Consider the following 72089-nt stretch of genomic DNA (forward strand, 5'->3'; position numbering starts at 1 on the left):
GTCTACTTATTTGTCTAACTACAAATTACTCAAATATCTGTTTTATTTCTTTTCTAACTATTTAAAATAGTTTAATTCATTATTGTCATTCTCTAATAATTTTTTGACTGTTTTTTAAAATGATTATATATAATCACACCAAAAATTGTTAATATTGGCAATTCAAAAGGTTTCCAAAAGGAAAATACATGTACAGGAAACACCAACATCAGGTATATTGCACAAATGCCTGGTAACTAATAAAGGTACCTTAACTTTTTTTTGTAAGGAAACTTGTTAGAGTGTCAATAATTTTTTGACAAATTCTTGGGAAAAATTATATTAATTTATTAAGGAATTGGGGTCTGAACTTGATTAAATTTAATTTAAAGTATAAATTTAATCAAGTACATGGCGATTTCATACCATAAGAACGTTTGATATATTGTGTTATCAATTACGACATATATTATGTAATCACGGTTTACATATTAATCATATTCATAATTCGGTTTCATTCTGTTTGAATTTTTGACACAGATAATAAGTTGTTTATTAATAATTTTATGGATTTTATGATCAATTATTACATAAGTAATTACAAGTATTTTCTATAATTAAAGTCACATTATATACTGGCAAAGTGCAACATACCTAAATGTCTTGTTGTTTATGAGAATGGAGAGTGAAGGCGTTTTCTTGAAATACTGCGATAGTACAATAAGTGTGAGTGGGTTCACGACAGTACACGAAAATGTTAATGAACGAGAAGTTCCACAAATTAGTTATTATGTCAAAATGAATTTGCATTGGAGATGTACATAAATTAATTTATTAAGGAACTTGTCGTCTTATCCTAAGTGAGTGATTTAATTTTGGCATAATCAGCGAGGGTGCTGATATCGCAAAAAATTAATTGAGTTTTATTTGTAATATGTTCTAATGTGAGAGTATTTTAAAATCGCTAAAATTATATCTCACTAAAAATAAAATACCATTTTTTAAGAATTGCGTCTCGCTAAGATATCCACATATACGGTATGCAAATATCTTCTGAAAATATACAATCAAGACCTTATATTTTATACTGAATGAAGGGGATAAATGTCAAAACATTTTATGCCATCTATTTTAATTCTTCTGTCCTTCCTCCAATATGATTAATGCACAGATTGAACTGAGATAATTGTATGATATGATAATGATGATAATGATATGATATAATATATATATAATGTCCAGTCAGTTAAATGCAATTTAATCTCACCAGTTTATAGCGTCTGCATGGCCCACCATCTGCCCCAATGACATTTGTGCTGTTCCTTTCGTACATGTAGCAAGTTTCAGTAATGCTATTATAACAGAAGTCGAAGGAATAACAGTTGCTGTTCTGTATACACGAGGAAAAGCAGTGACTGATTGTCACTTCCTTACTAGCAAAATCAGCAGCGACTGGAGTGGGGACATGGCCAACAAATTCGAAATGAGACTCTAAGTATTCTCCATGACTGAATGCAATAACCAGGGGTAAAGATATAATTGTCATTTACTGCATTTTCAGTGCATAGGCTTGTATTGCCATTTCTTTTTAGATGCCCAATTTCTAGGATATTCCGACTTTTTAAATTAGTTGATTAACAAGAAGACTGCAGCGCTCACCAGAGTCTCGTGTATTTTGATAAAAGTTGATTATCCAGAAAAAATTCTTTATTTTCCTTAAGACATCACAAACATATCCATTAATTTCGGCTAGTCGGTGGTACTTTATTAAAAGCAATGAAAATAAGAAAATGTCATCGATCTCAATTTTTTTCACAAAACAAATTTGTGACCAGAGCATTAGACACGTGACGTCTGGAATTTCAGTTGTGTAACCAGGTTTTAAGCGCCACGCCCTCTGTTTGCCTTATGATGTAATAATGTAGAAGGAATAATAGGTAATTAAATTTTGCTATAAAAATAATTTTTCTAACAACTGGTACAAAACATAATCGTCAAACGAATTATCCAAACTACAGGTTGTCTTTACAAACAAAGTCATTATAAAGACCAAAGAACTATCTAAATATTAACTTTACAAAGTTATTGAAATTCCTCTATTATGAAATATTTGCTATCAACAAAAAAACCAATGGGACATTTTTACTTATTTTTTTAAAGACATCCGACAACTGGCATCGGACTTTTCACTTAAGGGAATGTTTCAAAAAATAATTTGATTGATACAGATAAAATATGTATTTTTTATTAAACTCGATAATCACAAATCGTTCTAAATTGTACTAGATATAACAGTGTATATGTAATATATAGAGTACCTTTTAACTCGTGCATCTTCAGATATCAGACGAGGGGACTTGTCCCCCGAGTCTGATATTTGAAGAAGCACGAGTTAAAAAGTACTTTATTGTTTTGTATCATTGTTACCAGGAACTAAGTTACGCATGATCTGTCACTTTTACGTTAATAGCACGTAGTTCAACTGTATTCTCACGCACTGAATTTGCCATGATCTATCAAAATTTCATATGATCATTAAAAAAGAAGCAAGTGATTCGAGAGAAAGTAGACGGCGCTGTATTTCTTAAACTTTAGAACTATCTCGCACATATGTTGCAAATATTTTTATTGAGTAATTTTATGTGGAGAGTACATGAATTTAAAGAAATTACAGAAGTGCTCTAGAATAAACATTATCTATGAAGAAATGCTCAATATTCCTTTAGCCTCATCATCATTCGTGTTGAGCTCATAACATGAGAAAATGTATTATTCCAGTAGTGCCACGTTAATCCTTGATATCCAACACTTCCATACAACCCGTTCAGATTGCTGAGCCCACAATACACATGCCACCAACCACTACGCCACAACGTAGCACAATCATAATCCTTTGCGATATCATTATCCATGTCATATGTAGAAAAGTTATATCCATTATGAGCACCTAAGCTGTCAGCTGAATAATAAAGAAGTGCAAAAATAAAGAAATGTCCCTTATCAAAGTTAATCATTGCTAAATTGTAAAGAATTAAATTTATACTAATTAAATGAATTAAAGAGATTATTCTATATGGCATTGTAAAGATGTTCTGAAACATTATCTTTCCTTTAAATACAATAAACAAATGTTATTCTAAGTCACAAGTACACTCAGTTTAAAGAAAAATATACACTTTTCCATGATATCGAAAAATGAAAGCCTGACTAATTTACATCTGTAGCAGGACTTCATCACATCGAAATAAAAGAGAATTTCTTTTTTTTTTTTTTACTGGAGAAATGCAGATCAATCAACAAAGATACATGTAAATTGCTTTGAAATCATCCTTCTCTGTGAGCATAATGCTATTATAAATATCACCTAAACTTAAAATTTTAAAATCTTCATGAATGACATGAATGTGTATAATCTATGAACTTACAAGCATTTCCAGTATATCCTGTGATGTACAAAGTATATAAAGATTCAGGACTTCCAACCGAGTCGGAGTACTTGGCATAACGGTATTCTCCTGTTTGGTCTGTCAATTCGATTCTGAGCTCAAAATTTCTGTCTCCACTTATCTCATATAGAGCTTGATTACCTGTGATATAATTGACATATTAATTAGATTTGAAAACAATTACATATACATGTTTTTTTTTTAGCAAAATCGATAAATACACCTAAATAAATGAATAGACTAATAAAATAAATATATAGATAAAACTTCAGCGGAAGATGGAAAATCGGCTCAAAATGAGATTAATTTATGAAAGTTAGTGCTTCATCATTAAAATGCTTATTTATTTTATTAATTGAATACACGAGTTTTTCTAGTGGTAGCGTATCCCGATAAAATGTCTTAACATTATTACTGTACAAAATATATATCTAATGTTTTAAAACTCATTTTAAATTCCCTATGTATACCTAAATAGAATTCTGTATCCATAGTCCCAAATCCATCGGAGTACTCATTCCAGTTTCTGTAAAAATCGACACTGCCATCCATACGCTTTTGAAAGACCTGTCATTTGAATGTTAGCAAAGCATATTAATTTGAATATCATATAATCATTTATATTGCATCTAATACGATCAAGTTGAAACAGAAATTTAACCAAATTACTGATATCAAAAATTTTCATATATTTTTATTTTGAAATATAATGTTCTACTTCTACATTGCTGCATACATTAAAAGAAGGAGGTGTACTTTGTTTCCATTATACTATCTTCCGATTTGAAAATCTGAGTTTTCCAAATTATCATTCCGAGTTTTCTCAAACTGCATTCATTTCATTTACATTCAAGTTATTCTTAAATAATCATGTATAGCTATGACAGTTATTAAAAGATTTTTCAAAGTATAGATCATTTCAAGAAAGAAATTAAAGAATTAAGCAAATGTTAAAAAAATATTTTTCCTACAATCCATCGGCCTCCATCAGTTGTCATATCGCAAAACAGATTGCAAGTTTTACCATTTGTTAACGTTATCGACTATTCATATGAAGATGTTGATGGAGAAATCAAATTTCCACTGCAACCTTTAATCAACACAATTAATTTTTATAAGGTATCACTTAGTTTCTAATAAATATAAAAAAACAATGGAAAATTAATACGACTTGTAGAATCTTACCAAATTTTAAATTACATCTCTCTCCTCCACGATTTTCAGGACATCTACAGGGGTGTGTCAAATCTCCTTCACACAACTGTTTCTGTATATTATTAAATAGTAAATCTTATTTCATCATGATATTTATACATGTTGAAAATTTATTTGTGCATTAACCGTCCCTCTGTGCGTTTATCTGTAGTTCTATTTGAGTGTAACATTTTCGTTTCCACTTGATATCTCAAAAAACCTCTGAGTTTTTGCAGTTAAATTTTACACAATAACCTAACTAAGAAACCTAAGCTATTGAGCTTGAATTTAAAAGTTCAAACATCAAGGTCATAAATTCATATATTCTGTACGTCCGTAAACGTGCGATATCCCGAGAAACGTTCGAGGTTTTGCTATGAATATTTGCATTGTTCATTTATATCATAAATCCATAGGGCCTAAAGAGGACCCCAATTAATTTGGAGGTCAGAAAGACAACAACAACTTGAAAATCAACAGTCTCGGAAAAATCTACAATACTTATTATTTCAGTGCAATTTTTACAGCGAATATAAAGAAATAAACCTAAACTATTGGGCAAAAAATAGAAAAATCGTTAATTTGTCCTGGTCCGGGTTTGCCTACCAACTTTTTCCAACACTCTTGTTTAACAAGTTTTGTTTAACTCTCAACATTCGTATATTGTCATCTTTCATTCCAAAAAAATATTGTTTACGTGTACATTCTAAGATTTTATGTATATTACATGCAACTGTGAGCTATACATATACAGCTTAAGGAGGAATGCCACACCAACTTTTTTATTTTATAAATCTCTGAGTCCACTTTTTAAACACTGGTTTCAGCATTGAAAGGCTGACATTAGCTCTTAATTATTTCATATGATTTTTTTATTGTATTTTTTTTCAAAGAAAAATTAAAAAAAATATTTACATCAAAATAAGATGCTTTCTTGTAAAAAATTTGCTCTAAATGAATGCATCACATGTCATTGAATACCTAATAAAATATGTAAAGAAAAGCATATAGAAAATCAAAAATTTTTAAATAAAAAAATATTTATGAAAATAAAACATATAATTTGTGAAATTTTTTAAACTTTTAAAGAAATTGAAACGGAATAGCCAAATTTAAGAGAAATTATTATTTTTTCATTTTGGCCAAACCCAATAGAAATAAAACCGATCCCAAACATAATTGTACAATTATTGGAAATAAATAACATTTCCCCAAGAACGCTGGTCTGATTAGGTTTGACTTTATTGAACTTGACAATCAAATAGATTTCTTCATTGTAAATACATGACAGAGGCAATAAATTACTGTTTTATTTATTTTGTGTTAATTTTGGACGGGATCAGTTTAATTTTGATCGGGTTAGGTCCAAATATTAAAAAAAAACATAATTTCTTAAAAATTTCTCAATTTGGTTTCAATTTCCCAAACATGTTCTCCTCAGTTGTGACTAGTTTTATGGTGTTTTTAGCCATAGGTTTAAAAATATTCACAAATAATGTGTTTTATTTTTATAAATAATTTTTAAAAAAAAAATAACTGAAAAAGTCTAACCAGCCTTTCTTTACATATTTTATTAGATATTCACACGATGAATTCATTTAAAACAAACTTTTAACTCGAAAACATCTTATTTGGATATAAATAATTTATTTCATTTTCATTGAAAAAATACAAAAAAAAAAAAAAAAAAAAAAAAAATAAGAGCCCGAAACCATTGTTCAAAGATCTATTAAATAAGAAGTTGGTGTAGCATTCTACCTTTACGCATAACGAGGCAACAAAATATATTTTAAAATTATATCTAACTTACTTTATGTTTATTTAAGGTAGGACAAAGCACCCATGGATTCTATTTTAACCCATTTCTTAAAATGTACATGAGAAAAAAAAAAGAATAATGTTACTATATTGACAACAATGAATGATCCCTGTAGAATAATAGTAAGTTTTGGCATGTTTGCGTCATATTTTGTGAAAAAGTCAGAGAATCCTATATATTAGTCACTTGGGAGATTACATTTTGGAATGTGTTTACGTTATCTAAGTGCACTAAACAAGCATGTAACAGTCTGTTATAAAGTGCAGTTTAACTTTTGTTCCATAAATAGTAGAGGGCTGATATTTGGACACATATAAAAGAGTCTCCATTCTTTGCATCCTACAAAGGTCAGGGTCATATCAAGAGGTCAAAGGTCAAATATTGTGACATCATCTTCTGAATCTTTAAGTTTTTTAGCCATTGATTTTTTTTAATATCTGAAATCACTGGTTCAATTTTCTTCATTTTTACACATTTTATGCTAGGACGCATTTGAATCATTCTGTTGATTTTTTGTAAAAAATGAATCGTGCAATTTCTCTTTAGAAAACTTAAACTGTCGGAAATTTACTAGTGAATTTTCAATTCCAACGCTACGCAAGTTCTATTTTTACTTAATATTTTACTCAAATTTCCAGTATCAATATGAATTACTGACTTAAAGTAACAAAAAGGTTATCTTTATCAAAATTGTTACACAAATTTGCAATAGATCAATTGATAATTCTAAAATAAGCTCATTCTCAAGTCGAGTGTTTGATTTCACAAATTTTTACGGGGGTCTGATGGGCCATATTTCAGACTTTGTGGGCAAAAAAATGTGTGGTTGAATTTTCTTTCATTAAGGAATGAAGCATATTTCAACTTATGTTATACGATATAACACAACTTGGGGCAGTTTACGCTTTATGAAAAAGCGTAAACTGTCCCAAGTTATGTTATATTGTATAACATAAGTTGAAATAAGCTTCATTCCTTATAATTTAATATCAGTATAGACAATGAGACAATTTTTCCTCCGGAAAAAGGCTTCAAATATAGCATATTTTAAAAGTAACGTCAAGCGGAGTAATACGTTTTTGACGTAACTCATTGTGACGTAGGCAAGTTATGTTATACAAAATATTATATGTTCCTCTGAATGATTCAGCCAATGAAATTGCTTGATACAAGTGAAATTAAATTATTATCATATTTAAAAAGAGATTTTGTATCCTAGAAAAAATTATCAAAGTTTAAGAAAAATTGAACTTGAGGAAGAATTTGGCCTATCTATTGTGTCCTACCTAAATTAACTTAAAACATGATTCACAAAAAATTATTGGTAGGATTTTGATATACTCTTTGCTGAAACATTGTGATGCTTCCCAAATGGTTTTTCGTGGTTTCTCGTAAAATGTAACCGTCTTTGTATCTCTTTTTAAAGCAGTTCTTTGCCTTGCAGTGACTTAAAAACAGTGCAAATTATGTTACTTTTGTATTTCTGTACAATAACATGACTCTATAAAGCGAAAGATGATATTAGTATTTTTCATTTGTTTGACTTCTTTTCATGTTAAAAAGTTGATATTTTAGGGCTATACTTTCTAGATCTAGCATCATGAAAGATACATCCGATATCTAAAGTTTCAGACGGTAAATGTAAAAGAATTATCTTTTCAATGGTAACAATTTACTATTTGAAAATATAAACAATACTTTTTCATTCTGTCTTTTGGCATGATTTCTTTATGCAGCATTGTCATTTTTCGGCGCTGAATTTCGACAAAACCAAGACGTATAGAAATTGTGCAAAGTACTTCGAAAAATTCTCAGCTTTAAGATGTCAATTTGAAAATTTCAACTAAATAGTATCAAAGAAAGCTGGATCATTTCAATTTTTAAATATTTAAAAAGAAATCATACTGATGTAACACCATATCATTTATTAATGAATTCCCATTTAAAACATCGACTTTAAAACTTGAAGATAATAAATATAAGGAATATGTACCTTTAACATGAGATATTACATTTAAATTAGGGCTATGTCTCGTATTAAAAGTCGATAATGTTCATTTTATTGCAAAAAGAATATGACTTTAATTTGTCGGGAAAACCATGTGAACCTTTTAAAGCATAGTGATACATGTAACTAAGTCTCTGTTAGGAATAAGGAAAACTGTCCAATTACAGTATACGTATGCCTGTTATGCCCCCTCCACCTAGATGCTTTTCATTCACTTTATATTTTTGTTGAAAATAAACACGCCCTCCTGATGGTATTGTTAAAAAATTATTTCGTGCTGCAATGCATTTTTAAAGCCTTTTTGCAATTACAATTGCAATTACCGATGAACTCACCAATTTGTAGCGCCGACACGGCCCATCGCCTCCCTCAATAGTACTTGTTCTGTTTCTGTCGTACTGGTAGCAAGTCAGTGTACCACTATTACCACAAAAGTCGAAATGATAACAGTTGGTGTTCTGTATTCACGACAAAAAGCAGTGACTTAATGTCACTTCCTTACTCACAGAATCAGCATCGACTGGAGTGGGGACATGGCCAACAAATTCGAAATGAGACTCTAAGTATTCTCCGTAAATGAATGCAAGAACCAGGAGTAAAGTTATATTTGTCATTAACTGCATTTTCAATGCATATGCCTGTATTGCAATTTCTAAAATGTCCAGTTTCCAGAAGATTCCTTTTTAAATTTCACCTGAATCCGGATCCGATGTCTCTTCTTAACAATTCATTAGAAAAACACCTTTTCCTTAAGTCAACCCCTTAATAGCTATTAATTTTAGCGATTCGATAGTGCCTTATTAAAAGCAATAAAGATAAAAAAAAATAGATCAATCTCTTTATTTTTACAATACAAATTTTTCTTCAGAACAAAAAACTCGAGCACCTGGAAATTTCATTTGTTTAACCAGGTGCTTTGAGAGTCACGCCCCTCGTTTGCCTGATGTTATAATAATGCAGAAAGAATAATTAGGAATCAAGTTTCTAAATAAAGATAAATTAGCTATATTTTCTTTTTAATAGATTTCAGTCGAAATATGACCCATTTACATGTTGCTTTCACAAACAAGGTCATTATAACGATCGAAGAACTTTCTTAAAATTGATTTTAAATAAGGTTATTGAAGTTCCTCTAATACAATATAAACTATTTGATGTCAAAAAAAACCGAACCACTTTTTTTATTTACATATTCTATATCACAAAATTATTATTTTATTGATCCAGTATACAATGATTAATATTCATGCTCATTGTGATACCAAATACACTTCGACATCTAGTAAAAACGATATTAAAAAAATCTACACTACACGAGGCTGTTTGGATTTTGTAACCTTGTCGGTATAGAGAAAAGATATTTCTAAAAAGGTTTACATTGTTTCATATTTATCTTGTGAATCAGGTTCCATTTTAACCTTGAAAAAGACTTATGAACGGAAAAGTTAAATTAATGCTGGAGTGTGAGTAAAAATATTTCCCAGCTACAGCAACATTGATAAGCCTCCTCGGGATCAAAATACTGCCCTTCATTCTGCAATTATCTATGTCTCAAATGCGATGGCCAAGTTTGAATGTTCAATCATTTATGATTATTTCAATAAACTTTAAAAAGCAAATAAATAAATTGAAACTTCTTAAATTCCCATTCGTTATGAAACAAATGAGAAGAAATAAATATTAAAGACCCAAAACAATTAAAGCTGAAAATGTTTTAAGAACTTAGTTTTACGTCCCCATTAAGTCTGTGGAAAAATATTAGCAGAATATATTTAATTTCAAAGGTTTGCAATTTCATAAAACTTCTTACAATGAGTATGAACGTTTATAAACTATTATTGTAAAAGTGATTCAAAAGATTCGTTACAGCAGTACATTCAAAGGTATAAATATATATATAAACCTACCCACGTTGTTTAGCAATAGTACAAAGTAGGCCGCATATATGTACTTATTGTGTGGGAGTTTTGGGTACAAAGTTCATCTGTGCCTACCTACGTGGTTTATCAATAGTACTGAGTAGGCCGAATATTATACAGTTATGGAATGTGTACGAGGGAAATAGCAAATTTATGGTTCCCCGAGGGAGGAAACTAGTTTCCTTCCGAGGGGAACCATAAAATTGGTATTTCCCTCGTATCCATTCCATAACTGTTTTATTATACCGAAACCATCATAGGCGATTTATATTTTTTTTCCATGCAGATATTGCGACATTAAAAAACACTGTAGACTAGAGGCATAATTACAAATGCATGCGGTTTAACAGATTGTATGATAAGTAATGCATCCTCTCCTAAAACAATTAGATTATTTTTAAAAAGTATTTTCACTGACATTTCGAAGAATTGTCGTTGTCTCATTTTGCTAGAATCCAAGTATGATTTTGACATCGCATGTCGATATGTTTTGACGTCCTAGTTACATTGCTAATAACATGACGTCACAGACTCGAGATTCCTTGAACGCTCCGCCCACTGAATACTTTGATTGGTTAAAATTAATAATACATATTCATGAGGGAGTAGTCCCAGGGAGTAGCTCTGATTTTCCAGGGAGTAGTCCTCAGATGAGAACAATAGTTTCTTCTCGGAGAAATAGGCAGTTTTATGGTATTATTTTTATATAGAGTAATTACAGTAGAGGAATAATAAATGTACTTATTGTGTTGGAGTTTTGGGTACAAAGTTTACCTGTGCCTACCCACGTGGTTTATCAATAGTACAGAGTTGGCCGCATACATGTACTTATTGTGTGGGAGTTTGGGGTACAAAGTTTATCTGTGCCTACCCACATGGTTTATCAATAGTACAGAGTAGGCCGCATATATGTACTTATTGTGTGGGAGTTTTGGGTACAAAGCTTATCTGTACCTACCCACGTTGTTTATCAATAGTACAGAGTAGGCCGCATACATGTATTTTTTGTGTGGGAATTTGGGTTCATTGCTTATTTGTACCTATCCACATGTTTAAGATAAGTGGAGGGCTAAGGGTTTCTTTGTTCCGGTTACATTTTATGTAGTTGTTGGAATTTTTTGATTTGGAGATTATTCAAGTTTATTTAACTGTGGTCGGAGAAATGAAATTTACTAAGATAAATGGTTTTAATACGTTGTGCATAGGCATACCTATGTTAAAGGAGTTGGTACTTAGTATACTTGTAGATTTTATCTATATACCAATGAGTGGTAGTTATTTATTGTTTTTGCACATAATGACATTTGCGTCTTATGTAGCAGAATTTCATTTAGTTTAGAGTTACCTGTATGCGAGGTGTTCATGTTTTGTACGGAGTTTATGTGTATGCATATGGGTCGAAGTTATCCATATTTTTACTGGTTTGTTTTAAAGTATATACTATACATAGTGGCAACTTCATTTCATGTTCATTGCAGTCTGTTTCAATAAGATTATCACAATAGTTCCCTAGTTGTTACAAAGTATGTGTTACAAATAGTGGTAGTGTATCTCCAATACAAGGTGGCGTTTTATTCTTTTGTAATGGGGTTAATAGATTTCTTTTGATTTATCGAATTTCTTTAATTATTCGCTTGGTAAAATTAGTAGAATCATGGTACATGTAGAATTTAGTCAAAGCGAATCCTCTCGGTATGTATCATAATTAATTATTAAGTTCAAGTTCAAGTTCAGTTTATTCACCCAGACCAATCTATTGGTACATGCATAAATAACATATATACATTATGTACAATTATCAGTATGACAATGATTGTAATACAATATATTTGCTAAAGAGTTAGTCTATAGGAGGAGGTTTACTCTTTTTGTTCAATGCTGTTGCATTTAGTTCTTTTACAACTCAGTGGTTGGCTTGTGGCGTCCTTTCTTTAAATGGCAACTTAGACTTAAAAAGTATTCATAAAATTTTCATTTTAAAGTTGTAGATGCTTTCTGATGAATTTGCCAGTGAGCACATTTGCTACATCCTAGCAGCCCCAGTGTAGAGGAAACAATTGTGAATAGCCCAGAGAGCCTAGCAGAGTTGTGTCGGATGTCATGAATCTAATGTTAGTGAATCATGTTTATTGATTATACTGAACTGTGAGTACATAAAACATAAAGAAAAGCCCTTCTTGCTAAACTCATCATGACATTCCAGTTAAGAAGGAACAGGGATAATCTCCATAGCCCGGGGATCGCATAAAGCTGTGCTTGATGCCATAAATTTAATTTAATGTATCATATCTAAATTCTTATATTTAACTCAAAGTTTTTTTGATACATTTTGACTTTACCAACAACTTTCATGCAATCAACTGGTATAAAATCCATAATTATATGTACCAGCTAAACTGCAGCAGTGCTGCCACAGGTGTGCCCTAAATCAGCCCGATAACCAGGATATCCACTACCATTGGTTGACAAACTATCCATACCAGCTAGATAATTATATTTGGTTTCATATTAAACAATTGAAGGTGAGTCAGCAAGTAAATCATATAGGTAGATTCCAATTATCCTCCCTCCATAAAATTTCAAATTAGTTCCTAATATATATGTAGCTGGTAAATATAGATTAAATTTATTTTCATAAGTTTCATAGGTTAGTACATACCCCATGGTTAGTAAATTAAATGATAGATTTTCTATTACTTTCCGTTTGGGAAATTAATTGATAAAACAAACAAAATTAAATTATCTTAGAATGTTTCTAATATACAGCATAATGAAAGCGCAAGTACGAGAGCATTGTTTTGAGTTATTACTCATGTTGTAAATTGTACTTGTTTATCTTTTATTTTCATTTATTTTTTATTGTTTTTTCTGTCTAATCCTTAATTTCATTCATTTTTTTTTTATAAATATGAATTTGCATTTATTAACCCCATGTAAAATATGTTTCCAAATTTAATTTCCGTGGGCGATTGTTATGATTTATATGTGTTATGAAGGTCTCTAAAGGACAAATTATTAAATATCAACATATTTCTATGTTCTATTAATTTCCGGTCTTGTTTGACATCTGTGGTTGAAAGTTAATTGTTTTCATTTGATGTTTAGATAAGGCATTTTTGCACATGGCAGTTATATATAATTCATGATATCTCTTTCATGTCTCACGATATCAATGTCATTTACTCATATGTTATCAACTTTATGGTTAGATCTTAGGATTGAGTTCTTTGAATTTATTATGCTTAGCTCTACCTAATTTCAGTGTGGTAACTTAATGTCATATGGATTCCCTATGTTCAAGCAATTTTCTATCCTTAATTTAATTGGCTGGTTGTCAAAGAACAGATGTGTGAGTTAGTGAGTCAATCTAGGAAATTCTTGGTGTGATTCAGTTTTTTTTCATCTACAAAATTTGTTCAAAATTATATTTATGAAATTTAGATTTTTGGACTTGCAATAAATTCTGAACTTTAGAACCGACTTATCAATTGACAACAATATTACATTGTGAATTTAGTATAATCTAGGAATTTTACATCCTATTCAAAATGCTTAGAAAAATAATAATTGTATCCTTCACTTGTTAATTATACTTTCTGGAATAGACGCATGGTAGAGGACATACATCATGGAATAAATTGATACAACCTTTTTCTCCCTACAGTTCCAAGAGAAACAGTTGTTATGCAAGTATTTTGGGGTTGTTTAATATTCGTTAAATTTCTGATACAAATCCTTAAAAATTACAATTTGGAAGATACTCTTAAGGTACATTGATACTCTGATAAGAGAGATAACTCTTAATGACACAAATATCATTTCTTGATAAATTTGTCAAGTTTTTGTGCCTTTTTGTCAAATTTAATTGTTTGTATTTTATTCAGCATATACATTTCCTCTGGAAAATCATAAAAGTTAAAGAAAAATTTCATATAAGTGAGCAGAGGGCTTATGAACCTTCAAGGTTTAAAAAAAAATTATACAGTTAATAATTCAATGTTGTAGTAAGTAGAAATATAATTGACTTAGTGTCCTACTCAAGAGCAGTCTCACTCATCAATATGTAGAATTTGTAAAAATTTAAGTTTGTTAGAATTACTAGACCTCAGCCATGAATCATGATAATTATTGAAACTAATTTGTTAACAAAGTGCTGAACAACATCGAGATAATTCATTAAGATATGTTTCAGATTGCCATTGTCAGGGACAGATCTGGAGATATGCATGCTCTCGATAGATAGCCCCCTGTCACTAGCATATTATAATAATTTTTCAAAGCAGGGAAACCTGTAAGCCTGGATCTTTTGCAAATTTACATATGGATAGCTACTCACAATTCAAATGCATTGCATAGATATATCTGCTTAAAATCACTTAAACTTAATAAGTTCACTTAATCGGTAACATACAATAATGAAGTTCAAATATTGGTCAATGTTTTATTATTGTTTTAATTGTTCTACTTAACCCCCCCCCCAAAAAAAAAAAAACAAAAAACAAAACAAAACAAACAAACAAACAAATATCTAGCATTTAATCGTTGTTTTTTTTATCACTCCCAATTGTCCGATTCTAGAATGTAGTTCAACTGCAGGTTGGTTTTTAAATGCTGTTTTGTTCTATTCATGATAAATAGTTAGATACTGCTGTTTTGTTCTATTCATGATAAATAGTTAGATACTAGGATGTAGTTTGAATACAGGTAAGTGATTTAAGTGCTGTTTTGTTCTACTCACGATAAATAGTTAGATACTCAATAAGGATGTAGTTCAAATACAGGTTAGTGTTTAACTGCTGTTTTGTTCTAATATTATAATTACAAATACCTTAAAGAACTTGTTCATTCCCACTCTAACAGGTCAGTGAATAACTGCTGTTGGATATCCAAATACCCCCCCCCCCCTCCTGACTTCGCTTACTTGCTGGCTCAATTAACAATACTTTTTGATTTGTCATTTACTCTGATATTAGTTTTCTTCCATACTTACACGTTTTTTTTATTTATTACCATTGCTCGGATATTATATTAATGTATTTCCTTCATTATATTACACGTAACTATATTCTCGTGAAAAATGAAAGGTAGATTTTTTCATTTCATTACTTAAAGATGCAAGGTATAGAGAGGCCAGTGATTAACAGCTTCTATACAGACTTGTGCAAGCGCACCTTGGAAGGCACGGATGTGATTTGCATGTCACATCTTACATGGAGGTGACCTGCATACCACATCTTGTGGCCTATTTTGTTTTGATTTGCCATCTTTTTGCTAACTTTTTAATATGATGTTTTGATTGTCTTTTCTTAAAGATACTTTTTTCTAGTCATTTTTGGGGGATCAGACATTATCATATTTTACGTAACTGATAAGAAAGCTTGTGAATCTGATCCCCTTCTTGTTTGTTGAATTCTTCACATTTATACCGTCATTTTAATAAATGACATGATTCATCTTCATGAAAGTGTTTTATTTGACTTTTACAAAATTAGCAAAAAAAGCTGCGGTGATCTTGCCCATAAGCATTAGAAGACATAAATAGTTTTACGAAAAATCTCGGTTCAAATGTATAAAATTCAAAACATCGGGTAAGGTTTCGTGCGAATGTGTGGAAATTTTTTTTTACTGACGGGACAGTGGGATTCATTCTACCAGCACCTTTTAGGCAAAAATAGATGTTTTTCAACTATGTTTTTTACTCAAAGAATTTATTAAATTCCGGGGTATTGTTGTTCTGTTAGCTTTTTATTATGGAAAATTTGCTTTTGTTTTTATCTTAATGCAATAGATAATAATAATTTACGTTAATCAGCGGTTATGGTAATTTATCAAACTTAATAATTTATGTGAACCCACTGACAATAGTTTAACTCTGTTTGATACGAAGAAACAAAAATAAGATTATGTGAGTTGAAAAATGCTATTTATTTACATTATAAATGACTGTATGAAAAAACACAAAATATCATGCATATAAACATACAATGCAGAGTCAGAAAAAAAATGAACAATTGAAAATATAATCAATTTTGTTTCAATAGATATGAAAGGTCACCGTCGAACAGGGGTATAAAAATTCGCAAACTCCACAATCCTACATTTTTTTTTAGCAAAATAAAACATAATCATGAAAAACTATTCTAAAAGAGCATGTATCATAAATGGGAATGGTGAAAGGCGTGAGAACCCGCGCGCATATTCTATAAATCATATCAATTTACAGAGAGATCTTCGAGAATAGCTTTAATCACACGGATAAGACTTTTTGGAATTTAGACACTTAATTGTTAGCATGGGCCTGCCGTGTCAGATGTCTTACATAAATTAATTTAAGGATGAAAATTAAATATTTTCTTTAAAAATTCACAATTTCACGAGAAATTACTTTTTTGCTTCCTTTATCATACCCGCGTGCTGATTGTTTTGGTCAGTGAACAATAGAATCGCATGTGAATGACACCTTTCACGCTTGACAGTAGTTCCCAACAGAGGACATTTGTTTTTTTAAACAAAAATATGAAAATATTGAAAAATTTCATTATAAGGTTTAGGGTACTATCATTTGTTTTCGATAAACTATTATCTGACATTTTATCAAGAAATATCTGGAAATAGTGATTGTTATGTATACAGATACGTATAAACAACTGAAATAAGAGTGGAACAATATTCATTTGTTTTATTTACAGAAAAAAAACAAACAATAACTAATGACTCAATGACTAATGCTAGTATTCTATGAAATCACTAATTTTTCTGGGGGTTTAATTTTCGTTCCTTCGAGGTATGAAGAGACCCACGAATTTATGTCCACCATGAAATGTAAAATTTCATATACATAACAACTCAGCAATTCTCCATCCAAAGAACCCATATTATATTTCTTCAAACACCAAAAATTTGGTCTCACAAAAATATGTGATTTTACAGTAACATGAGAAATAAAGTTTTAAAAATGAATACAATTTTTGAAGAAGATGTTGTCTTACTTCAAACTGGTATCTTTGATTCTAAGAAATGAGCCATCTCCCGTTTTCTGAATTGTACAACCACATCTGCTATATTCTTAGGAAAGTTTTCTAGCCCTAAACTTAATTCTATTTCATACAATGAGTTTGATGAAAGTTGTCCTTTTAAAAACATGTAATACATAAAATACAATCATGTAGATTAATCTTTTATACGAGTTTTACATGGCCTTTAAAATAGCAAATCAGTTTTTTATGTATAACTGAACATGTTTCACTAAATAAGGTTTCTGTTTTACACTATAGCAATAAATCATAATTGTGATATCAAATAGTATTGTGGACGAGTATATAATGCCAAATATGAAAACCAAATTCAAAAAAATCCAAAAAACCGAACTATTGAAGTAAATACCTTTACAACAGTACCTAAGATTCGTAAAAACGGCGATCCGTCTTGTTGATTTCCACGCGTTTTGGACCTTTCTGCACTCATTAATTGTCGGACTTCTTCTTCTGTGTATGTTTTTTCTTTGCTCTTTGAATTTTCAATTTTTTTTCTTTCATCTTCTCTTATCATATCTTCTACTCTTTTAAAAATATCGTTGCTATAGAATGACTGACCGTTGTCTTTTCCCATTTTCTCGATCATTGACAGCATATGTCGTACTTCTTTCTCCCGTTCTTTCTGCTGTCCTCTGTATCCAATGGCCATATATCTTCCTTGTATTTCATGGAGTATAATGGCTAGGTTTGAACTTTTATTCATCGTACTGACAAAGTCCTGAATAGTCATGTCTTCATTTTCTAATCTATCTTTCCCAGTAAATACTACAATCATGAATTTTTTCGCATCTTCTCCAAAAACTTTTATGAATAAATCTACGGTCTTTTGTTCTTCCTCAGTAAATCTTCCAACTTGAACAACCAAGATTATAGCATGAATACCAGGAGATGTAAGAAAGTAGCACTGAGATATTTCTCTGAGAACTTCCATTGCTGTTCGACCTGTATCAAATAGTCCTGGAGTATCAACAACGACCAGTTTTTTACCGTATCTCTTCGATTCGTTGTACTCTGTTTTGGTTGTGACTGATGTTGCAGAGACTTTAGTATTGAATGCATTAAATCCTAATATGGTGTTACCAGTGGTACTTTTGCCAACGCCAGTCTTACCGATTAGTAACATCCGCACCTCGTCATTTATTTCTGTAACAGGAATTTAAGATTTTAATTACCTAAGGTCTCAATCTCAGTATATTCATATTTCAGAAATACAAAATAGTTTTATAAAATTATATCTGTAGTTTTGACTACACGCCATTTAAAGATTAAACAAATTAATTACAATTTGTATTGTACTCAACATCTGCAAATTTGAAAAACTCAGTATCGGAGTAAAAGGAGGTTTTATTATGCCAGTGATTCTGATTTCATATCCTATGTAAACCAACAAATAATATTATGAATCAAAAGTTTAGAAATTGAATTTTTTAGACTTCAAAATACAAGGGTTACTAGTCAATCATAATCGTAATCGCTACAGACTGACATATCCTACTACCCCTTTTTGGCAGAACTTTTTATAATAGCTAGTAATGCATACATGTAACTTGTGACCAAACAATCAAAATTCGGACTGAGTATGGGATTTTTTTAACGAGATATTAAAGTTAAAATTGAAATTAAAATATACAACTCATGTTCTTAAAAAAATAACTGAGTTCATTTATATTCATTCTGAAAACCAAGTTTGCTTACAACTAGTTAGAATTTCATTTCACACTCCTTGCTCAATCCATTAAGTCGACAATCAATTTGATATATTTTGCACAAATCATTAAAACTCTTTTCATTGTACTTTTTTTGCTTATCTTCAAAGTTCAAAATACAACACAATGCAATATACAAACAAGAGGTCCATGGGCCACATCGCTCACCTGAGCATTGTAGCTTGGAAAAAGCAGAAATCAGATTCTTATTGAAAAGTTTAAACCCAAAATTGGGTCCAACCAATCTTTAAAGGGGAGAGGGTTTGATTTGAACAAACTTGAATCTACACTAACTAAGGATGCCTGCATATTTCTTTGACTACCTGTGGCTTTATTGCCCTTTACATTTGAACTTACATTGTGGCCCCGCCCTACCCCCCGAGGTCATGATTTGAACAAACTTGAATCTACACTACATGAGAAAGCTTCCATGTGAATATGACTAATAATGGCTTTGCCATTCTTGAAAAGAAGATTTTAAAAGAGTTTTTCAACAATATTTCTATGCAAAAAATTGGATCCACTTTGTGGCCCTGCCCTATCCCCAGGGGTCATGATTTGAACAACTTGAATCTACACTAACTACGAATGGTTCCATATAAATATGACTAATCATTGCTTTGCTATTCTTGAGAAAAAGATTTTTCAAGAATGTGCCTACAAATTTCTATGTAAAACTTTAATCCACCATGTCATGATTTGAACAAAGCTGAATCCAAACTACCTGACGATGCTTCCATATAAATATGATAATTCATGCCTTTGGTATTCTTGACAAGAAGATTTTTAAATACTTTTCCTATATATTTCTATGTAAAACTTTTATCGTCAAAAGTGGCCCCGCCCGACCCCCAGGGGTCATGATTTGAATAAATTTGAATCTACACTATCTGAGGGTGCTTCCATATAATTTTCATCTATCCTGGCACAGTGGTTCTTAGAGGAAGAATTTTAAAGTAAAATTTCTACATATTTCTGTGTAACACTTTGATCGGCCATTGTGGCCCCGCCCTACCCCCGGGGGTCATGATTTGAACAAAATTGAATTTACACTACCTGAGGATGCTTCTAGATAAATATGATTATTCATGGCTTTGCTATTCTTGAGAAGAAGAGTTTAAAAGAATTTCCCTATAAATTTATGTAAAACTTTGATCGGCCATTGTGACCCCGCCCTAACCCCGGGGGTCATGATTTGAACAAACTTGAATCTATACTACCTGAGGATACTTCCATATAAGTTTCATTTTTCCTAGCACAGTGGTACTTGAGAAGAAGATTTTTAAAAATGTTCTTTTATATTTCTATGTAAAACTTCGATCAGACATTGTGGCCCCGCCCTACACCAGGGGGTCATGACTTGAACAAACTTGAATCTACACTACCTGAGGATACTTCCATATAAGTTTCACTTTTCCTGGTACAGTGGTTCTTGACAAGAAGATTTTTTTTAAAAAAAATTCCTATATATTTCTATGTAAAAATTTGATCGGCCATTGTGGCCCCGTCCTACCCCCGGGGGTCATGAATTGAACAAAATTGAATTTACACTACCTGAGAATACCTCTCTATAAGTTTCAAGTTTCCTGGCAAAGTGGTTCTTGAGAAGAAAATTTTTATAACATACCACCAAATTTTCACTATTTCTGAATTATCTCCCCTTGAATAAGGGCATGGTCCTTCATCTGAATAAACTTGAATTCCCTTCACCTCAGAATACTTTGTGGAAAGTTTGGTTGAAATTGGCCCAGTGGTTCTTGAGAAGAAGATGAAAATGTAGAAAGTTTATGACAACGACAACAACGCCAACGACAACGACAGACAAATTTTGATCAGAAAAGCTCTTTTGAACCTTCGGCTCAGGTAAAAAGCAATGAATATGTTAAACTACAAAAATAAAAGAAAACTGGACAAATAATCTCGAAAGCATCAAGACTATGTATAATCTTTTACAGTTTTGAAGTCCCCTTTTCTATATCAAGTACGGAAATCGTTTTTGCCAATCAGTTCAATCATTCTCAAAATACTTTTGACTTCCTCATCACGGTCTGTCATATTTCCATTGAAACCGATAATAATAAAATCTTCTATCTATGTCATTTATGAGCTTTTTGATATTGGAGTTGTCATCCATAGTATTAATGTATTCTTCTATGGTCAAATTTTCATCATCCAATTTATCTTTAGCAGTGAATACCACAATCATACACTGCTCAACTTGTTGACCATAGTAGTCCAATAAAAGCTGGACACTCTTTTGTTCTTCATCAGTGTCTCCCAATTTTTACAACTAATAATAAAACATGAATGGCTGGAGAACTTAAGTCTATCATATCTGTGAACTTTTCGATTTCAGCAAATGTTTCATAAATTGTAGTGCCTGTATCGAAGAAACCCGGTGTATCATTAACAACCAAGCATTTATTGAATCTCTCCGAAACACCATATTGTGTCTCCGTTGTTTTCGACGTTGCAGCTGTTGATGTCAATCAAAGTACTGAAAGTATTCATGGGAGTTGAACATGGTAATCTGAAAGATCCCACAGGAAGTAGAGGAACATTTTCATGCTTTCAGATTAAAGTCAGCTAGAACTAATTTGTTGGAGATACAACACGAAACATTAAAAATAATTTCAATTGCATTTGAATAGCGAAGATCATGGCACTTCTTTTAAATTAGCTGCAGAACTGTAGCTTTCCGAAAAAATATTTTGATAGACCGGAGAGCCACAGTGGCACCCATTGAAAAAAACTATATATTTACTGCGCACAAAAAAGTGCGCTGGTTCTCGATTTATTTTTCCATGTTTTTTTTACTGACATATCAAAATATTACGAACATGTTCTAAAATATTCTTTCACTGTTTCCACAAAAAGGCATTCCTTATAATTGTTGTTAATAGCCCTTCAGCCCCTTCTGGTCTCAAAATTGAGATCATATAAAATGTCGTCTATTTTTGCTGCGCTGCAATTTTGGTTTGCAAGATAATTTGGTCCAACGCACTTCGTGCAAATGTCAAATATAAGCGAACTTCATAGAAGAGGAAGAGATTTTTTATAAATCTTTTTCACGTTTGAGGTAAGAATTAGAAAGAATTAATCAAGAAATAAGCTCACCCTTTTGTGCACAATAAATGTACTGTTTTTACAATGGGTGGCACTGTAGCTCTGCGGTCTGCCAAAATATTTTTTTCGGAAAGCTACAGTTCTGCAGCTACTTTTAGATACAGGTCAGTTATTGCAGATTTGAAAGAGATTCAACCCCAAGCATTAGAAATAAGTTCAATTTACTTAGCATAGTTATTGAAAGTGTGTGTAGGGGGGGGGGGCAGATAAAAACAATTCAACTTCCCTGATAAAAACCTGACAACAATTTGACTAAACCAAACAACAACCCCCACCACCAAAAAAAATAGTTTTTCCAAACTCGAAAATACTATTTTGTGGGTAGGATTAAAACTTTTTTGAGTACCATTTATTACTCAAACACTGCCCTTATACTTATGAAGCATTTGAATCAAAACGCCCCCTTCTCTTTTTTGAATGTGTACAAGATATTTGGTCCCAACAAAGAAACAAACACTCTTTATATTCGATGTTACCATCAACATACACTAGATTGTCATTTTTCTTTCTCTGACTAAAACAAGCATTTGCGTTTCTCTTTGGGGTATGAATGGTTCTTTTCGGACACAATAATTAATTTTTATAGAATTCTGTGCTTATCTTTTCTATCAAATGCATCTATCTTTATACAATGTATTCCATAATTTTAAATTTGAAATTTCATTTCAAGTAATTTCTATACAGAAGTAAGTATGTCTGAATACTTTACATTTTCTTTGTTTTACGTTCGAAAATTTTTCTCTCATATTGAGACACTACCACTTGCCGATGGAGCTAGCTATATGTAGGTCTATAAATTTTTACCTATACACAGCACTCAGAACCATTAAGCAGTGAGGGGTCGTTTTGTGCCAGCACCTACAGCAAAATGGGATTTCGCGTTATACTTTATAATGGTCTCATCAAAAGAGTTCATCTCCAAATGCATCCCGCAGGAACGTGTGACGCAAGGATCAACATCTTACTTTGAATCTTTAGAGCAAACTAGTTTAACAACTGCGCCACGCAAGTGACACTTAATTTTTGTGATTTTGATTTGATTCAAATGTACTTAAAAATCAAACATAGTTTAACGAGCTACTACATGTACAAGAAAAAAAAACACGAGGAACGATATGTTTTCACATATCGATCACTGGGATTATTATACCATTGTGTCTAGATCTGCATACACATGTTTTCATTCTTTTTAATTGTTTTATTAATTATTGATTAAAGCCAAGCAAATTTTTCAAGTTCAGTTCTAGAGCTGAACACGTGACCAACTATTCATGAAATTAAAAATTAATGTCATTTGAAATCGTGATATCGAATATCAAAAAAACTTGAATAGCATTTAAGTGCCACTATTTTTTCCCTTTACCAACGTAAAAAATGAGTTGCATGTATCTGGTCTGACAAAACTTTTTCCAGTCTAACGGATCATTTTACTTGTCAGAACAAATAAATGTCTGACAGTGATTTTTGTCCGTACTATTTTTTAAACGAAACGTTCTGTCTCTTCATTGCTGAAACAAATTGAAAGAAGTTGTATAAAACCTTAGCGTATCTTTTGACATTACATGTGTTTCACAGCTTCTTACTCTGACAGCAGACAAAAACTCTATTTTAAATAATTCCGACCCTTTCCAAAGATTTTCCGAAATCTTCTCATTCCTTTAAATGACATGGCCATCGAACCACTTGGTATTTAAAGGAGAGAATGAACTAAACTTACGTATAAAAAAGTTTACTATTCAGAATAAACTCTTAACAGCACTGGGGCGTAGTGGAGTCAGCCGATAAATGACAGAAAACTGGGACTATTTTTTCATCCGGAAATCAAATTGATGAGTCATTTCTCGGAGATATGACAAAATTGAATATACACAATGTTAGAAGTTTTGTCGCTGAAGTATTCCGGAATTCGTAGTATCGGCCATACAAGTCTAAATTTATGTTGAACTATTTTTGTCAATTAACCTATTCCTGATTTATTGGACTTCTTGAACTTTCTTATTTTAGTAAATTCTGCTTCAGTTTGGTTGTCAATTTGCGCATTAACATTGTAGTATACTTGTGTATTTAATATTGCGTTTGTAGTGAATAGAATATTATTTGTTACTGGTGTCCAACGAAATACGCGGAGACGGGTTATCTACTTTATCCCAAGAGTACATGTAACACCTGGGGTCTAAGGTGGCAGAGGATAGTTTTTTTGGCAATCAAAACCTTTGACTGACGGTTTACGTAATATTGAGATGCTTTTAAAATGTGCATTAAAAAATTTTTAATTTCCTCTACATGTAATAATGGTATGATGAAATCCCTTGAGGAATTTGAAGCTTTTAGGAATAAAACATGTACAACTTACATAATTAGCCCTAAAGATGGCACAGGGACAATCTCAAAATTTTATGTAAATCAAGCCTATTTTCACTACAGTTGCCGCAGCCGCAACAGCTTCCAGGCCCGTGCTCATGACCTAAGCTACCACATAAATTGCAGAGCAACATTTGTACATACCACTGAACAGCAAGAGATAATGGCTCAACCACCTCGTTTTCAAGCTACAATTCACCCTGCTTTTCTGGTGAAATACCGGTAGAGCTATTTTTGAGCTTAGTTTCGTATTTCTAGTCCATATTCCATACTAAAGTGTCATATTTCAATAAAATATACAAGGCCACCAATTCCCTCCAAATGCACCCATAAAATATTCTAGCTATATAAGATTTTCTATAATATGCATTCAAACCTCAGTTTTCTTATTTTTTCGATTTTTTGACCCGTACTTAATCCGAAACTATCCTCTGCCACCTAAGTAGATGGGGGAGTGCCGAGCACGCGGTTGGAACAGAACAAAGAACGCTGTATAGATAGGCAGACGTAGTTAGGTTTATGCAGACGTAGTTAGGTTTATTTGAATGTACATCGGTACTTGAGTTAGGAAGATTGGGGGAGTTAAAACTCTTTATTTCCTCGTATCTAACTAGACTATAGGGTTGTTGGGCTGTATTGTCCTGCTTTAACATTTGTTGATTCGTGGCCATTGAGGGTACTGTTATCTGGGTCATACTTAATTAAGCGTATGACTGTCGCTTAACGGTGTTTGTAAAGTGTTGTGTCTTGTTCTATTGTGGATCTGTCTATGTCGGTAGAGCACAGATTTGGTTTTTGCCTGCAGTTTCGTTAGCTTAGTATGTTTTCTTGGCATGTTCTGTAAATACGTTAAATATATTTAGTCTGTAAGTACGTTTCGCATATTTGTATATTTTAGCAGCGCACATTAGTGTCTTAGTTTTGTCCCTAAGGTCTGATTCTTATCAGTCCCGATCCCTGTGTGTTGTGGGGAGGCCGGTTTGGCTCTAATCCGTCCCCTACACGTTACATTTTTCACATATTTCATTTTTCTTCTTGCCAAGTTGTTTTTCAGAAGGGTTTTAAAAGATACATCAAAACTTCATTATTTCCATTATTTCCATTTCTTATAGTTTTCTCTGCATAGGCGTAGGAACCTGGGGGGCTCGGGGCTTTGCAAAAATAGACATTATATAAGCACTGAAAATTGGTGAAGCCCCCCTTTCGATTAGCCCGAATCATCACTTTCAATCTGCTTCCGACACCCATGCTCTGTGATAACTCTATAAAGTTAGGTGAATTAATTTCTTGATCATTCAACCGGCATTTTAATTTCGTCGGGTGAATGGTCTGGAGCGTTATATGCTTGTCAAACTCGTGCGGCTACCTTTGTTTTAACTCCATTGGACAGGAACTATATTGGATGATGGATTTTCATTTTTTATGACAATACAGTCTGTTTTATCACTATCAACAACCCCCCCCCCCCCAACTCTCTTTGGTTTTCTTAAACTCCTATTTTATCTTACCACAAAAAATTACTTATTAAATGTATAACTTGCAAATTATTTTCCAATTTTTTGAAGTTGCTGCTAAATGAATTTCAAAAGGTCATCCAAATGCAAGAATATGCAAGTTAAGATTTTTTATACCAACCTGAATATCTCTTTGAGCAATCTTGATCTTTGTCTCCTTCAAATAATAAATACAGCATAATTATGATAAAAATATCATTTTACAAAACAAAAAAATCACTGTAAGTATAAAATCTTATCAATTGACATGGACATTAAATGGTATGCATGAAAAGCAATTAAAAAATGAACAATTGATCACCATTTTTTGCTTTACAACTGGATGACGAAACTTCATACAAAGTGACAAATAGGAGGATGATATAGATGGTTTTCAGACTCATTTCAAACCTCTTCTTCTGAATTCTGCAAAATAATAATGATGGAAATGGAGCTGAATATCAATTTGAACTATAAATGAAAGTGCTAGAACACAATATGGTAGATCATTAAAAGAATTTCAGAAACAAAACATAAAAATACTAAACAATATTTCAATATAACAGCGTATGGCGTGGGTACACGATATGTGTTATGTAATAACCTCATGTTGCAGCTCAAAGGCTTCTCGAGGTATCGAGTGAAAACGAAAGTGTAACAGACAAACAGAAATACACCTACACGGAGGGACGAGCAGACGAATCGAAATTAATTTTATCTTTCCGTAGATGAAAAAGAATGGATATTCATATTTCCTTTATTCAGCGCTATTTTTTTTTTACCTAAACTATTTACAATATAAAAATATTTAGGTGTTTACTTGTTTTGAGAATGAAACTTGTTCTTCATAAATTCTTTATCTAAAGTGTTTTCAATTTTGTCCGATTGAAACTGCAATTGAAACTACAGAATGAAGTTGCGGAAAATCGTTGAGAGAAAGATGTCGAATTCAGCTGTTATATTATATGCTTTATTATCTGAACATGTATTAGTTTGACAGATGTTGCGTGAGAATCGAATGCTGATAAGAATTTCAATACATCCATTGATCGACTCCTATAAACGATTGGCCTTCAAGTAATTCAATTGTGTAAGGATGATTTTTCTAAAAGCGATCATATATCGCAATTTCAGAAGAAACAAAAACAAGAGGCCCAAAGACCTTAACAATCACCTGAGTATAATGAACGATCCCTACAATTTATTTATCATCTTAATTCCAGCTATAGATAGTTGATATTAATTCCAGCTCTTGAAAAACAATAAAGGATGTTAGACGATATTTTCTACTGAAATCAAACTTTAAAGCTTCATCATATTTTAAAATAGTATAAAGTATGATAAAATGTTTCTTATATCTTTTCTTATATGATACGAAAATCAATAAAACACATACAAATTAATAAAATACTATTATAAAGTTGTAAATCGCTTTGAAATTAGTGAAAAATAAGCATTTTTGTAGGTTTTTTTGTCTATAAACATATCCCTCTGTGTATCACAAAAGCTTCGCATAAATTTGAAAAATGACTCTCCATATTACCTGCTAAGAGGAAGTTTTGTTTCACGGGAGGGGGGGGGTTAAATTATTTTCCATTGATTTCTATAGTGAAAAAACACAAGTTTTACCAAAATTATTCAATTCAGTTTCTTAATTGATTCACCAAACATGTTGGCATACAACCATGTTACATATAAAAGACAAATAATAAAATACATACATACATGCAAATGTATGGATCAGTGAAGTCAACTATACAGAGTCAACTATACAACTTGAAGATTAAACATAATCATTATGCAAGCAGTATAGTAGGGATAGTGATGATAAAGTGCATTAAATATGTTATAATTGCGCTTTATTTTTGGAACGCAATGCAAAACATTCATATAAAAATTCACTTAGCCTTCTAGAATGAACCGCATTGTCAGGATTACAGAATACTTTACAATGATTTTTTTTCTATATCTTATCGTTTAAATTACAGATGACAGTACTTGTTTCGCAAATCTATATATAAGGGACAGTCATATATGAAATGTATTTCACTTTCTACAAGTTTAACAACAGTGACAAAAACGGGATTCTTTTTGGATACATGGCTTTGAATATCTGCCTACTTCAATTTCTAAAGGATGTGCAGAAATTCTCAGTTTTGTTAATTTAGAACGTATAGCTTTATTCATTGGGTATTTTAAGTAGTCTTGTAATTCATCATTTTTTCTAGTTTGACTGAAAAATAATAATTTACCACATTTGGAGAATTCAATGTGCTGAAGTCGCAAATTAACATTTTTTATGTAAACAATTTTCAAGCAGCTGCTGAATGTGTTATCAGTTATATCTAATGATGGAAGGTTAAGTTTCTTTTTTAATTTATCAATCTGAATTTGCTAATTATCCTTTACACCATTACTATATAGGTTGTCATCTCCTAAGGAAGCAGCAATAAGAATTTGATTTCTAGTGCCAATTTTATTCTTAATTTTTTAGTAGAATTATAGAGTTATCTTTCTTTGTTTTCTCAAATAAGTAACGTTTTATGAAATCAGAAAATCTATATAAAGTAAATAATTATATCTTTAAAAATCTTTAAGTAAAATATCATTCAAATATGTCAACTTTTGAAAATTGACTTGGAGGTAGGAAGGAGAATAAGACTATTGTTCGCACTTCTGTTATTCAATACTGACCTTTTTAAAACTAAAAGTGTCATTTTTTACAGTGATAAACCATAGCAGTTGAATAGCAAAGAGTATAAATTCTTCAAGTAGACATTAATAAATTGACCCAAGAATACCAGAATTTCTATAAATCTGGTTAATACACCCCTACTTATTGTGCCTTATTAAATTTAAAATTATTAACATTAAAATTACCATAACCTTTGTTTCCACAGGATTTAAATACCGGGTATTGGGAACTCGATCCCGAATAAAATTGAACCCGACCTTAATATAACAAGTTAATGATATTAATTATATATAGATAGGCCTCTATAAATGATATAAATATAAAGGTGTCGGACCAGGGGGGATAGCAAAGATAAACATAATATAGGCATTTATTGGATATTGGGGCGTAGGTTTGCCCCCCCCTTGACTTTTAACAGACACATTGAAGTGTATCGTAAAAGAAGGGTAAATGGTAGTGTTTGAAAATTTTACTGAAAGAAGAGTTCGACACCCCTTCCGCCAAAATAGGAATTAGGATTTTCGTGTTTGGAAGTGGAGAAATGTTCCTTTCCTTCTTTCTTTTTGCTTATCATAACTACGAGTATGTACTTGGTTTATCTGCTACATGTAGGTACCTTCATCTGCAGAGAAGATTTTCAAAAAAAAAAAACCAATAGACCCCCCCCCCCCACCCTACCGCAAAACCCTTCATGAAAACAGGAGCCAAAAAATTTCAAAATTGTTAATGATAAAATCTTGAATTTAAGCATTTTTACGATATAATCAATATAGCCACCCCTAACACAAGAACTCCTGACCCATGGGTCTAGTAATCATAATTTTGAAAGAAGATCCTTTCTTAATCATCGCTAAGTACTTTATACAGCGGCTTAATTTTCAGAACTCGAAAAGGAGATTTTCAAAGAAATAATACAAATCACAATACAATTAATAGAGCCCCGGTTCCTTTCTTGCAGAACTCCTTATCCTGGGGCCCCAAATTTCACAATTTTAGAGATCCAACGTTCATGACCATAATTATGCGCCTTAATTATTGCAGCCCGGAGGACCGGGTTGCTCTATACATATAAGTTTAAGTGTTGGTGTATGGAGATTGAGGTGGGAGAAGTTATTTAGAACGAAAGGTTGTCTAAACATTAGAAAGATTGTCAATCGGAATGTTCTTTCCCTTTATAAATTACGATATACATAATATATTTACTTCAATAAAGTGAATTTGTAAAAATATATATGTTTTTGATATCAAATATATAAAGTTGCTTCTCATTTACTATTGAAAAAACGACAGGTCCCCTTTTTTAGACCACCGAATTTAACTACCCGCGTAAAAACATACTCTACACAGTTCTTGTTTATATTCTTAAAGTGAAATGCATTTTTTTAATATCTAGGTGATACATGAGTCTAGTTTCAATTGATATTTTATGCAGCCAACATTTATTTGAGGAATTGATAAAGTTTAAAATGGGTATCGTTTTTGGTCGATTTTCATCCGACTTTAAGTTTTCAAAATATTCTCGACTATCGTCTCCATCATTTAGACGCATGCCTTTTTCACACATTTCAAAGTGGTTTGATAATCAAGACTGATTTCCATTGTTTACTTTATTTATTTTCCGCACGACAATTGATGGTTACATTAATGTTTTCTTGTCTTTTTATATATAGGCTTGAGAGAAAAAAACGAAATTTTAAAAAGAAATTCAAAATTTGGAATACCTAGGAGCAGAGGAGAAGATTTTAAAGAAATAATGTATTTTCATAATATATATTAGACAAAAACCCACCTAAATATGCCAAGTTTGGCGGCTCGATGTATAGGGGAAGATTTTTAAAGATTACATTAATTTTAGGGATTTTTGTCCTATATACCCAAGAGAAGGATTCATAGAAATACACAATTTTTTTTCCCTTCACACATAGATAATATGCTATATGCCAAAAGTGGTTGAAAAAGGTTGAGTGGTTTCAGAGAAGCTGAAAATTTGCAAATGATAAAGCGCATCGCACGCCGCAAGATGCACAACGACGAATACAGAAAACAATAGATTGCCCTAAAATAACTGAAGCAAAGAGATTCTCAAAATAGAGTGTAAAGGTAAACCGAAATCGCGAATTATACAATACGTCACTCGGAGTGACAATAACATTACAACGAATTATCAAACTCTGCTGGTGACCTAAAATATATATGTATATATATATCTGAATTTCCTCCAAATGAATATTTAAAACATATATGTCATTAAATACTCTAAAATCAACTTACATATTAATTGTTCCGAAGATCTGTTTCTTTTCAAGAATTGGTCAGCTACTGATGTGGCACAGTCGACGTCCTGTCTAAAAATACAAATACAATAATCATCAGCTTCTTCAGTATTTGATCATGAATGAAAATCATGCATGTCGGCACCGAAATCTTTTTAACATAATGGTTCTCATTTACTTACGCAATATGTGCAGTTTTGGGGAGAAAATGATTAATTGCGAAAGTCGATAAGAATCGTCTGTTATATACTTCAAACTGAAGTACTTTCATTTCTACATCTTTTTGGAATTTTCCACGTACACAAATGACCTTTTAATGACAACTTTTCGAAATAAGATCAATGTATTCTAACTATAGCTCTGGAAATACCTGCATATCTTTTGCTAAATATAGCATTAGAACAATACATTACTGGAGTCACAAGTTAATAGCTTTTTAAAAAGCTTGCCTGACAAAATTAATCAATATCTACATGATGGAGTGATAAACCTTTCGAGCAATACTTTTGTGGGTTTAAAATACGACGGTTGTCAAAAAGTTCGTGCGTTTTTGATAAAATAAATTGTTCTATATGCATCTATTGTATATCAAAATATTTCTCATTAAAGATAAGTCAGAATGATTTGATTTTTATCGATGAAACTTAATATTTTTGTAAAAATCGGGGTCTTTAAAGATCGCCGGTTTTATGCACGGACCCGTCTGACGTTACGCTTATTTCATTATAACGTCAAACATTTTGATTTTGACTTAACACATGTTGATGGACACACACTACATTTCTTTTTTAAGGCGCAACGCACTTTAAAGTGCTTGCAATAATCTTTAAGTATAGATTATAATTTATTTAATTTTTAAAATCAAAAACAATGCACAAAAATTTACGAGCGTCATCTAAATAAACAGTTTGTATACTCAAACTGCACAGCCCAGTCCAACGCTACGTTATATTTATAACAACGTCATGAATAGAAATCTCCATTTTTAGTAAATTACACGTGTTTTTAAATTCTTGTAGTGTCTTCGCCTTTGTACACATAATTGAAAAATCATATATTTCAATTTCAAATCGATACATTTAATATATCTCAATAGTTTTAAATTTGTTAGTTGTGTTAACAAATATTTTGTCTCTTACGTCGTTTCAACCGTTATAAAACCTAATTTTTTGATCGGACGCTGCCCCGTGCAGACAGCCGACATCGCTTTTTCTGTTGAGTCTTGACATGTACTTGTTTGGGTTTTCTTTTAGTATTTTCGTTGTCTATATAGTAAGCGATACTTAAAATATCATAAAATGATTATAGCCTCTTAAGAAATTTGTGTTACATGAATTTTTTTTTTTTATAAATTTTGACTTGTTTTATACAGAAAATAATAATTTTAATCCGAACACTTTAAACCAGAGTTTATACCATTTTAACCTTGGCCCGTGCGCACTATCTGCGACCTTTAAAGACCCCGATTTTTACAAAAATATTACGTTTCATCAATGAAAATTAAATCATTCTGATTTGTTTTTTCATAAGAAATATTTTGATATGCAACAGATTTACATAGAACTATTTATTTTCACAAAAACGTCATTGTCCACGAACTTTTTGGACAACCCTCGTAAGTCCTTATTTTATATTTTGAAAACTTTGTTTAAATGAAATCCTTGTCAACGTACAGAAGAATCATCTTTACAATGCATACTAAAGAGTTGTTATTCTGTTGGGGGGTGGGGGGGGGGTGGGTCTACAAGTGGAGTAATCTGCCTAAATTTTATAATTTTAGAAAGGCACAGTTCATCACTATAACTCTGCGCCTATTTTTATATACAGCCCTGAGGGATATAAAGGAATATTTTTAAAGAAAAATTGAAATTTGAAATACCTAGGAGCAGAGAAGAAGATTTTACAGAAATTATGTATCTTTATGATATATATTAGACAAAGACCCACATAAATATGCCAACAGTTTGGCGGCTCAATGTACAAGAGAAGATTTTTAAGGATTACATCAGTATTAGGTGTTTTTATCCAGCCCAAGAGTTAGACTAAAAGAAATTCACAATTTTTGTTCCCTTCATACATAGATATTTAAATCATGCTATGTGCCAAAATTGGTTGAAATTGGTTGAGTGGTTTCAGAGAAGAAGCTGAAAATATGTAACTGATAACGCGCATTGCACGAAGGAAGATGTACAATGACGTAAACAGAAAGCAATAGATCGCCCTAAAATAGCTGTGAAGGGACAAGAGATTCTCAAAAAAAGTGTGAAAGTAAACCGAAATTACGAATTATACAATCCGTTCTCTCGGATTGACGGAACTGTTAAAAAATACCAAAATCTGTTGGTGATCTTAAAATATATATATGACTGCCGTCACGAGAAGAAAGCCCTTAAGGTCAAATTTTAAAAAAAAAAATGACTTTTTGGTAATTTTTTCCTTCTGAATGCAATTATACATAAATTTTGAAAATGCTTCACTTTTTCATTATTTTATGAGCATTTTAGTGAGGCGCTCCAAAAACAACTTTGACGTTACTCACTGAAAACGTAGTGACGTCGCCTGCGTCTAATTAAATTTTCAAAAATTTTTATAATTACATGTTATTTAAAGAACCTCAATCGTTTTGAGAATTAAAAACTTGAGAAACTATTCATTTTTTTCTTCCAGGTGACTAGTATGTAACTATTCTTAGGGGATGTCGTGTGGAATTCCTATTCTTATAATATTTTAGAGAAGATCTAGTAATTTCGTAAAGGGGGGATGTGGGTCTAGACAGAATCTAGGAACGGTTTATAACATAATCAGTAGGGAAATAATATTTGTTTAAATACATACAAATTATTCTTTTTATATAAAATATTTTGATTTAATCTACTAGTATAAAATACATAAAGCACATGTAACACCTAAAGATTAAGAGAGAGAGAGAGAGAGAGAGAGAGAGAGAGAGAGAGAGAGAGAGAGAGAGAGAGAGAGAGAGAGAGAGAGAGAGAGTCCCATGCTGAAGGACACAGCGCGCAAAACTGGGCACCCCCTCGCAAAAAGTACATCGATCCCGATATTGAAAACACACACGCACGTACCTTTTTCCCTATAACTGTTACGATAGGATAAAAACACCATGTATTTTCTGTATCCCCGAAAAATTGATGAATAAATTCAGATACGCCAAGATACAATGTATGTTAATTTGTTTAAAAAAAAAATGTTTTTCGTTCATAAAAATTCATGAATGAAAGAAATATACATTCGCTACATCCATGCAAACGGAATTTAAAATTTTTACATTTTTGAATATTTTATCATAAATGTTTAAAGCTTAAGTTTTCATTGTTTATGCAATTTATTTTCTTCGCCTGTCTTAGTTTTGGAGTAGAAACATAGTAAAAAGGCAAATAAAGGATTGTCTTATGCATATGGATGGTTTATATACCACGGCACCTTAAATTGAAAATTTCTTTGAATTTATATCTCAAATTGAAACCGTCTTTTAACTTCTATCTTTTTTAAAAAATAAAGCTTTTTTAAAAGCGATTAAAATATTTCTGCACATTAACTTTTTTTTAAATCTGTGGCGCCTATACCCTCTTTCACTTGAACTCAATATTTGTATATTTCTTACAAGGACCGCTTCTATGATCTCAAAAAAGATTTAAGTAAATTGTATAATTTAATCAATGGGATGGTAAATTATGCTGTTCTTGTCTTTTTTTTTTTTTACATATATATATATATATTCACACTAAACGGTGCTTGACTTATTAGTCCTTATTAGTAGTATAAGGAGATAGTATTTGGACCCATAAATTTTCGACCCATAAATTTTGGGGTGTGCATTTCAACCCATAATTTACTAATCGGATTAAGAGATTAAGGCTAGATCCAATATGGCGGCTCTAGCCTGGGGTAGATCCAATATGGCGGCTCAACGGTTAGAAGAAAGTGACGGATCTAAGATTTGTCGGATTTCTAAGGGTGTAAAACCAAGATGGCGGATCTATCTGTTAGATAAAAGTAGGGGATCCAAGATATGTAAATTTTTCTATAGGCGTGAAGAAAAAAACCCCAAAGGTCGTGCGTTTCAACCCATGCTTTGTTAATCATGTTAATCAGATAAAGTTCAGATTAATAGCTGATTTGAAATGTCGGAGCTAATCAATGCATGAGATAAGAAGGGGGGATCCTACATTGTTTAGAATTATTATTACAATGAAGGCGGTGGAATTAAAATGATGTTCACTGATTCCTTCTTTAGATGCATTATTTGTATATACAAATTAATATTTAACTATCATTTAAGCACCTTGTTTTTGAGAGGGAATGTTAGCAAAAGAAAGAAGTATTTGTTAGAGATGTGTGTTCTTTTTAAATTAACGAAATATGTGTAATGAATCTAAATTTGTCCTTAAACAAATAATCGGTTGCGCAATGGGTTCAACTGTTTCCCCTGAGGTATCTGATATAAGAATGTTCCAGATAACTCAATCAATCATGGCGCAATTTCAATATGCCAATAAAGTCTTGTTTCACGGCAGATTTAGAGATGATGGTTTTATTATTTTATGGGTCTGAAATGAGATTCTTGATTTCTTTCAAACAATCAATGCCACCCGCATTTGAATATGAAATATTACTCTGTGAATTTTTTAGACACAACAGTGTACAAAGGAAGAAAATTCCAAGAATCCAACAAACTAGATATTAAGTCGTACATTAAACCAACAAATAATTTTCAATATCTACACAGAGAAAGCTCTCACAACCCAGCAGTATTCAAAGGTTTCATTAAGGGAGAATGCATTAGACATATGAGAAATACCAATGACAATGCAACCCTCAGCACAATCCTACAAGACTTCAAGAAACACTTGTCAAAGAGAGGCTACTCTGATACAGAAATAGACCCTATTATCACAGACGTAACTGGAACGGACAGAAATAGATGCTAAACAAAAACAACAGTGAATCTAAACTCTGCAATCCATTGTTATGGTTACAAAATATAATATCAAAGGATTAAAAAGACGCATCTTAAAATATTTGAAATGAAAACATGTCCAGTTGAATAGCAAGCACAAAAGCATAAGATATGATTATTAGATCACGTTTACCACAAGAATACAACTGCTAAGGTGGACCCCTGATGAGGCGGGCCTTAGGGCATATAGCCGTTTTTTTAAAAAACCGCCGAAACACTCTTTACTATATAATGATGTATGAATCAAAATTAAAATTAAAAAAATGTCACAAAGTTTGGTTAAGAGTGTCGGGTCCTAATAAATTTCATGAACAGTTTGGCTGATTGATGTCCTTTTTCTCACACCTAAGGTAGGATTTTTTTTTAAATTATCACATTTATATATAGTTAAATAAAGTTAGAAAAGTAAAGGGTTTATTTCCTGAAATGAAGTGTAATCCACTAATCCTGGCTAATTCCTTCCAATTAGAAAAGAAATGTAACAAGATTTTATGCTGTCACTTTACATGTCCATTGAATTTCAATAAAAGGATTTCAATTAATCAATTATTAATAAATTGGAATGGTTCAATCTCATTTCGTCTGATAATGTGATTACCAATATTGCGGCTTTAATTGGATTATGATTGACTATCGGATAGGGTATTAACGGACGTCTTTCAGACTTGTATCGCTCTGTCATATCAGTCAGTCGTAGTTGTAACATTTTTACGAAATCGCATTTCACACAATTCATGACAAATGATCAACATGTATTTGTTTATCAATTTGATTCATATAAGGCTTAAAATACAAATTGATGGTGAACCAATTTATTTGTTAAGCATTACAAGTAAAAACTATCTACACCATAAAATTTATAAATGATTGAAAGTATACAGGTGTTAGATTTATTAACGACACTTCTCTCAAACCAAGAGTAAAGTTTTTTCAATAAGTGGCAGCAGTTTCAATAATCCATTCCACTGTTGTTTATCAAAGAAAATCCCCCGTATGGTTGCCTTTTCACGTATGAAATATCTAATGTCTATTCTTACATGATTGTTCAAAACACAGACTGAAACTTTCAAATCACGGGTAATAGGAAACATCTTGATAAAGCTGCATAGAGTATTACTAGTATTTGTGTCCGTGGAAGAAATGTTGGTATTATTTCCAACACCCACTTCTAAACTATGGTCGTGAGCTGAGGAAATCCATGTCAAAACACTTACTAACGTCAGCAAAAGTATACTCGACAGCGCTATAGTGGCCTTAGCTTTAACATTCAATTGTGATTTTCTCTGATTATACACTACCTCCATCTTCTTAGCTGACCTTACACAAAATGAATAGACACAATAAAAGTTGTTCAATTTATTTCAAAGTTTTTGTCGTAATAAGTTGACAAAATCCTTTTAATATAGAGATCATTTTCAATGGTATTTTCATCAAAAGTCTTTATTATGCTTTCGAGAGTGTTTCCACGACTACGCAGTAAACAATAGTATATACAGTACAGACCACAAATATTGGAATCAGGACTCTGAACTTGCATGTTGTTGAATTTATATATTTTTCCTCTAGCCAACAAATAGTCCCTGAAATAACTGTGATAGAATTCTGGAGACTGTCCGAGGGAATCAAAAAATTCTGAAGAATGCCCGTCAAAATAAAACACACACCAGTGTTTACCAGGCAGTCCTCTTTCATCTGTATTTAAAACGTAAAATCCATTCAACAAATGTGTGTGGGGCAATTCATTAGCTGCAAGTACACCTCTTATTCGCTTTTTAGATTTCGGGTCAATCTGTAATATTGATTGTAATTCAAAAGAATCCATTATTTCACTTCAACGTTTCGACTGTAGTCTATGCTCATCAAAGCAGGGAATTTAGCATAGCAGATACACGTTACTGCTTCGGGTAGAGCTTTGTCAAATCTGATCTGTAGACGCGTGTGACCTTTTCTTAATAATGGTAAGTTGTCATCATTCTCGGAGGAAGGGTTAATGTTGAAAACAAACAGACAATACCCTTTTGCGTAATCAGTTCGTCCAAGGTCTAGTTGCTCCGTCTCCGAGTCGGACTTCTTTCCCACAAATAATGAGGTGTAGGCAGTGATATAATTATTGGTTTTAAAATTTGGCTCTAATGGTGCAGATGGAACAGACTTACCATCTACATAAAATGCTATAAAATTACAATGAAAATGTTGGAAGTTAAAGGGGTTAAGTTCATAACTACCACTGTAAGCTTTGGATGAAACAAAACCGACAACTAATTTTTCAGGAATTTCTCCCTGAAAGAGGTCGTCTACATTCAAATGAAATTGCCCGGCCGGTATACCAAAACATTTTAGATCTGATTTCATGAACGGATACAAAGCCGGTTGTTTCTTGATAGCCTCGCTATGTCCCAGAAGTAAGCCGGGATTGATTTTCAAGTAGCAACATTTCAAAATGCTATCTTCAAATGTACACGATATCGCTTTGAACCTGTTGGAGCCATCAAGCAGAATGTTTCTCTACTTGGCCACAATTTGACGTTTACTTGTATACCATTGATGAGATAGCGATCTTGTTGACAAATATCCATGTATAGGGGGCCCTCAAGATCTACAAATGAACTCTTTTCTGTCAAACTGCCCCGCTGAAATAAACCCATATTTCCACCTGTAACTGCGTCAGCGCTATCCATGAAACCAGCCGAATCGGGAATGTATAGCTGCTAAGACAAGCAAGGGACTTGTGCAGAAGTCCTGTACTTGAGGAAAACGTCCATGTAAGATTTATACGCATAATTAGTTGAAACCGTGGGTGTTATGACTTGTTGTTGTACTGATATAAATACTTGATTCCACAAGCTCTGTAAGGTTAAAATAACAAATCCTACTTTTTCTTTCTCCTTCAGAGGAGAACCGTCTTCATTTAATATCCTTGCTCTTAGAAAAAGACGAGTTCTATTCAAGTCCAAATAATGTGTTGACGCGCCCGAAATGTTAAATTCAATAACCCCACCGTGAGCCGTGCTTCCCACTGGTCGAATGTCAATCCACTCAGTTTGCTCTACTCCTGCATCTGTTGGTAAGTTATGAAAGAGGGCTAAGCGATGGCTAAAAGCCGGTTCTGAACCCTCTGTAAAAAATGACATGCTTATCTGTTGATGAAGAATTAATAAATGACAAATATTTGAGATATAAGAACTTTTACTGCGCAAATACAAATTTTTTTTGGTGCCTTTTTCTTTGTCTTCTTTGGGCGTGGTTGTCCCTCTGCTTCAAACGTTACGACTGGTCCACCCTCCAGCTTCCGTTTCTTTAACTCCGCCTTAGCTCTTTCTACCGCCTGCTGCGTGGGTGTCATGAGTTCTATCTTAGGTTCTGGACTGCTTGCTCCTTTGCCAAACTGTCCCACCACGTACGTCTTTTGTTTAGGTATGTACTTCATTTTACTGGTGGTGAGAAAATGATTTTTCCACTCCTCAACATTGGCTACGAACGGCTTCCAAGACATTTTCTTATATGTAACGTGCAGTATAAAGTCTCGATTTCTAATGCAGAATCAGCATTCTTTTCGTCTATTAAATATATGCGAAATCTTTGAATTTGATCACGTGACATGGGAATATAGAACGGTTGCTTGAATTCTTGATTTTTTTTCGACAGAGTCAATCTGCGCAAAACTGGTATCTTTTTAAAATTAGCATAACTGTTACAACATAAATCTGACAATATGCTAATAATTTTTGGTTTTGCGCCGCTTGCGGTCTTAAACATAATATCCATTAAAGGTACTTGGACACAGATTTGAAGTTATTATTTTCTCTATAATATTACGACTTATATATTTGAATAGCATTTCACACAAAAAATAATTAAAAATCTTATTTCGTTTAAAAGATATTGAAATTTCAAATTTTTCGGCGGGTTTGATTGACATATCTTTTTTGTGTGAAATGCCATTAGAATATATAATTCGTGATATTATACAGAAAAAATGAGAAAATATTAACTTCAAATCTGTGTCCAAGTACCTTTAACGCACATTCCCAGTTTCCTTGTAATGTTAGAGTATTGGGTAGTTCTATCATAAAATCGCTGGAATTATTTTCAGGATGAAAATCTAAACAATCTTTAGATGAACAGAATAAAAAATACTGTGTAGTCATTCTTGTGTATCACGTTACTGAGACGCCAAGATCCAGGAATTAAATTTATTTGGCCAACCTAACCATTTCACAAGGACCTCTCTTGTGTTGTTACGCCGTCGCCTGCGTAACACCTTCTCGATTTTGTATTCAGTCTCGTTACTAACTCTAGCGCGTTGTAATTCTTCTTGATAAAATGTACCCAGTATTGGTTCATTGTCGTAATCTTTAATGGTATACAAACAATGGTCGTCTTTAATAAATCTGGAGCTGATGATAAATAGTTCTCTTGTCCAACGCTCGTCATACTCCCTTGGAAATGCATTTCGTAAATAAGTTATTCTAACAACATCTCCCACTTTAAACTTATACCTCTTTAAAACTGGAATAAAATTGGATCGGGAATTTTGTTGTAAATTCCAAAATTGAAACCTGTCTTCGTTGGTCACGCTTGCGGGAGTTTTTTTAATAGAACGATGGTAGGTGTTGTTATAACTCTTCGTGATATTGCTTAATTCGTCAATCCATCGGTGAGATTGTCTGTAGGTCATAATCCGAACAAGCTTCGACTTGATTGTTTTTATGGCACGCTCTGCATAAAACGCTTTAACTGAATTTTGTGTGACAAAGTGTTTAATCTTTTCAGATCGGATTAAATGGGTTATGTTTTTATTAACAAATTCACTTCCTTTATCTGTGCGTAAAACATGTGGTTTCCTGCCCTCTTGAAAAATACCTCTAAACGCGTCCGTGACTTCTTTTCCTTTCCTTGTTTTTAATGCTACTGTCCAGACAAAACGGGAAAAAATGTCAATGACAAGTAAAAAAGATGAGAAACCTTCATTGTAGGATTTAAGCGAGTCTAGGGATCAGATGAGATGACTTAGGTCACGTGATTCCATTCAACCAATCAGACTTCAGATACCATAGACAATTACATCTACTGAAACCTAAATGCCCAAGGGTGGGTTTATTATTTACTAATGATAATACATTAAAATTGTGGCGGGCATCTGATCCCTCAGTACTATTTGATTTGATAGAATTACAATCAAACTTCATCTAACAAGTTATATTCGTTTAATTTAAGAATTCTATCAAATCAAAGTACTGAGGGATCATATGAGATTTCAGAGCTGATGTATTTGTCTATGCATAAATAAATAAATTAAGAGTAGAACTAAAGAACATTCCATTTATTTACATTCATAACGAATTTAATCAAGTAACACTTTTTAAAATACTTTCATTAAACTGTGCAGATGTCTGTATCGGTTTGTTATAAAACCTTTGAAAAGTACTAGCGTTCGACCAGCCAGCTTTCTCCATGATAATGTCTATTGGTACTCCTGCTTTATGAGCGGCACTAGTAGCAGCTGCCCGTGTTGAATGTGGGCAAAACTTAGATATGTCTATCCCCGACATTTCTATTGTATCACGTATCCATCCACTTATGGTATCTCTGCTAACACCCTTATGAGGTTTCATAGTACTGACAAACAATTTCTTATCTTGTCTTATAAATTTTGTTCTTTCTAAATACTCACATAGTGTCCTCACAATACACAATTCCTTTTCTACATACATTGGAAACTTAACATTATTTACATGCTTTCCTGGTTTGGAAGTTTTTAACAAAGAACTATATCTAATTTCTACATAATCATTTCCTACAACTACATCATTAACAGTTAACAAATGTAATGTTTGACCTCTTTGACCAGTCAATAAAGCTAATAACATGAGTTTTACATGACAGAAGTTTCAAAGACAATTCTGAAAATGGAAATGTTTTCAAATAATTTATAACTATTGACACATCCCATGTGCAGCTATACTTTGGTAATGTTGGTCGTTTGACAAAAACACCTTTTAAATATCTTTTAATTAGAGTATGAGATCCAAAATTTTCTTTACCACACAGTGAAAGTAATGATGAGACAGCAGATCTTGCTGTATTGATTGCACTATATGACAATTTTTGGTCAAACAAAGTTTGTAAAAAACAAAGAAAGTTATTTACAGTTGGATTAAATGAATCAATTTTTCCTGAATCACAAAATTGCAACCATCGTTTGATATAACTCCAGTATTGTCTTTGAGAAGATTTCCTCCAGGAGTTGAAAATGACCACGGCAAGGTCTTCCGATATTCCTCTGTCCTGAAGAAGTTTCCGGACAACGGAAAACATCCCATCTTCAGCTTTGGAATTCTGTTGTGTCTGTTCGGATCTGTTGGCATTGTAAGGATGTTTTTGTTGTTCAGAAGGTAAGGTTGCAGATAAATCATTTTCAGAAGTGCTGGAAACCACGCTTGTGTGGGCCACAGTGGTGCTATTACTACTGCATTTGTTTTGTCCTGCTGAATTTTCTGCAATACTTTCCCCCAGCATACTGAAAGGAGGAAAAATATAAAATTTGACATTTTTCCAAGGAAAAGAAAATGCATCAACACCAATAGCTTCGGGGTCTGGGAGAAAAGACACATATCTATCAAGTTGATGATTTAATCTGGATGCAAACAAGTCAATTCCATTTTTTAAGTTAAATATTTGACATATACTGTCAAAAACAGTCTCGTTCAGTTTCCACTCTAAATCATCATTGATAGTGCGTGACAGTCTATCTGCTTCTACATTGTCAATGCCAGGAATATGAGAGGCGCTTATCCAAATGTTTCTTGCTATACACCAAAACCAGATATCCCTAGCTAACAAATTGAGTTCAGGAATTCTGCCCCCCCCCCATGTTGTTTATATAATGCATAGCCACCATGTTGTCCAATGTAACTTGTATATGTGTGTTTTCTGATGTGCTACAAAATGTCTTAATGCTGAGAAACACCGCTTTAAGTTCTAGATAGTTAATGTGATAAAGCTTTTCTTCATATGACCAATTTCTTCTCCCCAATTGGGGCCTCTGTATCAAATGAGATGAAAAGGTTACCGCGTGGTTCATAGATAAGTTAGCGTGGTTCAGAAGCAGACGTAATTTTCAATTCGCAATAATTTTTGGATATATATATGTGTTTATAAGTGATTAAGTGAGATTCGTACATAAAACAGATATTTCTTAAACATTGCCATCAAATAAGCGTATAGACGCTGTTTTTGCGTATAGACGCAGTATTTTAAAACTGTCTAAACACTGTTTGCAGTATGAGTACTGAAAATGCAGATAACGTTTCTCCTGGAAATGATGAAAGGGAGAGGGGCGACAGTAGTGACAATACGAGCATAGTCGCCATGATGAAAGAAATGCAGAAGAATATTGCATCTCTGACATCGACAGTTTGCGAACTCCAACAAAAACGGGGTAAAAAACGAAAGGCTGAGGATGACAAACCAGGACCATCAGGTTTAGATCTCAGTGATGTGTCAGAGGACGAAGATGGCGTTACTGGAAGAAGTAAATAAAGATGTAGACAGTGATTGTGACGATATGCTAGACGGACTGGTGGAATGCTTCGGTGGCGAAGATAAATGTAGTGAGGCGATAAATGAAAAACTAGCAAAAGGAGCTAATGATGGTCTTCGCTCAATTCTGGACGCAGACAAAATCAAAGAGTTGAGTGAAAAATACAACCGACCAAAAAACGTCCCAAATATCGTTACACCAAAATTAAACGAAGAAATCCGGGCGCAGTTAAGCCGGAAAATGCGTAGTCAGGACATTCGACTACAGAGAACTCAAACCCTGCTCGGGAAGGCAATTGTACCTGTGTTACAACAGATTAACTTGCTAGTTAAATCCAAACAAAAAGGCGAGATGCCATCAAGGAAGGAACTCTCAAACCTGGCTATGGACGGGCTTAAACTCATGGCTGTTGCGTATTGCGACTTGTCAAATAGAAGACGAGAATTGATTATCCAACCGGAGAGAAACGAAGAATTTCGCACATTATGCTCAAATGAACATCCAGTTACAGACAAACTGTTCGGCGACGATCTGGGAAAGAGAGTAGAAGATATAGTAAAAGCAAATAAAGTGGGAGCTAAAATCTCCGGACACCAGAAGTTTGATAAACGCGGATATCAGAACCGCAAGTTTCAGCAAGGACAGAGGTCTTCCTCAAGTTACAACCAACACTACAGAACCCAGAATTTTTTAGGCCAACGCTGGAGTCCCCACTACAGGAAGAAAACGACGACGACGAACAAGCAAAAGAAATAAGTCAGAGAAATCTTCAAAACGTGAGTTCGTTACACAATACATGTAAAAATTTTACGGCTGGCAAAATTGCACTTTATTTTCCAAATTGGAAATTAATTACTAGCGATTCCAGGATTTTGGATTATGTCAAGGGATATTCAATTGAATTTGAAAACTTACCATCCCAAAATTTTATACCTAAAACAATTCAGTTTAATGAGTCAGAAATGACTATAATTGACAGAGAGATAAACGATTTATTAGAGAAGAATATCATTGAACCAGTAACAAATTACGAAGAAGGGGAATTTATATCTAACATTTTCATGAGACCTAAGAAAAATGGGAAATTTAGAGTCATTCTTAATTTGAGAAAATTAAATGATTGTGTTGAATATCACCATTTTAAGATGGAAACACTGTCTGCAGCTGTTGGTCTGGTGACAAAAAACTGTTTTTTCCCTTCCATTGACTTACAAGATGCGTATTATTCTTGTCCTGTGTGCACAGAAGACAGAAAATATTTACGATTTTTATGGAACGATAGAAAATACCAGAATACTTGCTTAGCAATGGGGCTAGCATCTGCTCCCCGTATATTCACGAAACTGTTGAAACCGGTGTTTTCCACATTGAGGAAACGCGGGCATGCTAATATTGCTTATATTGACGATTCTTTGTTAGTGAGCAAAACAGAATCTGAATGCCGTAAAAATGTCAGGGAGACAGCTGAGCTTTTAGACAGCCTTGGATTTACTATAAACGTCGAGAAGTCGGTTTTCACTCCAAGTAGAGATATTCAATTTTTTGGATTTTTAATAAATTCTGAATTAATGACAGTATCATTAACGCCAGATCGGGCTACATCGATAAGACAAAAGTGTGAGGAAATTCTGAAATTGCACCGAATTACGATAAGAGAATTTGCACAGTTAATTGGCAAATTAGTGTCAAGTGAACCAGGTGTCCGCTATGCGCCTTTGTATTATAAATCTCTTGAGATTGTTAAAGACAAAGAATTAAAAACAAATGCTGGTAATTTTGATGCTAAATTTCTGATTTCCGGTGAAATTAGGAAAACAATCACTTGGTGGATAAATAATGTTGAACGTTTTCCTCGATTTATAAATATTGATAAACCAGTGTTAGTAATTAAAACAGACAGTTCGTTGGCAGGCTGGGGCATTTTTAATGAAAACAACGGAGATTGTTATCAAGGAGAATGGTTAGATGAAGATAAAGAGAAGCATATCAATTTCTTGGAATTGAAAGTAGGATTAATTGCGTTATCACAATTTTGTAATGATTTACAAGAGGGACATGTAAAACTTTACATGGATAACACGGTGGCTGTAACGTACATTTCAAAAATGGGAGGAAAAATTGAATCACTAAACGATTTGACAATTTCAATTTGGGATTTTTGTATGGCTAGAAATATCTGGTTATCTGCAAGTCATATTGCGGGTGTTGAAAATATAGAGGCTGACTATTTATCGCGCCACAAAAATGATGACCTAGAGTGGATGTTAGATAGGAATATATTCTCACAAATAGAAAATTCGTTCGGAAAATGTGATATTGACTTGTTCGCTTCCAAGCATAATTTTCAATTTATGCCATACGTTTCTTACAGCCCAGACCAACATGCAAAAGCTATAGACGCTTTCAGTCTGGACTGGAGTGACTTAATGTGTTACATATTTTGTCCTTTCAGTTTGATGGGATCAGTGCTGCAGAAAATTACTACCGACAGAGCAGAGGCGATAGTAATCGCTCCAATCTGGCCGACACAGCATTGGTTTCCACGGCTGCTTCAATTGGTCTGCAGGGACAGTTATCTGTTGCCGGACACTCAAAATCTTCTGACGATGCCGAACAAACCCGAGAAGTACCACCCACTGAGAAAAATGAGACTGGGCGCATTCCGTGTATCGGGGAATCCTTCAAAAATCGAGGCTTATCAGATGACACTCAAAAAATTCTCTTATCTTCCTGGCGAGAGTCCACTAAAAAACAATATAGGGCATATTTCGAAAAATGGTTGTCATTTTGTAATAGCAGACAAATTAATGTATTTGAGGCAAATGTGAACAATGTTTTGTCATTTTTAACAGAATTATTTCAGTCAGGGTTAGGATACAGTTGTCTAAATACGGCTAGGAGCGCATTGTCATCTTTTCTACAGTTAGAAAATTGTGTAAATATAGATTCTCATCCTTTAATACGTAGGTTTATGAGAGGGGTGTTTGTACTTAGACCTGCTCTTCCAAGATACAATGTTACCTGGGATGTAAATATTGTGTTAAAATATTTGAAATCTTTGTCTCCTTTATCATCATTGTCACTGTTACAATTATCTGGGAAACTGGTTATGTTACTTGCCTTACTTTCAGGGCAAAGGGGACAAACACTTCATTTGATTGATATTAGAAATGTTCATTTTCAAGAGAGTGGTGTTAAAATTGTTATAGGTGATCTTTTGAAAACTTCAAGTACAAAAAGACACTTGGGTGAAATTGAGCTAAATAGCTACGAAGTCGATAAAGATTTGTGTGTGGTGAACACTTTGACTAATTATTTACAAAAAACAGAGACTCTGCGAGGTGCCGTTACACGCTTGTTTATTACGTCACAACGACCGCACAACTCAGTGTCCAGAGACACACTTGGCAGGTGGCTGAAGTCTGTTCTACAGATGGCAGGAATTGATATTTCTATATTCAAACCTCACAGCACCAGGGTGGCTTCTGCGAGCGCTGCACACGCACTAAGAATCCCTGTTGATACAATTATGCGAACAGTGGGTTGGTCACGAGAGTCAACATTTAGAAAGTTTTATAACAAAGAAATTACTTTAAATGCTGACATTTGTGAAACGTTGTTAAAAAATTACAAGTGACTGTATATCATATGTACGTAATTGTGTATACATGTATAATTAAAATTTTCAGGATTTCTAGATAAAATTGTAGAATGATCATTTCTGTTTTCATTATTAGAACTTAATTTCCAAAAATCTGGATTTTATCTCTAAAGTCTCATTTGATACAGAGGCCCCAATTGGGGAGAAGAAATTTAAAAGTTAAACGAGACTTACCTGGAAGGTGAAGTTTGACTGTAATTTCTTCGACCCAATTGGGTGCTGAGGGATCAAATGCCCAACCCGAAGGCAGATCCCACCCGTTTTTGATCCTACTTTATTAATCTTAATCCAAATTTTTGTGCTCTAAAGTATGAACCACGCGGTAATCTCATTTGATCCCTCGGCACCCAATTGGGTCGAAGAAGTTACAGTCAAACTTCACCTTCCAGGTAAGTCTCGTTTAACTTTTAAATTTCCACCAGTCTTCTTGCCAGACTTGATTTCACAACCTCCCCATCCTTTTTGAGAACTATCTGTTTCTAAAATAATGTCTACAGTAGGAATTAGGATGGCCTTTGAACTTGTGCAAATATTATCACACCACCATGAAATGTCCTTAATAGATTCAACGGTCAAAAGAATCTTTTTGTCAAAATCTCCTCTATTTTGTCGTAACATATTATCTTTGAAAATTTCAAGATTTCTGTATCGTAGAGGTGCATGTTGGACAGCTGGTGAAGCCGCAACCATTTTCCCAATAATCTGCGCCAACTCTCTTATCTGGATTTCATGTTTGATAATTAATTTAGACCCTAGATCCTTTATACCTTTTGCTTTGTCTTGCAATAAAGAAACGATCATTTTCATAGAATTTATGAGAAATCCTAAAAATGCTATTTCTTGCACAGGCTCAACAACAGATTTGGTAGGATGAATAGTAAATCCTAAATTGTCAAGTAATGTTGATGTACTTCCTATATTTTGAGCACAATGTTCAAAACTATCACCTAACAATAAAATGTCATCTATATATGGTACACTTTCAAATCCTTGTTTTCTCAATGTACTAAAAACTGGTTTTAAAAGTTTTGTAAACACACGTGGGGCAGAAGATAATCCATTAGGTAAAGAAGTGTATTGAAAACACTGATTTCTCCATATGAATTTTAAGAATTTTCTGTCTGCGAAATATATTGGTACAGAATAGTAGGCATCTTTTAAGTCTACCGAGGCCAACCAACAATCTTGCTTTACTAAACACAAAGCACTTTTTATTGTTTTCATTTTGAAGTGGTGATATTCAACATCCTTGTTCAAATCTTGTAAATTTAGAATTAATCTAAAAGTTCCATCATGTTTTTTCCTAGTGAAAATGATTGAAATGAAGTCATTTTCCATTCTTTCTGTCTTTTCAATCACTTTTTTGTCAAGGAGTTTTTGAATTTCTGTATCAATGACAATCATTTATTCTGGAGAGAACCTTATTTGATGAGGAACCCTATCTTGCAAAGGAGACTGTATTAAGTCAAGTTGATATCCTAGTACAGTTTTAAGAATTTTCCTATCTGATGTTAACTCCTTCCATTTGTCAAAATAAGAACACATTTTTCCACCATAGAAATTATCAGGTGTATTATGAAATTTTTCAAGAATGTTGCATTTTTCCTCACTATTAACTGTACTTACAGAATGGTCAAGATGAGCTATGTCTGTGATTGTTGGTTGAGTAGAATTGTCTACTTCTTCTGTTGAGTTTGAGGTGGCCTCCTGCCCCTGCCTTTCCCTAAAAAAGACCCATTGTTGTTTTGGTCATATTTATAGGAATGGGAGTAGGTGCCATGTGTCTGGGGTTTTCCACTAAATCTGTAGCCAGATCCATAAGATTTCTGATGGCTTCCCTGACTTTTTCCTGCAGATGACCCTTGAAAACTGTATCCTTGGAGTTTTTTGTTCACTTTCTTCGAGGTATCAATTTTCTTGATCTTTTCATCTACGTTGTCGCCGAAGAGGAATTCTGTGACCTTGTTCGAATCATTGCACAGAGGTTTATAACTCTGTTTCAATTCTGGCCGGATTAAATATCTCCGTTTGTGAGATAAATCTGTAAAAGCTAATTGCAACAATTTTACGATATCTTGTGCTAGTTCAAGGCATTCGTTCATATCTGTGACTTCCGATGTTTTTGATTTTCTTGCCGAAATCAATTTGTCTAAAAGTCTGCAAGCGGGGCTCAAAGCTTTTAACACAATTGTTTGGGACTTCTGGATTTTAAAAATCTATTGACTGCGCCTTTTTCTTTATCGATGGCCATATTTCTTCATTGATACGGGGCACCGTCATGTTCGAGCAGTTTTCGGGTCTGTTGTGCTTTTCACACAAAGTTTTTGCCTTGTCTTCAGATGGTCTTACTTGGAAATTTGTGTTGATAACTTTTGCTAACTCAGCACTTAGAGCTGGTCCTGTTTTGTCATCTTTTACCATAAACTCTTCTAATGATTCTAAGAAATCCTCTTCATCCTTGTCCTCATCTTTATCCTTTTGCACTTTGGATATCAGGTCATCAAGAGTTTCTTCGTCATCATTGTCCGATGTTAGTTCATCAGGCTCATTTGCGACCTGAAAACACAATTATCCATGTAAACTACATCATATTATCTTGCAGTGTTAGATCTCTCAATAACAGAGGTTTTAATCTGATTTTATTTATAATATTGTTTTGAATATTGCCTTTCTATTTTAATTATGAAATTTTTTAGCTGCACAATTACTGCTGAAATTATTGTTTTATGTCAGAATGGTAATACGTGCCTTGCGTTTCTTAGAAACAGGCTGTTCAGTGGTATTAACCAATGGTCTTTGCCGCATGAGATGATTAAGTATACTTTGGTTTTGAAAAAACGGTTTTTTCCATTGCACATGATCATCATCATCGTCTTCGTCCATGGGCGCAGCCATATTTGTTTGGCGCAGAGTATTCTGGGTGTTCTGGGCGTCCATCAACATCGATGGCGGGAAAGCAGGCGAAGCTCCGCCCACTACACAATCACTCTGAACAGTTTGAACTGTTTCTTCTCTTGCAGCTTCAGGCACAACAATGGACAAGAATTGATTTCTGTCATTATGGGATTGAACTCCCGCAACCAAACTGTCGAAGACAGCATCGCTATTCAAACGATTAGGTCCGCAACCAAACTGTCGAAGACAGCATCGCTATTCAAACGATTAGGTTCACTGGCCAAGTTCGCCATTGTTTGTAAACAATGCACTCGTTAAGGGTCAAAGATTTTGACCCAAAACACAAGCAAACGAAGGTGAATGACACGAAGTGTCAAAATAAACAAAAACTTCGTATTGCTATAGCTGAAAATACAGCAATATCAGTTCGATAAACACTATAAACAATCCAAAATTGACTGAAAATCCTTGTCGAAAATATAACGTGTCTTGTTTGGAATCGCGTTACACTAAGCACTGATTGGTTGAATGGAATCACGTGACCTAAGTCATCTCATATGATCCCTCAGTACGAATTCGTTTGTGCTAATTGTATGGTCGTTGTGGTTATTCGCGGCTGTTTCTGTTTTGACTGGATTTAAGGTTTCTTCGATTGACTTTGTTGTTAATCTTTCGTATTTTTCAAAGGGGACAAGGACCATTTTCTGAGTAAACTTCATTTTACAAGTTTTCTGATCGACTCGCGCACTTCTTCCATCAGTTGAAAAAAAATCCTGTAATGAGTTTTCACTGCTCATATTTTATTCTGCACAGTTCTTTTAGAATTTGTGAAATTTTGAAGAATCACACGACTTCTTGTAAGCAGTCTATGAGCTTTCGCAGACAACGTAATAGTTCCGTTTAGAATATTGTAAAAAATCTCCACTAGAGCTAATATCTGTTTCTTACTTGCAGTATACAATAATCGCAATTTTTGTTCTTTCGGTGTGTCTTTATCAAAAAATAATTTCAAGTACACTGAAACACTTTGTAATATTTTACTCATTTTCTTAAGTCTGACACGACATTCATCCTTCGACATACAAACTAGATCTGAATGTATTCAGAGTTTATAAGGGTTTCTATATGATACATGTTTCATTCGGAAAAATGCCAGTTCTTATGCGATATGTCTCCTCGCCATGGGGAGATAAATCTAGCACCAGATACCCGAAAGGCTTTTGCATACAATCCCTGTACGCTTCCACGAGAGCATTTGATTTCCCGGGAAAAACTTGTTTACCCAAACATTGAATTTGTGACATATCTCTCGGATTTTTCAATAATACCATGTAATGCGTATTAAGATTTATTGTGCGAGAGTGTTTACCTTTGCAATACATGTTTTGATTCAGATAAAGAATGCTTAGCTTTTTATGATGAGCACCCTGCGTAAAAAGTTTTTCCATTTCTTTGTTTGACACCAATTCATTCATAAGATCATCAATTACAACCAAGTTGTGACAGTTGTTTTCTGTCAAGACGTTTAAATCAGATTCACTAGGTAAGCCAGGTCGGAAATTTAAAAAAGGAAATGTTTTCTCCATAATGCTAAATTCCTCTTGAAACACACCATAGCAGTACAACACATTCACTGGAGGATGAGGATAAAACATCAGTTTTATATAATTAATTATATTTTTAACAAAACATGTTTTCCCTGAACCGGTCGTACCGGATATTGATATTGTAGTACAACTGTTGAAGGGAAACATGTTGACGTAAGGATGGTCGGAACTAAAATGAAGTTCCTAAAACTCTTGTGCTTTCTATATATTAAACTCTTAATTATACACAATGACAGAAAGGTTGAAAGTAAAAGTTTTAAAGCGTTTATTTTTCTCCCTGAGTATTTATTAATAAATGAGTAATTTGAATATATATCAGTACTAATTTTACAAAAAGTCAGAACAGTTCAAATACAAGAAACACACTGATATCAATGTTCGTATTTACAAATACATTATGTACAATGGTATATTGTCAAAGTTTTATTCCATTTCACCACCAGGATTGCATTCAGCACACTCAATCATCCCCATTTGGTTTTCGTGACTTAAGTGACAGGGCACCACACAGTCCATGTCTACCGGAAGCAGGATGTTGACTTAATTCCTGTAGATTGTTCACTAGAACGTCCCACTCCTTAAAACGCAAAGACAGTCCATTAGGTGTAGGGTATAAATCGTTCTTATTGTTCTTATATCTACCTCTTGTGAATTCTCTAATGTTCACGCACATGTAGGGAGAATTCACAGACACATACACTTGGCCACCCAGATGTAATTTAAATTCAACGTCCTCTTTCGCTTTCACTTTTGCAACGGCGCATGCTACGTCTTCTAAACGATCGCACAAAACTCTCCATCTTGACAGGGAAAGTTCCTGGCCTTTCTGTGCGGAAAACTCCCCATCTTCCGTCTGCCTGATGTCAATTGTTGAATTGTATTCGTCAGGGAAAATTCTGAGACATCTCTCGTCACTTAAACATAAGTTGTAACTTTCTTTAGCCATAGTGAATAGAACTTATTCTTGAAGCAGAATGAGACAAACGTTAAGAACAAACAATACTTAAAGCAGAAGGGTGTTACCATGAAGAATTATGTAGGCGTGTATGTCACAGTATATGATTCTATATTTCCCAGTTAATAAGATTTCAATGCCATTTTTGATATCAATTTCAGTATTGAATAATAAGCGCTATAATATATCTTAATCGCTTCGTAATGTTGCAACTTTTATTTTCTACTTGTAAAAATCTTTTATTTTAAAATAAGACTTTCCTTATCAAAACACCTTCAATCCCAGTGTGTTGTTATATCAACATAAATCGTTCTATTATCAGCTAAATCGTCTCTTTTAATCCTAATTAGTATTATCTCTCGTAATTCCATTTTATTTCTCTAAAAAATTCTTTCATAAAACAGTGAGAAAGAAAAATTAAGACAACAGTAAGGAATTTTATTGTGTTTATAAATTAACAATAAAATAGGAAAATAGGAAACGTTCAAAATGTATACAAAGTTTTAAAAAAGAAAATATAATGTTCACATAAAAGTTAAGAAAATAAAAACTTGTTCCGAAAAAAATAAAGCTTTACATTTGTGATGTGAACAATACGCCATTTACTGTTTGGTCGCTGTCGTTGTAAATACTCCATTAGATTTATGGAATTTAATTTCTCGCGCAATTTCTTTCTGATATCTCTCATGTTATTTATGAGAACTGGTCGATCAAAAACAGTTTCGTTTCTATCTGGGATGAAATATCTATATTCTCTAGTCTCAACATTTTGTAAAATAAAACCAAAAGAAAGATTCAATCTGAAAGTGCGTGATTCTGTTCGACAGGAATTTTGAAGAATTTCGATTAAATTTTCTGTAGAAACGTTATTTTCTAATGGAGAATTAACAGTTGTCTTTAGAGAACCTTTATCTCCCTTTGACAAAATGAAGTTTTTATTCGCCAAAAAGGTGTCGCGAAGTCTTTCATCATCACCCCATGGGGCTTGGTCTCCTCGTTCTTCCCATGGAAACTGTACCTCTGTTCCTTCACCGCTTTGATGGAGTAGTTTCTGATGGAGGTACAGCGCTCTTCTGTTAGGAAAAGACTCTCGACATTTTCTGCATGTTACAGAATGACCTGTTGGAGGTGATCCTCTCTCCAGCGGTTGATACGATGTTGATGGTTGGTTTTCGGGGATTGGTTGAAAAGCGGTAGAGGGCTGGTTTTCTTTTTCGGGGATTGTTGATGATCGGTGAGCGCCTCTAACTCTGTGCTCTTTCCTATGGTTAATCAATTCCCTTTTGTTTTTACAAACATGTCCGCAGCGTTTACAATCGACACCTTTCCCCTTCCCGCTAGGCTTTGGCTTTTGCTTTTAAAAAAAATTATAATCAATTAAAGAATAATGTAATATGAGAGAGAGAGAGAGAGAGAGAGAGAGAGAGAGAGAGAGAGAGAGAGAGAATATGATGTATCTAACCTGTTGATTATTTTCTGCATCATCAGCTTCCGTAGGTTCTTCCCCATTTTGGACCTCAGCATTCTCCATGGACCTATAAAATTATTAAGAGTAAATCAGACCATGTACATGTATTGTATTTACAACCACATAAAAATGCAAGTCTCCTTCCTTTTTAATAAACAAAAATAACCTTTGACACACCCCGCGCCCCTCTTTATTAATCAATTAAACCATGTTACTGTTTTACAAAAAATATATATCTTACTTTTGTTCCTCCGCGAGGTTCCTTAAATATTTCATTCTTCTTTTCACGTTGTAATGGTCGGCTACACCCCATTTCTCGGACCATTGCTTTAAACGTTCAACGTCGTTTATTTTCTGGACGGCCCTATATATCCTGTGATCCTCAGGTAAAACTCCCATAAAGTCTTCCAAAAAATCGTCATCTTCGTTAGTTCTTCTGGAAAGTTTAATTTTAATAAAACAGTTTTGAAAAATCAATTAGAAGTGATCGTTAATATTTCTATATGGTTTTATTGATTTTATACATGATCCCTTTTGCAAATAATTATGTCAAATTTAGAACGATTTCGTTGTAGCTTGCATTTTTTTCAGTAAAAGAATTCTCTACATTGTGACTTACTTTTGTAACTTCTCCCATTCCAAGAGCTGAAGAGTTCTTCTAGCAACTATCGGGTGATTTGCCAGCGCGTGGTTGACCGCCCAAGTGAATAAAGTATTCAAGTCTTTTATTGAACTTACTATTTTGTAAATGATTTCTTCTTCAGCACAGCATAGACTTTCCCTATCCATTATGAATTTTATAGTGATATATGTTAAAAGTAGATAGTCTTGCATATATATACCGAAAGGATTAAATTACTTATAATTGAGTAAGACTTCATAACATTTAATTCATCGCTCAAACCGACTGTCATTAATCCATGTGTAAATGTGTTTTCCTCAGGTCGCAGATTTGAGTTTTTTAAAATTTCAAAATAATTATAATAGGACTCGCTCATTGTCACTTTCTTGAGAACTGATTAACGGAACAATGACTAGAAAACATCTCATCTTCTTTGTAAACGCAATAATAAAGATAAGCCGTTATCTTTAATTGATTTGACACAGATAATAAAGAATTAACACCTCTCTATTAGCAAATCTACTAGCTTGGATCTTGATTTCGCAGTATCGTATGACACTTGGTTACAGAAAATTACCATCTAGTAATCAATACCTTGAATGAGCCATTGATCTGAACTTTATCCGATTAACGTAGTATGGTTTTTTTTCTTTACGCCTATAGAAAACAATTACATATCTTGGATCCTCTACTTTTATCTAACAGATAGATCCGCCATCTTGGTTTTACACCCCTAGAAATCCGACAAATCTTAGATCCGTCACTTTCTTCTAACCGTTGAGCCGCCATATTGAATCTACCCCAGGCTAGAGCCGCCATATTGGATCTAGCCTTAATCTCTTAATCCGATTAGTAAATTATGGGTTGAAATGCACACCAAGCAACTTTATTAAGAATGAATACACTTTCTTAAGGACTTATGTGACACTATATTTCAAAATGAAAATGCCAATTGTTTATTTATGTTATTTTGTCTGCTAAGAAAAGTTTATTCACGATCCTGTAAGATTTATTTGCAAATGATTATTACAAATATCTGTTTTTCTAATATGTTTATTTTATTAATGATTTCTTACTCCTATTATTTATATAAATGATTAAACCTTTTCTACCGTATCGTATATTCTATACATGTTTGTTATGATTCAAACTTTATTGCGTTGAAAATTTAAATAAAAACAGATACTGTAAAACGAGAATATTTGGCGCACTACTAATTTTAGCGCCTTTGGCACAAGAGCCCATGAGCGCTAAAATTTGTTGTGCGCTAAAGGATTTCTAAATATCTTTTTTTGTGTGTGTTCAAAGCTTATACATAAGTACATGTAAACCGGAACGTGCGATTACGTAATGTCGAAGCGTCATTGGATTTTTTATACACACTAGCACTGCATATATTCGGAAGACGGAAAGTTCTGCCAAATTATAATTTAATTAAACTATTGGTACCCCGGTAGTTGTTATCCGATTATTATCATTAGCACCCTCAAAGTTTGGCTTCTCGGCGTGTCAATCATCTATCGCCTCCAGGTTTACAATGCAATCAAGGATGGGGATTGAGATTGCAGACAATACCTGATTAGAATTACCGTTTTTTCTAAGTAATTTTCTGTCGATGCATGCATTGTTTTAATGTGATTTAAATTAGTAAATACTCCATTTCTTTTAATTGAAAATAGAAATAATATAAATTTTAACATTGTACCACGTCCATGTGATAGCAACACGTACCGCGGTAAAGGTGACAAATGTTTACTGATATACGGGAATACTAATGTGTTTCTGTGCCCCACTAACCAAAAAGTCAAGTACGGGTGCGGATAAAAAAAAAGAAAATGTCACATTTATATATTTTACTGACAAGTGCAAGCGCTAAGATTTATTGGCGCCAATGCATTCCCACTTGCGTTTAAGCTAAAATATGTATGCGCCAAATTTTCTCATTTTACAGTATTGTTTTAACTTGTTTTGCTAGGTTCTTCATATTTGGAAATGAATTGACTTTTTAAGGTTGATTACCGTTCGTAATCTTCATATTTCACTTTATTATAATTGCAAAATATGGTCAATGAAGTACAATTTGGTCTATTTCCTAGAAAAGAGTGCCTCATCTACAAAATATATATTGAGCAATTTTTCCCCTCATAGCATTGATTTCACATGAGTAATACAACGCTCACCCTCATTTTGTTGACCATTATGTCACCTCTCTAAGACAATGTTTACAATTCATTTAAGTCAGCTTATCTCTTCAGCAACAAAAGAATTTGTTTAAAAAAATCTTTGAAATATCAGGAATTTATATCCAAAGAATTTGTATTTTATGCTAAAAAAAGTTTCTGGTAATTAAACTGTTAATTATTCATATTGGTGTTTATCGTCAATAACCACTTGTCACAATATGTCCTTGATAGAATAAAAAAAAGGTGCTTCTCATTTCAGATAAAAAGTTCTTAATTATTAATAATACAATGAAGGATATGGAGATAACGAACAGTATTCAAGATCAAAAGTCCACGAATCAATACAAAACAGGAGCACAGTAAAAAAAAAGACCTTCAAAACATCGGAGATGGATCAGGTGCGTACAACATATAAATATATGTAAATCACGTGATTGTCTTATAAATGATGAATTGGTATTGATTTTTTTTCTAATTGATAAATAGATTGCCAATTTATCGTATTTTCTCAATTCAAGATGAAGTTGTCTATTCATTGTTTATTTCATAATTGTCGTTTGTCTAAAGTTATTATCTTTAAAAGAGATTTCTTAGCGCAAATCCCATTCATCCATACTTAATATCTCACTAAGAAATGAATGAAGATTCGTTTGCAATGACAAATAATTTCAGATGAATAGATAAGGATAGGTTAATTTATGGATATTTTTCTCTTGCCCTTTTAAAAGAATAGACACATTTCATATTTGAAAAAAAGCTAATAGAACAGAAAGTAGTTAAAGCAAGGAAAACATCAACTGTAAAATGTGTCACATTAAATGTTTCTTTCGTCCAAGGATGAATAATATGGAAGGTTCAACATTCTGCGCTTAATTTAAGTGGAGCATTTTTTTTTTTAAAGAAGTACATTAAGTCTTGTTAACCGTCTACATTTCACATTTATTAACTTAAGATATATATTTGACCATTAAATTTTTTTATCGAAGAAACTTCCGACAGTTATTTATTTGAATATCTTATATGTGTCATATATGTAAATGTTGTAACATTTATATTTTATGAGAGGACAGATTAATTTGTAATTGAAATCAGACTTAAAAACTTCACCAATTTTTAAAATACTCTTATATATGGACAAATGACTATTAAATCTTTCCCACATAAAAGTAATAATTACAATTTTTCATTTGTAATTTCCTTTAGAATTTGTGATAAATGATGCAGTTAATCTTTTAAAACTAGTTGGGAGAGTGGGCGGCAGAACAATGTTTTAGTTAGAAGTCCTTAGCCTTTAATTTGAAATGGATCTTGATTATGTATGGATGGGCTAAGCAGAAAAAAAACTCCATGTATCTTTGTAATAATTTTAAATTAAAAAACCCATACATATAGGACATGTTTGTAGCAAAACCAAACCTTTTGACGTGGTAATGTAAACTAGACTGTGCCAAGGAACGCATGTGTCGTCTACTTTTAAGCATCATTCAACATGTAAAAAAAATCTTAGAGTAATAAGCCTTTTATTTAAGGAATAACTGACAGGATTTTTGGTCCAATAATGTGATCAATTAATATGCTCTCCTGATAATTTGCATGAATCCCGAACCCTTAAAAATATCACCCGAGCAAATTGATTGATAATCATCATGAAACAAAAATAAATCAAGACATGTGTACCTTATATTTACATTTTTACCTGATCTTTATTTCCATTAAAAAATCAATAGTAAGAAATCTCCCCATCAGGTGTATTATTAAACAACATGCAGCAAAAAAGCATACATATCTGCAACGTGCCGAGCAAAAAGATTTATGGGATTACAAGTATAAAGTCATCACCTTTATTATCATATTTTTCTCAGAGAAGACTTTGGAAAATGTAAATATATATCGTTAGCAAAATAGTTCCTTCATTTGCCTACAAAGACAATGATATCCGTGGATTGCATTTTACTTCATGAGAAAATTTAAATTCAAAGAAATTATCCCCGAATGAAAAATTGAATTGGATTTCTTGATCTGTTACAAGATATAGGGAGTAAACAAGCATTTTTGTCAATATTTCAAATAGCATGTACTGGTATTAGAGTTTTAGTTGTTTTCAGACTGTAAAATCAATGTTAAATATGAAAAAATCACTCTTCTGATTTGAAGTCATCTAATTGATTTGTCCAACCTTCTTTTCGATCACATTTAACATATGTATCCAATCAGATTAGGGATTGATAAAGAATTTGTTTACAAATTACTCAAATAGTGTAAAATTGATATTGCTTATCATCACTCACTCAAAAAGAGGAAAAATGATAATGATGTATAAATACTATTACAGGGGATTGTTCTGGGCCTTGTTTGTTTTTTTCAATTAGACTTTCCGAATCAGTGTCGAAACGGTATATTACTCAACTTAATAACAACGGCGTTTTTATTCGAGAAAATCTTTTGGAAGAGTATGACGCATATTCAGTAACTATGTGTGCATCCATGTGTGGCCCACACTGTACGTATTTTGGCGTCAATTTGCATTCAAAGAAATGTCGAGTTTACTCGGGATGTTAGTCAGGTAATTTAACAGAAGCTCAAGTAGAATGGATATTCTACAAACCGGAATCTGAAGGTATTTTATTTTCACATAAATTCTCTGAATTAGCTTGTTTTAATTGTCGTATATGATTGATCCTAGTCATTTTCAATGTTTACACTATACGATAAATTGGTACTAGTAAATATTTACACTCACCATGTTTTTCTAGTAAGCCGATTGTGAAATTCATTTGAAGGTCATTTTTGTGTATACTCACGTGTAGAAATATACACGGAGAAACGTGCGTTAACGTGACGTCACAATGAGGCTGCAGCGACGTTAGTAACAATGCAGCGATATAGGGCAGTCAGAAGTTCAAATTTTGAGTATATTTCAGTTGCTTCCAAACATGTAAAATGTAAATATAAGGAATGTTTTTTTTTCAGTTTAGTGTGAATTATTGGTGTGTGAATCACACAGACTTGCACGTAGGCATATTTTTCATGAAGCGCTAGCGCGCTTCATGAAATATGCCTACATGACAAGTCTGTGTGATAATAACTCACACAAAACTCAAAAACATTCCTTAAATAAAAAAGGATGTGCAATATAAAATATAGATTTTATTTCCTTCAACTTTACATGTTGTAAAAAGAATTATCTAGTCTCTGGCCTTTAAATAGTTTTTCCTTGATTATTGCGCAGGTGTCGGTATGTTAAATACAGGGAGTTATAGCCAAGATCTGACTGGGATGTATTTTAGTACCCGAGACAGGGATAACAACAGGGTGGGGGGTAGCTGTGCTCATTGGGGAGGAGGAGGCTGGTGGTATAACACGTGTTACTCCTCCAACCTTAACTGTCCCTTGTCCCGGGTAGTGTGGGTCAATCCATGGTATCCTACAGCTGTGGCTAGTAATGAGATAAAGGAGACTTCCATGATGATAAAACATCACTGAAGATCTATTCACAGGCAAGTAATTTGGTACCATATACAGTACAACTCGTCTAATCCAGAACCATCTTTTTTAAGCTGACTGGACTTGATAATACGTCTTATATAAAGAAAATTGGACAATTCTATTTTGAAAGAGAAATTAAATATCGCCTTGTATTAATCAAGATATTGGAATACACATTTAAAAGTAATGTTTCACTATAGTAAGTTTTGGTAGTGAGGGAAAATGTCATGACTGTATTGCTGCACTTTTGATATTTTTAATGTAGACATTTCACTTTTAAAATTATCACTTCTGTGCAAAGGGTAAATAACAGTTTTCCATTGTTGAAATTTTAAAAATGAATTTAGTATTCACTGACTTCTTTTATTTAAATGATTATAATTATTTTATATTATAATTTTTCTTTACATGTACCATAAAAAAATTACTGATCTGTTATTGATTTTTAAAATGTAATGGTATAATTAATTTTTGATTATAACCTACAGATTTATGTTTGGAACAAAACTGGTCTTGATGAAAATGCAGATGAAAACGTATTTTTCATCCAGTGTTTTTATAGTAGATGCACAACTTTTCTTTCAATATCTTTCATTTTAAAACTTAATAGAATGCTTTAAAGTTTATATTAAGTTTATATTAATAATAAAGTACTTATGACTATATAATGGTTAACCTTGGCTGAAATCTATAGCTATACATATAATAATATAAAAAAGTGGCATCAATGTATTTGTTGTCTTATCTTTGTATTAAAGTTATGACCTTCAACTTCTTAATGAACTTCTGCGAGAAGCATTGACTTTTGCAGTTGACTGCTTACTTGGACATTTAAACCTGTATCGTCTACGGAGGTACAGAATTGATAATGGATAAAAAAAACTTTTAGTAGTCATAGTAATGATTTAAGGGACACTTATATGTAAAGTCCTGGATTTGAGGGTAGGATGGTTGTCGTTTTCTTCCAGGACAACTTACCTGTGCTTTGAAATAGCCCGTAATTTGAATTAAATCAAATGCTGAGCTAAATATTTTATCGTAAAAAAGCTTCCGTACACTGTCCCTGTGTCACGACACCGTAAACTTGATCAGTGATAACAAGATTGTTGTTGATACTCAATGCCGGTGCTGTCATAACCCGTTGGAGTGGTCCTGTTCGACTTGGACAAGAGCGATTCAAGATTATGGAGGACCATCTTTGTGATTTAGCAAATCTGATACAAGGGTAATGGTAAAGCAGATTTAATAATGTGTTTTTCAAGGTAGAAAATGAACAATGAAATATACTTTATTTGACTTAGGAGCTTTCCGGAAATTGTAAATTTACGTTAAAACTTGTCGTGCTTTCCGGAAAATTAAAACGTATTACATTACGGTTCTTCGATTTACTATGTATATGTTGATATCCGGTGACATAATTTTTGTACACATCATGTAACATGTATGTTTATCTTGCTTTATCTAAATAATTTTCACTCTTATTTGACCAAATTTAGCAATGAACATGACTCATAATAACAACTTCTTTTTCTGTCTTCCTCTATTCCTTTCTTATTCTATCTCTTTGTGCTTTCTAACCAACAATCTACTCGCGGATGAAGAGGGGTGTATATTGTCAACAGGTCCGGCACAATGTCTTGATTAAGCTATATAGCTTGATTTAGCTATAAAGCTTTATTAAGCTATTCAGAATAGCTTGATTAAGCTATTTTCTCAGACTTTTTTCTCAAATGTGTTATTTTTTCAACATGTGCAAAAAGTCGCACCTAAGTGCAGTGGAAATATTAAACTGTGTTTTCTTCTGAATACAATGCATGTAAAAATAACTCACCAAACTGCGTCTCCTTAAGAGACTTTGTACTCAAAGATTTAAAAGTTTTTTTGATGAGTGACAACACAGTTATTTCTTGAATGAAAGTATAAAAGAGGCCAGTTATGGCCAACAGGTTAATTGATTAGTAACAGTTCAGCACAATGAGAAGCAATCATACTTACCCATGCCTCACCGCACACACAGTTACTCAAACAATGGAAATTCTTATTTTGCTTAAAGTATTCAACAGCAGCAATGTAAGAATTTTCTATGATTTAGGTTGTATTTTTGATAGTCCATAATACATATATGAATAGTCAAATACTTGCGACTTTTTGTTTATTTCTTTCAAAAAACGGATTTGTGAAAAACTGCATATAAATAGCTTTATCAAGCTATTCTGAATAGCTTAATAAAGCTATATAGATTTTTAAAGCTATATAGCTTAATCAAGAGATTGTGCTGGACCTGGTCAACACAGGGGAAAAATTGCCTTTGAAATCAATTTTTTTTTGAAAATGAAATATGTCAGAAATTAAAATAATATCTACTAACTGCCAGGGTTGAATGATACGAAAAAAAGAAAAGATGTTTTTCAGTACTTCCGACAATATTACAAGTGTAATATTGTATGCTTGAGTGATACACATTTTACTGATGAAATGGAACAAAATATAAGAAATGAATGGGGTTATGAAGCTCGATTTAGCTCATACACTTCGAAAGCTAGAGGAATAGCCATTTTATTTAACGATAATTTTGACTTTGTAGTCCATGATCAATCCTTAGATGATTCTGGCAATTTTCCTGCATTGAACTTAACAATTGAAAATAGGAAAATAAGTCTGATATGCATATATGGACAAAATGAAGATTCTCCAGAATTCTATGAGAATTTGTCAGAGTTAATAACCAAATTTGACAATGAAGTTATTATTGTTGGTGATTTTAACTTAGTATTACACCCAAACAAAGTATATTTCAATTACTTACATATTAATAACCCAAAAGCCAGAAAGAAATTACTTGGACAAATAGATAGTCATAATTTAATAGATATTCATAGAGAGTTCCACCCAGAAGAAAAAGATTTACTTGGAGGAAACCAAACCCTTTGAAACAAGCACGCTTAGACTTTGCTCTTGTATCCAACTCATTGTTGACTGATATACAAAATTGTGATATTCTTGGAAGTTATAGATCAGACCATTCACCAATTTTACTGACCCTTAAGTTTAATGATTTCTTACATGGGAAAGGTTTATGGAAATTTAATAGTTCTCTTTTAAAAGACCCAAAGTATATTGAAATCATAAATGATGTTATTGATCATGTTAAAACACAATATGCATTGCTGGTTTACAGTGAAGCCAGCATTAAGGAAATATCCAATTCTGAAATTCAATTTACTATAAATGACCAATTATTTTTAGAGACACTCCTAATGGAGATAAGGGCAAAAACAATTTCATATGCAAGTTATATCAAAAAGGAAAGGGTTAAAAATGAAAAAGATCTAACTGAGGAAATTACTGAACTGGGAAAAAAATATGACAACAATGTAACTAGTATTGCTGAGAAGAAAAAAGTATTAGAATCAATAAGGCAACACAAGCTTATGGGGAATATGATAAGGTCAAGGGCAAAATGGACTAGTGAAGGGGAAAAACCAACAAGTTATTTTTTTAAATCTTGAAAATAGACATTTAACAAATAAGATAATACCAAAAATTATTAAAAGTGAAAATAATGAGGAAAGGGAAATAACAAGGCAATCTGAAATTCTAGAAGAAGTTGAAAAATTTTACAAATCATTATACTCAGTTCAAATATTAGAGAATGTTGATTTGAATCTTAAAGAATCCCTTGAAGAATGTAATGTCCCTAAATTAGATGATATTGAACGTTTGCAGTTGGAAGGTGTTATTTCATATAGTGAAGCCTTATCAGTATTAAAGACAATGTCTAATAACAAAAGTCCAGGTAGTGATGGCTTCACAGCAGATTTTTTTTAAGTATGGAGAAATCTGGGCCATTTTGTAGTACGCTCTTTGAATTATGGTTATGAAATAGGTAGGTGAATTTTCTTCTACACAAAAGCAAGGAATAATTACTTGCATACCAAAAGAAGGAAAAAGTAAATTTCATCTCAGCAATTGGAGACCAATATCACTGCTAAACATTATTTATAAAATTGGATCAGGATGTATAGCAAACAGATTAAAACAAGTTTTAACCAAAATAGTTAGTTCAGATCAAACAGGTTTTATACCTGGGAGATACATCGGAGAGAATACACGTCTTGTATACGATCTGATGCACTACACAGAATTGCATGATATTCCTGGAACATTAGTCATGATAGATTTTGAGAAAGCCTTCCACTCTGTGTCATGGACGTTTATTCAAGAAACATTGGAATTTTTTAACTTTGGACCAAGTTTTTGTAATTGGATAAAAATTTTCCAAAATGATATAGTTTCTTGTGTGTCGCAAGCAGGAATTTTATCTAACTTCTTCAAGTTAGGACGGGGCTGTAGACAGGGTGACCCAATTTCTCCTTATATATTTCTCTTATGTGCTGAGATACTGTCTATTAAAATAAGAAATAATGAGAATATAAAAGGAATTAAGATTAATGATACAGAGTATTTAATGTCACAATATGCAGATGACACAATGATAATTCTTGACGGCTCTGAAAAATCACTAAAGGCTACAATGCTAGTATTAGAAGAATTTAATAAAATGTCAGGTCTCAAAATCAATCAGTAAAAAACCCAAATTGTGTGGATTGGAAGTAAGAAGTATTCTGAGGAAAGACTCTGCCCTGATCTGAAATTTCAATGGACAACAAACTTTAAACTTTTAGGCATTTATTATGATGTTGACTTAGCAAAAATTACAGAACTAAACTATGACAAGAAACTGGTCAAAATTAAGACCATCATAGAGCAATGGAAAAAGAGAAACTTAACTCCTATTGGAAGAATCACATTGATTAAATCATTACTTATATCACAGCTTAATCATTTATTTATTACTTTACCAAATCCACCTGTAAGTGTTTTAAAAGATCTAAATAAATTGATTTTTTAACTTTTTATGGAAATCAAATGTAGACAAAATAAAAAGAAAAGTTGTAACACAAAAGTATGCACAGGGAGGATTAAAAATGGTTAATATTGTGTCCTACATAACAGCTTTAAAATCTACATGGATAAGAAAAATAATATATAACAATAACTCAAAGTGGAAAAAATTATTGGAAAATAGTGTTGAGATTGATAAACTTTTAAATACAGGATCAGAATATTTGCCACATTTACAAGAGAATGTACAAAATAATTTCTGGAGAGATGTTTTGAAAGCTTTCCAAGAAATTCAAGAAAAAAAAAAGAGATAAGAAATTGGCAAGAATATCCCTGTCAACCTTTATGGCATAACAACAATTTCAAAATCGAAAATCAAGCAATATTTTACAAGTCTTGGTATGCAAAAGGAATAAATTATGTATATGATCTTTTAGATGAGAATAGTAACTTCCTATCACTAGACAATATTCAACACAATTATGATTTGAAAATTAATCATTTAACTTATACAGGCATACGACAAGCGATACTTGCAGATTTAAAGAAGTATAACTTTTGTAGAAATGGATTTATTCATAAACCAGATATTCCATGTAATATCAAAGTCTTTGTATTAACCAAAAAAGGATCAAAGCCTATGTATGATATATTAAATAAATTAGTAATAAAACCTGTTGGTATGGGAAAATGGGCAAAATCTTTCACCTTGACAGATACAAACTGGACAGAAATTTATTGTCTGCCTTTTTTAACAACCAAAATAGTAAATTACAATGGCTTCAATACAGAATTAATCATTATATATTGACAACCAATAGTCTTATGTTTAAAATAGGTAAAACAGACTCTAACCTATGTACGTTTTGTGAAACAGAGGAAGAAACAATATTTCATTTAATTTGGCAATGTTCAGTTGTAAAAGAATTTCTAGATGGTTTTGTAAGACATTGTCATCGAAAAAACATTGTATTAAATCTAGATGGTAAAACTTTTATATTTGGAGATATAAGTAAAACAATATCATCAAAATCATAAAATATTTTGCTTATGTCAATGAAGCAATATATTTACAGAGTTCGTTGTCAACACCTTAGCCTCTCTATCCATGGTTTTCTGAATGAATTTAAACTTATTTATAAAACTTTGAAATATACAGCCAAAGAAAGTGATAAAATAGATGAGTTTAACGCCTCCTGGCAAAAATGGCAATCCATACTCTCAGACTAAAATCAATAAACCCTGTCTCAAAACTAGTTTTGCTACCTACTCTATTTATAACCCACTTTCTTTCATAACATCATCTCTTTCTCTTTCTTTCTCTTGCATTCTCTCTCTTTTCTCCCCCCCCTCTCTCTCTCTCTCTCTCTCTCTAAAAATGAATGCTGCAATGAAATATTGTGTTCATCTTGTATGTTTGTACTTTATAGCATTGTGGAATTCAAATAAAAAAATAATAATAATAAAAAAAAGCTCAGTCGGTAGATCGCTCGCTCCGTGATCGGGAGATCGTGAGTTCGTATCTCGGCCGCGATTGACCTAGTCGTTAAAATGGGTAGCAACTGTTCCTTCGTTATGCGCTTGGCACTTTGAAGTGAAAGTTGCGGGTCCTTTGGATGAGACCTTAAAAACCGAGGCCCCGTGTCAGCGGCAGGCGTTGGAACGATAAAGATTCCTCACTGCTCAATGGCCCTGAGTGCCGAGTAATGGTAAAAATTTGAAGCCCTTCACCGGCATACGGTGACGTCTCCATGTGAGAGAAAAATTCTCGAGTGGGACGTTAAACAATATACAATCAATCAATATAATAAATGTAAGCGAATTGCACTTACCCTGATTGGAGATTCAGTAACCATGAAAAAAACTATCTAACCCTCCATGGACATTTGAAACTACTTTCACTGGTCAAGGAAAACATGCGCTACTCAAGACAAACCTGACATCACTTTATATAGCGACTGGCCAAATACTTAGATAACATGAGCGTCACAATGGGGCTCCTTGCAGGATAGACACTAAATGCAAATAAGGGTCAACACAAGGCAATACTATTAAAAGAAAACCAAATAAACATGCAACAAAATCATCTTTGATTGTGACACCTAGTGTGAGAGTAATTCGTCAACAGTAAAAGTCAGCGCTTCTCGTAAAAGTATCAGAATAGAAAGAACAACTAGAAAGTCTGCTACTGAAAGTAATAGCGTATGTCGCCCCGAACTGGACAAGACTTTCATCTTTTCATCACTAAAACATTACCAATTTGCTACGCTTTGACAACCATCAACTCGTGTCAGTTCTTTCAGTACTTTGATTTAAAAATCAAAGTTATAGAATTTCATTTTCCATTGTTTCCATGGCAATAAATGATTATTTGAAAATTTTAAATGCGAATCACACAACTACAACTACTAATCATTAATATAAGAAAGTTTCATGATGAATTTTTAAAGCACAAGAAAGAACACTTTCGGACTAAATTATTTTTTTTTTCACACGTTTCCTTTAGCCATTTTGAAACTGAATCACCACACAACAAAACTACAACCAGTGATCGTCTTTTGAGGAAAGTTTCAGGAAGATTGTCTCAGCCCTCTCAAGAAAAACAGCCTGGAGAACAAAAACATGCGTACAATCGCAATATGTCGCCCCCGACTTCGTTATTGCGACATAATAATATTGTAAAACTGAGAGTAAGAAAAAATATTCTGAATTAAGTAGCTGTACATGTGATATCTTATTAAATAAACGATAACTACTTCTAGGGATTCTTCTCCCAATCTGGTTACTGGTAGATATTTCAACTAATGCACTGTTGTAAGCTTTGTAATGCATTGCATCTCTGTATACAGCGGAAGGGAAGTTGTGGTAATCTACGATTCATTTCTATCTTTATACAGTAATATCTATGGTAAGCTGTGAATTATATTGTAGTGTCTCTTTACAGCTATTTCGATAGATAATCCGTGGTAAGATTTGTTTATCTCTGATTCTACCGCTGACAGTTATTGCCTAGATCAAACAAATGTCGCGGACAGTATTCTCCCAAAACTCAGAAACGTCATCGAAAAATTATCAGATCAGATACACATGTCAGATTTATACAGTAAAAATTAATTATCACTATAGAATCTAATATCTCTTTAAATTTTATCAATGTGTCTTCTTGCTCTGTCTAAACCGTGTGTATTAAAACAGTTGATAAATATCCGTTTTATAGTCAAGTTTTGCTGTGTTGTAACCACTAATGATATAAGGACCACTCTTGAAATAAATATTTTAACAGAGTAAAAGTGTTGAAAAAAAAACCTGCGCACAGTTTATTGTCAGTCCGTACTCGGTAAAATGTGCAGCCTCTAACAATTGAACACACCCGGTGATTCGTAAACATTAACAATGGCCGTGTCCCGTTTACAAAAATAGTGTACGAGTGTGCTCAACTTGCTGAACTCTGTACACAACACTAAGCGCGGAATGACAAGACTTGTGAAAGGGTTTTACTTTCAAACATTTCTACCCTAAATACGATTATTTCTCTGGAAAAAAAGATTTTATATTTTTCTTTGATTCACAACAAAAGCATTAGAAATAAAGATGAGGTTTTTGAAAGCTTCAAAGATGTGTCAATCAAACATGTTCAATAACTTTGAGATGAAAAAAAAGATTTAAAATATATTTTCGTGTGAGCAACGTTTGCAATATATAAGTCGTGGTACGAAATTTGAGAATATATAAATTTCAGATCTGTGTCTATGTTCCTTTAAATACCAAAATATCCTTGCATCAAGATCATTACAACAATCCCTTCTGTCTGTATTATAGCTTACTTGAGCCGAAGGCTCAAGTGAGCTTCTCTGATCACATTTTGTCTGTAGACCGTCCGTCCGCCCGTCGGTCTGTAAACATTTCATATTTTCAAATTCTTCTCAAGAACCACAGGACCAATTTTAACACAACTTGGAAAAACACATCCTTGGGTGACAGTGAGTTTCAATTGATAAAAAAAGGCCAAGTCCCCTTCCAACACGAGATAATCAAGAAAAGAAAAACATTATGAATTTGGGTCATTAAAAAAATCTCTTCAAGAACAAGTGGGCCAGGAAAGCTGGAACTTATGCAGAAGCATAATGTAGATTCTAAATTGTTAAAATAATGACCCCAGGGGTAGGGCGGGGCCTCAATAGGGAATCCAAGTTTTATATAGAAATAGAAATATTTTAAAATCTTCTTCTTAAGAGCCAGTGGACTAGGAAATCAGAAACTTAGGTGGAAGCATCCTAGGCTAGTGTAGATTCTAATTTATTAAAATCATGACCCCTGGGAATAGTACGGGGCCACAACAGGGAATCCAAGTTTAACACAGAAATATAGATAGGAAGAATTTTTAAAAATCTTCTTCTCAGGACCCACTGGGACAGAAAAGCTGACCTTATGTGGAAGCATTTTGGGGTAGTGTAGATTCTAATTGTTAAAACCATGACCCCCGGGGGTAGGGCGGGGCCACAGTAGGAGACCAATTTTCATATAAAAATATATAGGAAAAACATTTTTCGAAAGAACCAATAAGCCGGGAAAGTTGAAACTTAGGCAGATGCATCCCGGGGTAGTGTAAATTCCAATTTTTTTTAAATCAAGACGGCTTGAGGAAGGGGACCACAATAAATATAACAAGAGGGGAACGTTAGTTTGAACAGTTTCACCAAAATTACTCTGGTGAGGGATGTGGCTAATGGCCTCTTGTTTGTTCAGACCATACACCAAGTCAAAACATTTTGAATCCCATAAGTACTCACAGTACATGAGCCACTATGGAAAACAGAACCCGATGTATTTTTATGGTTATTGTGTTCAATTAGGCAAACGTTTACTCTCTCTCTCTCCCCCCTCTCTCTCTCTATCTATCTCTCTCTCTCTATCTGCTTACAAAAGCATGAAAAAAAAACTTCTAGCTTACATATATGTCTTTGTTTCTTGATTTATCAACGCATCAGAAATTATGACAGAAATTATGACTAGGAAGAAATAACATAATTGGTCATGACTGTTTGCAACCCGCCCCGAAAACGGAGTTTGCTATTTCTATCCCTCAATACCCATCTTCACCCACAGAAAGGACGTTTTTTATTTCTGGCAGATTTTCTTTTTTATTGCCTACTTCTTGTTCCCGGTTATCTTAAAAATACTTTTTTGTTGTCCTGTGAGGGCATGGAATTAGATAATCTTATTCATTAAATCTAAACTAGCCATCCTCCACTTCATTGAGATTCGAATGATCATCCACTAATATCTGTACAGTCATATGGATAAATCGTTTATCGTAAGCTGATCACGGCATGATAGACTCTGATCTATCTAACGGAAAGATTGTGGTAATGATGTGTATTATTTTGCTCTACAATGTATTCCTATAGTTGACACTTGTTATAAAATACGATCTCTCTGGGATGTGTTTTTTATCCGTCGTAAAAAAAAAAGGTGAAAAAATATTTATCACCTTCTGAATCAAAGGGCTTTTTTATAATATGACAACGGGGGGTAAGGTTGGGCCACAAAGGGAAAAATAAGAAACATCTTTCTAAATCGCCTTCTCAAGATCAGCAAAGTCTTTATTAATTCTATTTATGTTCCCCAAACGAAGTTGGGGAACATATTGTTTTTACTCTGTTTCTTATTAAGGTCTTCCGTCTTCAACGGAAGACCTTCTTGTTATTCTTCGGTTTCTTTTTCCCTATTCTTACCGATTTTGTGCACGCGATTTCTCGTAAACTACTGGGCCGATTTTCATGATACTTTCACATCTGATAGGTACTGATCTGAACCTTATTGGAAATTTTTGTTGTTGATGACGTCACTTTCGGTCGTGAGAAATCGACAATTTCCTGATTTTAAAATGCAATTTTGTCTGAACTTGGTAGCGTAAATTGCTTAAGATATGAACTGGAGACTAATTTGAGATGATAGTTCATGACTTATAGCTTTGCAGAATCACGTTTACGTGTGTCATTAATACTTCCGGTCGCTACCGGAAGTGAATTTAAAAAACACAATTTTTCAATTTCTGTTTTTTAATATTTTTGTTTCTGAATTCGATAGAGACCCTCCTGCAGAACTGAAATATGTAATTTGTTTGAAAATCAGAAAAGCCAATGTCGAGATATTAGCATTTGAAATTTCGAAGCGGCGATCTCAATGGCTAAATGGTTAGCGCGTTGGATTGTCACGCAGGCGACCCGGGTTCGATCCCCCATGTGTCCAAAAAAATTATCACTTTTTCTGCCTGATATTTAGGTATTTTTCAATTTTTTGGACGATATGCAACTATATATCTAAAAGTTTTGATCATATCTTGCGTAATTAGGGGTCACAAGGGGCCAGAATGTCAAATCTTTGACGCTTTATATCTCGAAAAGGGGGAAAATTTTGATAAGCAATATTGAACAAAAGATGGTCAGAATAATGTTCTGAACAATATGCATACTTTGAATTTTGTAAAACGGCCCCATTAAGGACTTGTAGGAGTGGCTCCTAAATATTTCCATTTAGCATATCTCAACAACGAATGGAAATCTCTGAATAAGTGTTGAACAAAAAATCTTCAAAATCACAAGACCTTTCATTTGATAAAAAGGGGCTAACCCCGCAAATTAGGGACTCAGAGGGGCCACAATTCTTTCATCTATAACTCTCTAATGATCAGTATTTTGTTATACATTACTGAAGCAAACGTATTCATCAT

The 72089-nt window shown here is 33.0% G+C and overlaps 3 protein-coding genes and 1 pseudogene across 3 annotated transcripts; 1 reads left to right on the forward strand and 3 right to left on the reverse strand.

Annotated features, from left to right (window-relative positions):
* Nucleotides 1-2690: 2690 nt before the first annotated feature.
* Nucleotides 2691-3977, reverse strand: LOC134279922 (fibrinogen-like protein A). Its single transcript, XM_062762334.1, has 3 exons — nt 3896-3977; nt 3405-3566; nt 2691-2938 (listed from the first exon to the last, which is right to left on the reverse strand). Exons 1-3 carry the CDS (start codon nt 3975-3977, stop codon nt 2691-2693), a joined length of 492 nt encoding a protein of 163 aa, XP_062618318.1.
* Nucleotides 3978-17709: 13732 nt separating this feature from the next.
* Nucleotides 17710-31340, reverse strand: LOC134279910 (GTPase IMAP family member 9-like). The gene is made up of 5 exons (XM_062762326.1): nt 31236-31340; nt 31052-31125; nt 26408-26511; nt 26228-26263; nt 17710-18542 (listed from the first exon to the last, which is right to left on the reverse strand). The coding sequence occupies exons 3-5, from the start codon at nt 26487-26489 to the stop codon at nt 17710-17712; spliced, it is 951 nt and encodes a 316-aa protein (XP_062618310.1). The 5' UTR covers nt 26490-26511; nt 31052-31125; nt 31236-31340.
* An 11787-nt stretch (nt 31341-43127) lies between these two features.
* LOC134279925 (uncharacterized) lies at nt 43128-46165 on the forward strand (annotated as a pseudogene).
* A 6802-nt stretch (nt 46166-52967) lies between these two features.
* Nucleotides 52968-55563, reverse strand: LOC134279913 (uncharacterized). The gene is made up of 5 exons (XM_062762328.1): nt 54780-55563; nt 54402-54596; nt 54155-54227; nt 53270-54046; nt 52968-53072 (listed from the first exon to the last, which is right to left on the reverse strand). Exons 1-5 carry the CDS (start codon nt 54992-54994, stop codon nt 52968-52970), a joined length of 1365 nt encoding a protein of 454 aa, XP_062618312.1. The 5' UTR covers nt 54995-55563.
* Between the last annotated feature and the right edge of the window lie 16526 nt (nt 55564-72089).

This window comes from Saccostrea cucullata, unplaced genomic scaffold, assembly GCF_032062105.1.
Source record: "Saccostrea cucullata isolate Sc308-1 unplaced genomic scaffold, CSIRO_AGI_Scuc_v1 ctg882, whole genome shotgun sequence".
Lineage (NCBI taxonomy): Eukaryota > Metazoa > Mollusca > Bivalvia > Ostreida > Ostreidae > Saccostrea > Saccostrea cuccullata.

Coding starts and splice junctions, on each gene's coding strand:
- LOC134279922 (XM_062762334.1), bottom strand. CDS start 3,977: ATGGATGGCAGTGTCGATTTTTACAGAAACTGGAATGAGTACTCCGAT. Junction 3,567..3,895: donor GGATACAGAATTCTATTTAG/GTATACATAGGG, acceptor ATTATATCACAG/GTAATCAAGCTCTATATGAG. Junction 2,939..3,404: donor AGGATATACTGGAAATGCTT/GTAAGTTCATAG, acceptor TTTATTATTCAG/CTGACAGCTTAGGTGCTCAT.
- LOC134279910 (XM_062762326.1), bottom strand. CDS start 26,489: ATGAGTCTGAAAACCATCTATATCATCCTCCTATTTGTCACTTTGTAT. Junction 26,264..26,407: donor CAGTTGTAAAGCAAAAAATG/GTGATCAATTGT, acceptor TATTATTTGAAG/GAGACAAAGATCAAGATTGC. Junction 18,543..26,227: donor TTGCTCAAAGAGATATTCAG/GTTGGTATAAAA, acceptor TTCCTGTTACAG/AAATAAATGACGAGGTGCGG.
- LOC134279913 (XM_062762328.1), bottom strand. CDS start 54,994: ATGCAAGACTATCTACTTTTAACATATATCACTATAAAATTCATAATG. Junction 54,597..54,779: donor GAATGGGAGAAGTTACAAAA/GTAAGTCACAAT, acceptor TAAACTTTCCAG/AAGAACTAACGAAGATGACG. Junction 54,228..54,401: donor AACCTCGCGGAGGAACAAAA/GTAAGATATATA, acceptor ATAATTTTATAG/GTCCATGGAGAATGCTGAGG.